The sequence below is a fragment of the Gorilla gorilla genome, chromosome 16 (genome assembly GCF_029281585.2).
Source record: "Gorilla gorilla gorilla isolate KB3781 chromosome 16, NHGRI_mGorGor1-v2.1_pri, whole genome shotgun sequence".
Taxonomy (NCBI): domain Eukaryota; kingdom Metazoa; phylum Chordata; class Mammalia; order Primates; family Hominidae; genus Gorilla; species Gorilla gorilla.
Genome location: NC_073240.2, coordinates 22,799,929 through 22,872,017, shown reverse-complemented (window position 1 = coordinate 22,872,017; position 72,089 = coordinate 22,799,929). Strand labels below are relative to the sequence as shown.

The window sequence follows — 72,089 nt, the reverse complement described above, 5'->3', positions numbered from 1 at the left end:
TTCATATGGACAAATTTAGGCACAGAGGAGATAATGAACTTGGCAGAGAATCAGGAGCAAAACACTGATGGAAAATGATGTTGATTTAAATGTTTCCTGCTTGCATTTCTCATAATGAAAGCACAGCCATATTGTGACACTTGTTATTTTATGGTTCACTGAAGAGCCACAATAACAAATTTTAAATACCTATCAAATGTCATAAAATGTCATTTAATATTGTTCTTGGTTTGTAAAGGGAAAATGAAAACTGATAAAGTTCATCTATATTTTGTGCTAGTTCAATAAACTAAATACCATACTATAAGACTTTCAGCAAACATACAGTCAATTGTAATATGGTAATATTAAATAAGAGGGTATACACTTTTTCAAGAGAAAGCGGTCTTATTAAAAAGGTTATTTTAATGATGCTCTCAACAATTTCTTTGGCTGCATCACAGCATAGGTTCAGTTGATAATAAAAGTTGCCTTTGAACGAAGTATTGTAAATTTTTACAAGACTCCAATTCTCCTGTGCAATTATGGAATTTGAAATGTAATTCTCCTGGAACCATAAAAGAACTAAGACCAGAGAACTGCTGTTAAGAATAAAGCAAGATAAAAAGGAATTGCTTCAAAGACCCTTTTTATTCTTCTATTTTTTAGTGCGACGTTATATTCCAAGTCACTATGTTGTTATGTAAAAGGACAATGAGAAAATCCACTCTAGACAATTGAACATTTCTAGAATGTTGACTCAGGGATATTTTTCTCTTGATAATTATGTATTAATTCAATATGGACATCTGTATGTGAAATCCTCAAAGAATTTCCAGAAGAATGGATGATATATCAATGCACAACTGTTTGGCATTGGTTTATTGTGGACTCAGCACTGTGTTAGGCACAATGGCTCAGGCAAATGGTTTGGGAACATGGCCCCTGCTCTAGATCTGCATGGCATTTGTTTATCATTTGAACTGAGATGTGGTTATTACAACTTAACTTCTATCTCTATTTCACATTCCATTAATCATCAAGTACTATAGATTCTATCACCTTCATAATCTTTCAAATCTGCCCATTTTACTACATGTGCAATACCACTGTTGATGATCTCAATAAGCTCCTAACCATCCTCTTTGTCTTCAATCCTATCCACTTTAATTCATCCTAAACAACAGTTTGCAAATAAAATTGTGAGTGTATCACCCCTCCATTTTAAACTGTTTCAGAGTATTTTCATTTAACTCCTGCCACAGTTTAAGCCCATCAGCATAACCAGGCAAGGTCCTCCGTAAGCTGACCCTTCTTAACTTCTAGCTTAGAATTTTTACTCCTTCTGCAAATATTTCATCCAAATTAAATATCATGTAGTTTCCTGAGAAAGAAAGATTCTTCTCTTCTTCTCCCAAGTCCTTTTTTATTTCCTCCTTTTAGAGCGTACTTCCTCTCACCTTTCACCTGACTCATGTTACCAGTCTGTTGAGACTTAGTTCAGAAATCACATCTTTCATTTTGTCTTTCCCCACCCTCTCCTCTCCTATAAATTAAGCCTTGCTTCTATGTAAACAATTAGCTTAGATATTTATAACTGATGCTGTACTTATATGGTTCTGTTGTCTTCCATGAAGATGTGTTAGATCTTTGAAGACAAATATATGTTATTCATCTTATGAAATTTGTCCTACACAGAATTTGGCACATGGTTATCCATTCAAATGTTTGTGGAATAAATATGAATAAACTCAAAATAAAGAGAACATATATTAATTTTGTCCTAATTTGCAAAATTCTCCATTTTATTTCCCTCACTGCAAACTATCCCCACTGACAGAATTGATATCTGATTTCATAGTGTTGATTTCTAACATTTTTAAACAAAAAACTATGTTTCAATTATAAATCATGTATTTAGGTAAGAATCCTTGCTTCATAAACTATAAGAACATAAATTCTAAGACATTTTCTCTACTGAGATGTTAAAATGTAGGGAGAAATGTGTGTTTTATAATTAACGAAATAAAATTCCTTAAGGTCTTACCATATGCTTGGCCCCATGCTGTGTTTTATATTAATTAATTCTCTTAATCTTCACCACAGTCCTATGAGGAGGGTATTTTTATTATTCTCATTCTCAAAGTTAATAAAATAAGTTCAAAAGAAAGGTAATTTCCCCAAAGTTACCCAGATTATAAGTAGCAATTGTAGGATTTATCTCTATCTTACTCTACTGTCTGAAACATTCTCGATATTCCTTTTTTGGGTTCCGTACTAAGAAAAAACTATAGAAAATAACATTACTGGTCCTCCTTTTAGAATATTCTTTCCTTGGGTTCATCATACACACACGTGCACACATAAACACAAATATACACAGTAATTGTAAACGGTGTGGTAATTTCTTTAAATTTTGTTAAAATACCTCCCGAGAAAAATGGAGACAAGTAGGGGAGAGAATCTCAGAGATTGAAGACTATCTTTCTGAAATAAAACAGGCAGGAAAGAATAGAGATAAAAGAATAAAAAAGACTAAACAAAATCTCCAAGAAATATGGGATTATGTAAAGAGACAGAACCTACTACTGATTGGGGTACCTCAAAGAGATGGGGAGAATGGAATCAAGTTGGCAAACATACTTTAGGATATCATCCAGGAGAACTTCCCCAACCTAGCAAGACAGGCCAACATTTAAATTCAAGAAATTCAGAGAACTCCAGTAGGACACTCCATGAGAAAATCAATCCCAGGACACATAATGATCAGATTCTCCAAGGTTGAAATGAAAGAAAGAATGTTAAGGGCAGCCAGAGAGAAAGTCCAGGTCACCTACAAAGGGAAAGCCATAAGAGTAGCAGTGGACCTCTCAGTGGAAACCCTCCAAGCCAGAAGAGATTGGAGGCCAATATTCAACATTCTTCAAGAAAATAATTTCCAGCCTAGAGCTTCATATCTGGTCAAACTAAGCTTCATAAGCAAAAGAGAAATAAGATCCTTTACAAACAAGCAAATCCTGAGGGAATTTGTCACCCTCAGGCCTGCCTTGTAAGAGCTCCTGAAAGAAGCACTGAAAATTGAAAGAAAAAATTGTTACCAGCCACTACAAAAACACACTGAAATACACAGACCAGGGACACTATGAAGCAACCACATGAACAATTCTGCAAAATGACCAGCTAGCATCATGATGACAGGATCAAATTCACACATAACAATACTAACTTTAAATGTAAGTGGGCTTAATGCCTCAATTAAAAGACACAGAAAGGCAAGCTGGATAAAGGGCCAAGACCCATCACTATGCTGTCTTGAAAAGAGCCATCTGACGTGCAAATACACACATAGGCTCAAAATAAAGGGAAGGAGGAAAATTTACCAAGCAAATAGAAATCAAAGAAGGGGTTGCAATCCTAGTTTCTGACAAAACAGACTTTAAACCAAAAAGATCAGAAAAGACAAGGGCATTACATAATGGTGAAGGGTTCAATTAAAGCAAAAAGAGCTAACTCTATTAATATACACATATGCACCCAATATAGGAGCACCCAGATTCATAAAGCAAAGAGTCACAAAGAGACTTAGACTCCCACACAATAATAGTGGAAGACTTTAATACCTCACTGACAATATTAGACAGACCATTGAGACAGAATACTAACAAAGATATTCAGGACCTGAACTCAGCTCTGGATCAAGCAGACCTGATAGATACCTACAGAGCTCTCCAGCTCAAAACAACAGAGTATACATTCTTTTCATCACCACGTGGCACCTTAAAATTGATCATGTAATCAGAAGTAAAACACTCCTCAGCAAATGCAAAAGAACTAAAATCATAACAAACAGTCTCTTAGACGGCAGCACAACCAAATTAGAACTCAAGTTTGAGAAATTCACTCAAAGCCACACCATCAAATGGAAATTGAACAACCTGCTCCTGAATGACTCCTGGAAAAATAACGAAATTAAGGCAGAAGTCAAGAAATTCTTTGAAACCAATGAGAACAAAGAGACAATGTACCAGAATCTCTGGGACATAACTACAGCAGTGTTAAGAGCGAAATTTATAGCACTAAATGCCCACATCAGAAAGTGGGAAAGATCTAAAATTGACATTCTAACATCACAATTAAAAGAGCTGGAAAGGCAAGAGCAAACAAATTCAAAAGCTAGCAGAAAAAAAGAACTAAGATCAGAGCAGAACTGAAGGAGACGCAGAAATAAAAACTCTCCAAAAAATCAATGAATCCAGGAGCTCGTGTTTTGAAAAAAATACACAATCAATAGACCACTAGCTAGACTAATAAAGAAGAAATGAGGGAAGAATCAAATAGACACACAAAAAAATGATTAACTCCACCGAAATACAAACTACCATCAGAGAATACTATAAACACCTCTATGCACATAAACTAGAAAATCTAGAAGAAATGAACAAATTCCTGGACACACACACCTTCCCAAGACTAATTCAGGAAGAAGTTGAATTCCAGAATAGACCAATACCAAGTTCTGAAATTGAGGCAGTAATTAATAGCCTACTGATCAAAAAAAGCCCAAGATCAGGTGGATTCACAGCTGAATTCTACCAGATGTACAAAGAGGAGCTGGTAACATTCCTTCTTAAACTATTCCAAACAAATGAAAAGGAGAAATTCCTCCCTAAGTCATTTTATGAAGCCAGCATCATCCTGATACCAAAAACTGGGAAGAGACACAACAAAAAAAGGAAACTCCAGACCAACATCCCTGAGGAACATCAGTGCAAAAATCCTCAATAAAATACTGGCAAACTGATTCCAGCAGTACATCAAAAAGCTTACCCACCACCATCAAGTCAGCTTCATCCCTAGGACGCAAGGCTGGTTCAACATGTGCAAATCAATAAACACAATACATCACATCACCAAAACCAAAGACAAAAACCACATGATTATCTCAATAGATGCAGAAAAGGCCTTTGATAAAATTCAACGTCCCTTTATGTTAAAAACGCTCAAACTAGGTATTGGTGAAACACCTCAAAATAATAAGAGCTATTTATGACAAACCCATAGCCAATATATTCAATACACAGAAATGGTAAGATGGACATAATACTATTGCACCCTTACTAGACTACAGTGTAGTATAAACATAAACTTTAGATGCACTGGGAAACCAAACACTTCATCTGACTTGCTTTATTGCAGTGGCCTGAAACTGAATCCACAATATCTGAGGTATACCACTATTTGAACTGAATAAAATTGGTAGCTTTCACTTTGTTTTTACTTCTTCAGCAATCATAACAAATTTTGGTGTATTTAAAGTACAGCAAGGTAATTATTATCTTCAAAGAGCCCCTAAATTAGTAGAGAAGAGAATACCTATAAAAATGTAAAAGCAATGCTGGTAAATAATGACAAATGGCATAATAAGGGAATAGGTCCAATGGTTAAGATGGCATAATAAGGGAATAGGTCCAATGGTTAAGAATTGCACAAAAATAAAAATCACTCTATATTTAGAATTGGAAAAAGCACCAGGAATGGTATCTTACTTTAACAAAATTTGTAAAATTCAAAAGGCTGACATAAGTGATGGGCTCTGGGTATATGAACAGGCTGAGCAAGAGTGGAGTGTAGAAATTTCCCAGAGAATTGAGAAATACTTTTATTACTTGTATGTCAGCGAGTACACAGCAAACACAGCGCAATGTTAAGGCTATAGATCTGGAGTTGTTTCTAGCCTCCACTCCTGGTTATTTCCTACTGATTAGCTGTGGGGCATTAATGAAGTCACTTAACATCCCTGAACTGGAGTTTTCTCATAGATGGAATGGGACTAGTGATACAACTGATTTACAACGATTGAGGTAGATTTTTTTGTTAGTGGAAGAAAGAGATGGATAGATAAAAAGATGAGATAAGTCTGGGGAAAGAAATCAGGTCTTTTAGAGACGTACACTAGGGATTTAGAACTTCTTGCCATAGGCATGTAAAATTTAACTTGGATTACATGAACTGGTTAATGCACATGATACAACTATTTAAATTAATTAAATTCAGAAAAATTATTAACTTTTGCTTACTAGATTACCTATGACAATGAACTTTCTGACATTGAAAACGCAAAGATAAGTAATAGCTACAATGTATTTTCAGGTCCCTATATAGTTGATATTTTATTAGATTCTACATGCTAATAGAACATTCAAATAAATAGTTAAGATAGAGCAATGAGAATAAAACATTTTGAAATCTAATTTCCCTTAACATATTAATTTAATGTGATATTAATATATTTTATATAATCAATATCATGTAACAAATTTTATAATAAAATATTCTTCGTTATGACAAAACTATTTTTCCTTGACTGGATTTACAAATAGTTGACAGCAGTTATTTGCCTTTGACTCTTGTGGAGACCACAATCTGCTGGTTTACATTATTTATTTGTTTAGAGACTCATTTCCCTAATTAACTGAACAGAGGCTAACTTCACAGGTTCCAGAAATTAATGATATTTTATTGGCCTAGTAGTCCAGATAAAAAGGGAATTTCTGACAGGATGATTTAGATAATTGTCTCAATTTGCTTCATAGCTTTCTACTTATTGATACATCATTAGAGTTTACCTCGTATATTCTCACAGGCACAGGTAATCAGTTGAATAGATCTATAGGTGATTCAGCCTGTGTTAAGTGCCTCCTCAGTAAAGTCTGTGCACGATTGCATTGTTCAAGGTCCATTACCAATAAAGATACCATGAAATTGCAGATCAATTCATAGATTTGTTAAAAACACTCAAACTTTTTCTTAAGAAAAATAGCTTTTTCTGTGTTTTAATTTTTTTCTCAATGATAATGTCAGCGTTAAAAAGACACACTGAGGTGCCTCGATGCTTCCTCTCTGTAAGTTGTATCTTGGTAAGTATTCAGAACAAAAAATAAGCATACAAATGTCTTAAACTTCGTTTTGGTAAAAGCTAACACACAAATACAAACACACTAGCCTAGGCCTACACTGGGTCAGGATCATCAACATCAGTCTTCCATCTCCACATCTCGTCCCACTGGAAGGTCTTCTGAAGCAATACCACACATGGAGCTGTCATCTCCCATGGTAACAATGCCTTCTTCTGAAATAGCTCCTGAAGGACCTGCCTCAGGCTATTTTACAGTTAACCTTTTTTGTTTGTAAGTAGAAGGAATGTATTCTAAAATAATGTCAAAAATCACAGCATACTAAACACACAAACCAGTAACATAGTTGTTCATTATCAACTTTTATGTACTATATATACTTATATGTGCTATACTTTTTTTTTTTTTTTTTTTGAGACGGAGTCTCGCTCTGTCGCCAAGTCTAGAGTGCAGTGGCGCCATCTCGGCTCACTGCAAGCTCCACCTTCCGGGTTCACCCCATTCTCCTGCCTCAGCCTCCCGAGTAGCTGGGACTACAGGGGCCTGCCACCACCCCTAGCTAATTTTTAGTAGAGACGGGGTTTCACCGTGTTAGCCGGGATGGTGTCGATCTCCTGACCTCGTGATCTGCCCGCCTTGGCCCTCCAAAGTGCTGGGATTACAGGTGTGAATCACCACGCCTGGCCTATATGCGCTATACTTTCATAGAACCAGGAGCTCAGTAGGTTTGTTTACGCCATCATCACTACAAACACGTGAGTATTGCGTTGTATTACAAGGTTAAGACGGCTACACTGTCAGTAGGCAATGAGGATTTTTCAGTTTCATTATAATTTTGTAGAACTACCCTGATACATGCAGGCCATCACTGGCGAAACGTTGTTATGCAGTGTATGACTGTATTATATTGGAAGAAAGAGTGAGATAATATGCTGACACTCCCACCGGGCTCATGCGCCAGTAGGAGGAGGTCGCCCTCCAGAGACTGCAGGAGAAGAGGGAGAACTCCTCCTTGCCGTGGCTGTTCCTCCACCACTTCCACCGAGGCCTGTGGTACAGCACCTGAAGCTTCCTACCCACCCTAGGCCTGGCCGGGCAGGCCCCACAGCGCTCCTACTCCCTCTTCCCGGCCCCCGGACTTGCGGCTGCTGCCACAACTAGCGCAGATGTCACTATAACCCATCGCTGCTGTTGCCCTCAATGCACTGGCCCACCCTACAAAGCTCCTACTACCTGGCCACTGCCACAGCCCTGCCCCTGCCATGGCCGCAGGTGGCCATCCTCCTACCGCTCTGGCGCGAGGCAGTCTCGGTAGCTGCCACCAACCGCAGCAAGGCAAGCAGCAGCCCCAGGCCATCTGCAAGCTTCCAGCATGTAACTCCTCCTCCTCCTGGCATGGAACAGCTGGGCAGACAAAGCCAAAAAAGCCTAGAGGAGAATGCAGAGAGTGATAGCGTTAGAGCCTCACCTTGTCATCCTGGCCACTGAGTGGCAGGGGCCAGTCTCAGTAAAGGCACTCGTACCCACCCTCCAAAGTCCAGCCTCTCCTTTTGGCTCAAGCGGGCCAGGAACTGGGACCTGGAGTGGTGACTGGTAACATCACACTGCCCGGCTCCAATCCACAGGAACCGCTGGGCCCACCAGGACTGCGCTCCTTGGGGAACAAAATCAGCAGAAACTCAGACCCAGCCAGCCCTCCCACCCAAATGACGGTTCCCCATCCTGATGCCTCCACCCACAGAGCCCTGTCTCCCCGTGGTGTCCCCGCCACTCGGTGTCCAGCGTGCCTAAGGGTGCCAGGTGGTCTCCGCAACACAGAGCGAAAAGGGCGTGGCCCCGGGAACCACGGCGGGTAAGGGGTCCTTGCCGTGCTCAGGATTCCTGCGGAAACGCCGTGCGCTCGCTGCGCTCTAGCAGGAGCAGGAGGAGATCGCCTTCTAGAGTCTGAAATCCAGGAAGAGGAAGAAGGCTCCTTCCTTGGACACCCTGTTGCTGCAAGCTCTGCCGCCACCAGCAAGGCAGCCCCCGATGGCGCCCCTAATCCGCTGCCTGATGTTGGCTCTGGGATAGCGCCCCCAACACCGCCCCTCGCCGCTGCAGTGTAAAACCCAATAGCGGCCCCAACCCGTCCCTGCCTCGAACGTCGCAGCCCCAGATAACTCCCCCATCCTACTGCCTGCCGTGGGCCATGCAGCCACAGACAGGACCTCCAACCAACTCCCGACTGCAGGCAGTGATGCCCCGGAGAGCACGGCCACCTGCTCCCTGCCGTCAATAGTGCAGCCATGGATCCTTAAGGTCCCCAACCCCCTCCCCACGACGAGCAGTGCAGCCCTACATAGCAGATAGCACCCCCAACTATCCCCCACCCAAGGGGAATGATGTCCTGGATAGTGCACCCCACCCGCACCCCCCCATGGGCAGTGCAGCCTCCAACAGCACCCCTAACCTGTATGCCGCTGCCAGAAATATGGTCCCCGATAGCGCACCAAACCCAGCCCCCACCACAAACAGTGCAGCAGCTGATAGAGCACCTAACTCGCCCCCCCGCCACTGACCGCAGTGCAGCCCCCGAATGGTGCCCACAACCCACCCCACCACCCCGCCTGCCACCGGCCGGGTATCACCCCCAAACTGCCCCTTGCTGTGAGGAACGTATCCCCCAATAGCGCACCCAAACCTGCCCTCTATCATGGGCAGTCTGGCCCGATAGCGCCCGAAACCACACCCTCCAAGCACCTACCGGCACCCCCCGCTGCCCCGCCCCACCACCAGCAGCGTAGCACCTGATACTGCCTCTAACCTATCCCCTGCCATGGACATTGCGGCCCCACATAGCACCCCCAACAAGCCCCCACCATGGGCAGTGCAGCCCCAGATAGCATCCCCACCCCGCTGTCGGCAATGAAGCCCGATCAGTAAGCGCCCCCACCAGTCCGCGCCCTAACCAGTCCTCCCACCACCACGCCGCCGGCAGTGCAACCACAATAGCAGCCCCAACCCGGCCCCTGTCGCGGGCAGTGCAGCACCCAATAGCGCTCCCAACCAGCCCTACTGCTGCCAGCAATACAGCCCAGGATAGTGCCCCCAACCCGCGCCCCACCACCCCCCTGCTGCTGAGGGCAGTGCAGCCCCGCATAGCACACCTAAAAGCAGTGACGCCCAAAATAACACTCTAGTACACCCAAAGTAGTGACACCCGGAATAATACCCCAACCAGCCCCCGCCGCGGGCAGCCCTGGATAGCGTACTTACCACCCCATTGCCTTTCTACGCTCTGGCCAGCTGCAGTGTCCGTCGCTGCCACCAACCGCAGCGAGACCAGCCAGGCAGGCGAGCCAGCGAGGCCAGCCAGGGAGGCGAGCCAGCGAGGCCAGCCACAGTCCTGCAGGCTCCAGCCTCCAGCCTATGGTAGGTGCTTTCTCCTTTCCTTCTTGTAGCCAGGCACGGAGCAGCGGTCACTGCCAGCTGCCTCTCTCCATTGCCGCCACACACCACTCAAGGCGAGCCCCGGCACCACAGGCTCCAGCCTGCGGCAGCAGAGTCTGCTGCCGCCTTCTCCAAACTCTGCAGGAGAACTACACGATAACACACCACAGCCTGCAATAGCGCGAGGCGCCCTTAGCATACCTTATATACTGGGGGTTGTGCAGGCCTGATTCTCGGACTTCACGTTCTGATTGGATGAGAAAAACATCTACGCCTACTCTGATTGGACGTTATTTTCATGTTCTGATTGGATGAGCACAAGTCTTAGGCTAACCAATCAGAACGTGACAATAAAGTCCAATCAGAGTAGGCCTAGTGTTTTCCTCTCATCCAATCAGAACATGTAGTTTATAATCTCGGTATATAAAGCATGTTAAGAGGGAGAGTTGCACTATTCCAGCCTCGTCGGCGTCTGACTTCATAGCTGCTGCGTTCCCAGCTTGGAGTAGGAGGTGCTACCGACTGCACGCTGGAGGCTGCAGCCTACCGGGCTGTGGCTGGCCTCCCTGGCTCACCACCTCGCCGGCTTGCCTCACCTTGCCTGGCTGGCTTACCTCGCCGGCTTGCCTCGCCTGCTGCGGTTGGTGGCAGCGATGGACACTGCAACCGGCCAGAGTGTAGAAAGGCGTCAGGGTAAGTGCGCTATCCAGGACTGCACTGCCCGTGGCCTGGGACGGGTTGGGGGCCCTATCTCAGGCGTCACTACCCGCCTAGGGTGGCTGGTTAGGTGTGCTATCTGGGCTGTGCTGCCTGCACCGGGGGGTGGTTTTGGGGCCCTAACCAGGGCTGCACTGCCCTCGGCGGGGAGCCGGTTGGGGAAACTATCCCAGACTGTATTGCTGGCAACAGTGAGGTGGGCTAAGTGTCCTATCCAGGGCTGCACTGCACGGCTGTTGGGAGGGGTGGCGGTTTCGGGTTGAGGGTGCTATGGGGTGCTGCAATGCCCGTGGTTCGGGGAGGCGGGGCGGTTTGGGTGTGTTGGGTGCGCTATTGCGGGGGGGGCTACACTGCTGGTGGCAGGGGGCAGGGTGGGTTGGAGGCCATATCAGGGGCTGCACTGATTGCTTTAGCTAGGGTTTCCAGTACTGTGTTAAATAACGGTGGTGACAGTGGGCATCCTTATCACGCTCCAGATCTTAGAGGAAAAGCTTTCCATTTTCCCCCATTCCATATGATTCTAGCTGTGGGTGTCTCTCACGTGGTTTTTATTGTGTTGCAGTATGTTTCTTCTGTACCCGTTTTTTGAGGGTTTGTAGCATGTTCCCCAAATTGAATATACCATTTTTTAAAAAGAGACTGAGTCTTGCTGTTATGTTGCCCAGGCTGGTCTCAAACTTCTGGACTTACGCGATCCTCTTTTGCCTCAGCCTTCAGATAGCTGCAGCTATAAGTATGCACCACTGCACCCAGCTTGAAGATACTGTATTTTTAATTCCATATTGTCAAGCATTTAAGTTACTTTTCTTTAAAAAATTAATATTAATTCAAAGGAAGAAATTGGCAGAGTGAAAACACAACCTACAGAATGGGAGAAAATATTTGCAAAGTATGTATCCATATGAGGATTAATATCCAGAATATACAAGGAACTCTTGACATCTCAATAGCAAAAAAAAAAAAAAAAAAGAATCCAACTGAAAAATGGGCAAATGACCTGAATAGATATTTCTTAAAAGACGACAGACACATGACCAACAAATATGTTTTCCAAAAAAGCTCAACATCACTAGTCATCAGGGAAATGCAAATCAAAACCACAATGAGGTGTCATCTCACCCCACTTAGAATGGCTACTATCAAAAAGACAAAAAATAGCAAATGCTGGCAAAGATGTGGAGAAAAGTGAACACTTAAATGTGGCTAGTGGAAATGTAAACTAGTACAGCCACTATGGAGAAGAGTGTGGAGGTTCCTCAAAAAACTGCAAATAGAACTATTATATGGCCCAACAATATATTATTGGACATTTATCCAAAGAAAAGGAAATCAGTATATTGACGAGACATCTGTACCCCCGTGTTTATTGCAGCACTATTCACAATAGCCAAGATATGGAATCATCCTAAGTATCTAACAACAGATGAATGCATAAAGAAAATATGGTATACATACACAATGGAATACTATTCAGCCATAAGCAAGAATGAAATCCTGTAGTTTGAGGCACATGGATTGAACTGGAGAAGATTATATTAAGTGAAGTAAGCCAGGGACAGAACATTAAGTACTGTGTGTTCTCATTCATTTGTGGAAGCTAAAAAAACGTTGATCTCATAGAGGTAAAAAGTAGAACAGAATACTACAGGCTGGGAAGCATAGGGTGCAGGGACGGTAGAAAGCAATTTGTTAAAGTTTTCAAAATTACAGCTAGATAGGAAGAGCAAGTTCTAGTGTTGTATAGCACTGTAAGATGACTGTAATTAACAACAATATGTCACACAGTTTCAAAGAGTTAGGAGGAGGATGTTGAATATTCCCAGCACAAAGAAATGATAAATGAGATTATGGATATGCTAATTACCTCGATTTGATCTCTGCATATCTATGGGAATGTTACTATGTTCTTCATAAATACTAATAAATACATCAAAAATTTTAAAATTAATAATGAACAAAAGATAAGGGGCCCTGAACTCTAGCTTTAGGGCTGAATTGTATCCAGTCAGATGGTTTACATGTTATTTAAACTTTCACTTTAAATTTGGAGCGGAAATATGTTTGGAAATCCTTACTTTTAGTATGTTGATTTGTGTGTGTGTGTGAGGTAAACTTGGTTGGCTATTGGCAAATGTACTGGGTAGCTACTTAGTAAAACATTTCCTTCCAGTGTTTCAGCTTTCTGATTCTTAGAACATGTGTATATTTAACATAATATGCATTATCACTTTTGAAAGTAGTTATTCTAACACTTATTTGTGCTAAATTAGAATATGAATTTGGGAACTATTACTCTTTTCTATGGTCTGGAATAATTTAAGTAATAGAAATTATCTGATTAGATAGAAATTCCTTGTAAAATCATCAAGTTTAGAAGCTCTTAAGATTTCCTTTGACTTTTACTTATTAGTTTTAAAGAAAAAATAAATTGACATAATGGAAATGTTCACTATACATCAGGAAGGGAATTCAGTGGAAAAGTAAGCTTCCTGCTCCCTCTTGACCTTCAGTTTATACTTTTCTTCCTAAGTCAAGTACTGCTACTGGTTTCTTATGCTGTTTCTAGAACTAGCCTATCTGTCTATTTAAAATAACTCTTTAATCACCTTCTATTTGAGCTGCCTTATGGATCTATGTAGTTTTTCTGTCTCTCTTTAAAATTTTGTATGCGGTAGAATACACATAACATAAAATTTACCATCTTAGCCATTTTTAAGTACACAGTTTAGTGGTGCCATCTTTCACAGTGTTGTGCAACCAATCTCCAAAACCTTTTCATCGTGCAAAACAAATTCTGTGTCTATTCAACTGCTCTCCATTCTTCCCTACCTGCAACTCCTGCAACCATCCTTCCACTTTCTGTCTGAATTTCACTATGTCACATAAGTGGAATCATACAGCATTTGTCTTCTTGACATGGGCTTATTTTACTTAGCATAATGTCCTCCAGTTCCATTCATGCTGCCTTGAAAGGCAGGATTTCATTCTTTATGGCTGAAGTAGTATTCATCTTGTTGTAGCATGTCAGGATTTCCTTCCTCTTGAAAGCTGAATGATATTCCATTGTATGTATATACCAACATTTTATTGATCTAAATGTATCTGCCAATGGATTTTTCCGTTGTTTCCACCTTTTGACTATTATAAATAATGCTACTGTGAACATGGGTGTGCACATAACTTCAAGGCCCTGCTTTCGTTCTTCCGAATATATATCCAGAAGCGGAATTGCTGGATCACATGGTTATTCTATTTTTATTTTTTTGAAGAATTTCTGTTATTTGTAGTCACTTTTGATGGTTTGTTGTTTCCTAGAAAACATGTTTTTCAATTTTATCAGTGCAGAGTTGTAAATAATATTTCTATATTTTACTTGTACAATTAAAGGCTGTATTTTATTTCTATATTATCATATAATTACCTTCAGTATCTATGTTTGTAACTGTTTCCTCATTTCTTTTTTTCCTCGTTCATGTTTACTATTTTATTGGTCTTTAAAACCTAGGCTTGCTTTCTTTTTTTTTTTTTTTTTCTGAGACAGCGTCTTACTCTGTCGCCCAGGCTGGAGTGCAGTGGCGTGATCTCCGCTCACTGCCAAGTTCCGCCTCCCAGGTTCACACCATTCTCCTGACTCAGCCTCTCCTGAGTAACTGGGACTACAGGTGCCCACCACCACGGCCGGCTAATTGTTTTTTTATGTTTTTAGTAGAGACGGGGTTTCACCATGTTAGCCCAGGATGGTCTCGATCTCCCAACCTCGTGATCCGCCCACCTCGGCCTCCCAAAGTGCTGGGATTACAGGCATGAGCCACCATGCCCGGCCTACTTCTTTTTTTTGTCATTTCTAATTGACTGGTAAGTACATTATATCATTACTGCAGCAGATTTATGTTACAGTGTTTTACCTGTTTATGGTAGAATCAGTTTATGTTTCTGGAATCTGGAATAGGATAATACCTATTTGATTTGAAATTGGAAAGATAGTAGCTTTATGTTGGTCCAGATAATCTGATTTCTCATTTGGACAAGATATTTGAGGGTTTGAAAGATTCCTGTGATGATTAAAGGAGAAAACTCTTGTGAGTTATTGTATGCTGAGACACACACACACACACACACACACACACACACGCAGTTTATTGCATTGTTGGATTTTATACATAAAATTAGTCAAGTTGCAAATATATGTCTTACAACTTTGACTCTCAGGATAGTGCAGCAGGATGAAGCGCAACCGCCCCCGCCCCCCCTTCCCCGATTTGCCAACAAGGGCAGACCAAACTAGAAGTGTGGCGCTGTACATGTTTCTGTGGAACCCTGACAGTGAAGCTGTTCTGGGTGCCATGTCCTGTTTCCGCCACCTCTGTGAGGAAGCAGATACCTGGTGTGGGATGGATGAAGTGTCAGTGCATAACCTCTTGCCCAACTGTAGCACATTCATGGAGTTTGCCTCTGTCAGCAATGTGATGTCAACAGGTAAATGTGAATAGTGGTTTTTTTACTCAACCTGCCTGAAGCACGTGACATCTGATTGTGAGAATGTATTTAAGGTTACTACTTTGTAAGTTTACAGGGGAAATTCAAGTAGCTTACTTGAAATCCTTTTCTGAACAAAGAAATGAAACAAAGATGAAAAGAAAAAGCATTTGAAATAGTCTCCCACTGAGTTTTTAATATGCTATACGTTTTAAAAATAACTGGCAGTATATGTTACTATCAGTTGTGATCATATAATTTACTCCACCTAAGTTGTAGATAGTGAAGTTTTACACACATTGGCATATGTTTTGAGTAAATTATAGGTGGGAGTAGCTATTTTGTGCTGTGGACATTGTAGAGTCTAAGATAAGTACCTTTCCTGTGAGGTTAGTGAAAGGAAGTTTTTGGCTTTATCATTTGAGGCATTTGCTCTGCTCCTCCTACTCTGCCTTTTGGGTAGGGCTTACGAGGTTCTCCATTGGCAGGCAGGGCTCTAAGTGCAGTGACTTGATTGGCTGTTGTATTTGCTTAGGAACAGCAGCACTTCAGAAAGAGTGATGGCACTGCTGAGGCGCACTTAGCATCCCACTGCAGGAAACACTGAGGTGTGCTCTTAGCAAGAGAAACACCCCTCCTAGGCGCCCACCCCCAATTTTGGAAACCTATTGTTACATATGTGTAATCAGGAATAGCTTTTGAAGTAAATCCAAGATATGTGAGTGTTAGAAGTGTAATATCTGAGTACTTATTATACATCAAGTTTGAAACTTGGCCATTGCTGATTGACGTTTACCTCTAGACTTAAAGTTGCTTTCAAGTGATAATTGCCTTCATTTTAGGCTTGGGAAGATACACATGCAAAATGGGAACAAGCAACAAAACTAATCTTTAACTATCCAAAAGCCAAAATGGATGATAGCCAGGTAAGTCTGTAAAGTTGACTTTTGTCTATTAACTGATCTGCTAAATATATGTCCTTCTCTTTGGTAATCTTTCACGAGTCACTCAGTAAAGTAAGCATATAGTTGTCTGAAGACTGATATTTAGTTGTGGTTTATCTAGACCTGTACTTTGTAATATGGTAGCCACTAGCTACGTGTGACTATTTAAATTTTACCATAATGAAAATTAAATACAATTTAGTTCCTCAATCATATAGTAGCCACATTGCAAGTACCCAGTAGCCACATATGACAGTCTGGACAGCAGAGAGAGAAAATGTTTCCATCATCACAGAAATACTGGGCAGCACTGCTAGAGACTGTTGCAGAGACCATTTCTTTATCTTTTCTTGCTCTTTATCCCTTCATCAGGGTGTTTCACAGAATTTTCAGAAAAGGAGCAACAGAGGTAGAGAAAAAAACATGGAAACAATTCATTTTGCTATTTTCTTAAGTATTCTAATTAAGGAAAGTCTTGGGCAAAAGATTGAACCCATAGATTAAATGAAATTTTAAAATGTGGACAGTTCATTCAACTATTACTATTGACTATATTATCTGTTACTCTGGAAATGGATGAGTTGGTGTTTGTGTGTAATTGATTTGTAATGTTCATATTCCTCTCATTATTAGGCAATTTATAAAAACTGGTTATTCCCCCATGTTTTTTTTCTGTCATACTTAATTACAATAAGAAAAATGTTATGTTTTTATGAAGCAAAATTGTGTACCTAATAGCTTTATTTGGAGGGGACATGTAGCTTTAGAATGAAAGCTTTTGGGGGGATAACTGTTTAATATATAATTACATACCATACAATTCACCCATTTAAAGTGTCCAATTCAGTGGCTGTTTTTAGTATATTCCCAGAGTTGTGCAACCATTACCACAGTCCGTTTTAGAACAGTTTCATCAATTAAGGAAAAAAAAACCTGTATCCTTTAGCTATTTCTGCCTCTAACACCCTACCCCACCTCCCCGGGACTTTCTTGTCTCTCTTCCCCTGGCTTCTCCAGCCCTAGGCAACCATGAATCTACTTTCTGTCTCTGCAGATTTGTCTCTGCTGGATCTTTTCTGTAAATGGAATTTTAGAATATGTGGGCTTTTGTGATTAGCTTCTTTCACTTAGCATAACGTTTCCAAGGTTCATCCATGTGAAATCAAAGCTTTTTAAAAGAAATTTGATACTTGGGCGATTATATTAGTGTATGACAAAAATAAATCAGTGGCTCTTTAAAAATGTATATGGTAATTTTGGGGGTTGATTTTAATGTGTTTTTTACATTTTTTGTACTTTTGTCATGGAAGAAATGTTGGATAAAGAGTAATTTGTCAAGTCTCAATTAATTTAGGTTTAATTCATGCTTTGCCCAAAAATTTCGTGTTTAGGCTGCTGAAAGTTTCACATGACCATTGTTAGGAGTCGAATGTCCCATCTGAGTGGAGGAGGACGCACAGATTTGTCTGACACAGACTCCCTACAGGAATGGATCAACATGACTGGCTTCCTTTGTGCCCTTGGGGGAGTGTGCCTCCAGCAGAGAAGTAATTCTGGCCTGGCAACCTATAGCCCACCCATGGGTCCAGTCAGTGAATGTCAGGGTTCCGTGATTTCAGTGATGTCGTCAGAGGGAAACGCAGGTACACCTGTCAGCAAATGTATGGATCAGCTGTTGTCCTTAATGCTGTGTAACCATGAGAAAGTGGGACTTCAAATACGGGCCAATGTTAAGGACCTGGTGGGTCTAGAATTGAGTCCTGCTCTTTATCTGATGCTATTTAACAAACTGAAGAATGCCATCAGCAAGTTTTTTGACTCCCAAGGACAGGTAAAGTGTGCTCTTTTTTATTTTTCACCTTGTTTGAAATAAGGAAGGCTTTTTCTTTCCAATTATTTAAATGAGGTGCTCACAGTTTTTAAAAATTGTCAAAAATTGCAGAAAGAAGAGTCATCTCAATGTACGGGTCAGCTTGCTTCTTAGGAACTCTGGTGTGTATGTGTGCCTGAGGGTATACCTGCCTCGTGTATGGGTATGAGTGTCTGCATGTATCTGTATGCTTGTTTGGCTGTGTGCCTGTGGGTGCACTTCTGTGTTTGTGTCTTTAGATCAGTCGGTTGCATCTCTCTAGAGGTCTGTCTTCTGGGCATTGATGGCAAATGATTAATATATTTGTTCTTTCTATAGGTTTTATTGATGGATACCAACACTCAATTTGTAGAGCAAACCATAGCTATAATGAAGAACTTGCTAGATAATCATACTGAAGGCAGCTCTGAACATCTAGGGCAAGCTAGCATTGAACCAATGATGTTACATCTGGTCAGGTAAGCGTTCTACTGAAATGTAGCAGAAGCATACTTTAAGAGATCAGAAAAACCTCTTACACATTGATATTGGTAGTAATTGATAAAATAATTTGCCATTCTTTACTGCACACAAACTAGGGTGTGACAATAAGGTAACCAGAAGGTGTGTACGTTCTCATAAAAATAAATACTGTTTTCAGACTTACATTTAGTTCATTTTATTTGATGACTAAAGTATTTTGAATGCTTTCTCTTTTGTCTATATCTGATAATTTTTTTATTGTCTCTGTGTCTGTATAGGTATGTTCGTGTGCTTGGGGATATGGTCCATGCAATTCAAATAAAAACGAAACTGTATCAGTTGGTTGAAGTAACGATGGCAAGGAGAGATGACCTCTTATTTTGCCAAGAGATGAAATTTAGGTGAGTTCTCAAAAGAGCAATGTAGGGTCTTGTAAATCTTAATTTGTTGAATGAAGTACAGAAATAGAGTAGATATCTCGTTATTGGTAGGAAGGAAGACATAAAAAGAGAGCAATTTACATGTTTGTGTTCCTCTACGTCTCTCCTCAAATTTCCGTAAGCTTTGTGCCTGTGGCAAGCCTCCCTTTTTCTAAAACTGTGCTGTACTTGAGCTAAGAATTTGATTCTGTTTCCAATTTGATACCATAAATAAGGGCCATGTTGGAGGTTAAATATCCACGTTGCTTGTTCCCTTCTGGCTTTTACGTCTGTGACATCAGTATCTCTTTTATAAAATCGTCATGTCACCTGGGTTATCTGCCAAATTATTTGCACTGTAAGAAATCTTACACAGTTAAAGGTGTGTGTGTGTGTGGCTTCAAAAAAATTGTTTGCTGTTTCTCTTTTCTCTGCCATTCTATAGGAATAAGATTGTAGAATACCTGACAGTCTGGGTTATGGGAACATCAAACCAAGCAGCAGATGATGATGTAAAATGTCTTACAAGGTAAAAAAGAGAATGACCTTCAAGTATTAGTGGGTTTTCCTGTAAGAATTATAATTACTTCATTACAGCTTTATACTTGTATTTTATGTGTATTTAAATTTTTTAGATGTCAAACTTTTGTGGTTGAAATATGTAAAGATACTAATCTTTATTACTACTTTTTTTTGACTGATAAGACTTTCTGTAAAAATAAATGTGCGAGAGCGGTATGTTTGGGAAGTTAGTGTTGTCAGTTTATGAAGAATAGTCTACCGTTATTGGGAAATAAGGTACATAAAGCCTCAGATTGCATTTATGTTATGATTAGATAGAAAAAGGTATTATTTGAGGAACTCATTGTGTTGGTCTTTCTAAAAAATAATTGATTTCCTGATTCAGGCACCAGAGACAGAAACAAAAGGAAGTAATTAAGTGTAATTAAGTCTGCTTTAATGATAAATACTTATTGACACATATCAGAAAGTGATTAAACACTATGGACTGTATAATAAGCCTTTACATATGTTTCTTTGACCAAGCCTACCTTTATAATATGGTCGACTCTCAGTATCTGTCAGGAATTGGTTCCAGGAACCACCCCCCAAACTCCTGCCCACATCTCACTTCCATGAACACTAAAATCCACAGACTGAAGTCCCTGATACAAAATGTCATAGTATTTGCATATAAACTACGCACATCCTCCCATATATTTTAAATTATCATTAGATTACTTATAATATCTAATAAATATAAATGTTATATAAATACAAGTTGTTATACCATATTGTTTAGGGAATAGCGACAAAGAAAAATCTGTACATGTTGAGTACAGATGAAACCCTACTTTTTTTTCCCACAAATAGTTTCAATCCATGGTTGGTTGAATCCGTGGATACAGAACTCGCTGAGACAGAGGGCCAATTGTACATGCTTCTGATTGAAGATAGTCATTTTGCCAAGATTACTTTGCAGAAAGTTAGTATTGCCTTCTCCTCATTTGAGATGATTTTGTATTCTGGGATCTGCATATTAATTCAAATTATTTGGGTTGTGCTAATAATTTGTTTAATAAAACAGGTAGTTCCTAAAGTTTATATCTGTTAATAAGAGCTTTATTTGAGAGGAAGTGAAATAACCTGAAAGATTTATGGTCTCTAATTTTTTTTTTTTTTCAGAGATTTGGACCAGGCAAGCATGGAAGCAGTAGTTTCACTTCTAGCTGGTCTCCCTGTGCAGCCTGAGGAAGGAGATGGTGTGGAATTGATGGAAGCCAAAGGGGACACAGTTATTTCTTAAGTAAATTTCAGTCACCAAAAAACACAAAGCAAAAGCAAATAAAGCCCCCCGCCGCCACACACACACACACACACACACACACACACACACACACACAAAGACAAAACAAAACAAAAACAAAAAAAACAAAGAAAACAAAGAAATGTTCCCCATGCAGGACTAGGATTAGGAAAATAACTGTGTTTTATGATTTTTAAAGAAAATAATATGATCCCTGAAATTTTGCTTATAATAAAACCCAGATTGCCTCACTAAGTCATTTACAAAAGTGACATTGTGTAAGCTGTTTGGACCACTAATTTTATATACTAAACATTAAAAATGACACATTTACCAGGAAACATTGCATCTATTTGATGCTTATGTTATGAAAGGTATGCTAGGCTATATCAGGTATAATCATGCCCAACACAGCATGCTTTATAATGAGTCACCCCGGCTGATTATCCTGAGAGAGGAGAGAAGCAGTTAATCCAGGGCCAGTCACACCGTGCACATGTGATTGTTTTGGAATGTCTGGTGAGCTTTCTAGTTGATACGGCCTTTGCTATGTAAAGGTCAGTTTTTTTATTTCTCAGATACTTCACACTATTTATGAACCTTTTGAGTGACTGCAGTGAAGCTGAAGATGAAAGTGCAGAAACAGGTGGCAGGAAACGTGGCATGTCTCGGAGGTTGGCATCACGGAGGCACTGTGCAGTCCTTGCAATGTCAAACTTACTCAGTGCCAGCATAGACGGTGCTCTCATGCACTCCATAGGTGAGATCAAATGAAAGTTTCATATAGAAATACACAGCCTAGAGAACTGGCTTGTAAGATAAGCAAAAATTACTTCAGCAAGGCCATGTTAGTAAATTTGCATCCATTTGTCCACATCAGGTTTAGGGTACTACAAGGATCTCCAGACAGCTACATTTATGGAAGTTCTGATGAAAATCCCTCAACAAGGCACAGAATTTGACACACTTCAGAAACGGTATTGGCTGATGGGTTTGAGCAATTGGTGGAACTGGTCACAGTGATGGGTGATCAAGGAGAGCTCCCTATAGCGATGGCTCTGGCCAGTGTGGTTCCTTGTTCTCAGTGGGTAAGTGCATAGAGTAAGTGGGGAAGAAAAGTGCCTGGCACATAGCAAATCCTTCAGAACATATTTGTTCAATAAATGTTTGTTGAATGAATTGATAAAATTTTAGAGCCAGAAGAAATCTTAGATGTTTAGTTAGGTGACTTTTCAGCTGTAGGGAAGTGGTTGGCACTGCTAGACCTGACTAGTGTCCTGTATCATTTCATCCCACTGAAAAATTCCATTTAAACACTGATTAAAAATCACTGATCTACTCCGCTGTCTTCATATATTTGAGAAGGTAATTAAGTTAAACCTAATTTCAGTCAGTTGTTGCAACGCTGGAATTGGAATCCACGATTTGTGCCTGTTTACTACCTCCAGTTTGCTGTTCTTTTCCCCATAATATCTTACACAATTTTAAAAAATGTAAGCACTGTATTTGCATTTGATATTATGATATTGTTTGTTTTAAACACTGAAAACATCATATGGCTATTAGGTCTCTCTCTTAATTTAATGAAAAATTTTCTTCAAATCACATCGTTCCTAATACATGTGAAAACGTTGAGAAGGGTGGTGGTTCCTTTCCAGTGTTAAAAGGCTATTTCCTTTTTAGTGTACCAAAAATGGTTTCACTTACAGTAAAGTATAACTAATAAGGTAATCTGTCATTGTAGATTTGTTTCTGCTTAAAGCTGTAGGATATTTGTTATACCTGTACTTAAAGTAAAATTCAAACTCCTTAACCTGTCCTACAAGGCTCCACCTGATTTGGGCCCTGCCTCATCTCTAACATCATCTTATGCCATTTTCCTTCTTGTTCACCAAAGCCACACCAGCTACCTTTCTGTCCCTCCTTGTTAGACTTGTTTCTGCCTTAAGCACCCTTGCTGCTGCCACCACCTGAAATGCTTCTCCTCTGGCATTTCATTTTGGTGAGAACGCCTAGCATGAGATCTACCCTCTAACATATTTTTAAGTGTAGAATACAGTATTGCTATCTGTAGGCACAATGCTGCACCACAGATCTCTAGAACTTACCTTGTATAACTGAAATTTTATACTGATTGATTAGCAACAGCCCCAAATCATTGAAATCTTCCTAAAGCCTAAAATTACTTCACAAACGTTCAAATGTTTTGAAAATGACTATTGTGAATTATCTTATTAGGATCTACCTATGATTAGCACTGAAAATACTCAGTAATTTTTTAAATAAAGAATCAGTTAAGTTCAAGTAGCTTTAATTGTTGTTGAGTTTTATATTAAATTACTTTGAGAAGGAATTTTCTATTAGGCCAGATCTCACCTATCACATTATTGTAATCCTGGGACCAGGCAAGAATTAGAGAGCTATGGGCCATGATCCTGGCCCTTGTTGTTACTGCTTGAGGATTGAGGCATCTTTTTATGGCTACCCCTATTCTCTATAAATTTCTTCTTGTGATTAAACAGTGATTTACCAGTAGATCATTTTTCTTGAGTGTACCCCAAACTGCTTTACTAGAGGGAGTTATAAGGATGTCATTTAGGTAATTGGAATTTCAGCCCTCATCCCTGTCCCCCTTGCTTTGTATGTAAATCTGGCTGATCTCCGGGTTCTGAACGCCCAGTTCCTTTTCTTCCTGATTTCTCCAAAATCCTATAGTCTTTCTCGTTTTGTCATGTCTCTACCTAGTCTATGTTCAGCATTCACTGAGTTCCCCTGACTGTATGAGAAGAGTAGAACTCTTCTGATCATCAGTCTTATTTCTGCTCTGTGCAAATGCTTGTACAAATCAAACTAAAGTATTCGCTGTCATCTTCTGTTTCTGTTCTCTTTCGTTTTGTGATGTAATTTGAACTGAATCTTGGAGATTTTGTCTCCTGGTAAAGCCTAGGCCTCTCTTAATAGCTTTCACCAGTTAATCCTTGGAATTAACAGCTATCATAGACACCGTATATAGTCATCTATCATAAACAATATACGCAGATAAATCTCAGGAGAAATATTTATCAGTCACCTTTGCCTTAATTTAGCAAGTAGTTGTCAACTTTGGGTTTACGTTTTTGCCACTCTTCAGCTATCTACCTGAGAACAAAAATGCACTAACCTGATTTTGTTTTGTTCTCAGGATGAACTGGCTTGAGTTCTGGTTACTCTATTTGGTCCTCGGCATTTACTCTACCAACTGCTCTGGAACATGTTTTGTAAAGAAGTAGAATTGGCAGACTGACTCCATTCAGACTCTCCTCTGAGGCAACAGTTTGGCCAGTAAAATAATGACACTCTGTTTCAAGGTTTGTATCATTCATTTTGTGTGTGTGTGTGCTGAGGTATGTCAAGTAATGATTGTGTACAGAATGTGCAGAGCTGATTGTCTTCTTTTAAGGTAAAATGTATGGAGCAGGCATAATAAAGTCCTACTCATGCATTTCTATAGGTATATGGTGCTACTTATCTATAAAAACTCCTGGATCCTTTATTACGAATTGTGATCACATCCTCTGATGGGCAACATGTTAGCTTTGAAGTGGATCCTACCAGTTTTATCATCTTTTCACATAAAAGTGCTCTTTTTTTTTTTTTTGCTAACACTGCATGAAGCAAGGCCCTCATAACTTCTCCTCTTGATCATTAAAATTTGTTTTTAATTATAAAAGTTATATACAAATATGCTTTTCTTTAATGATATCTGTAATTTTTTTTAAGTTATCCTTCTTTTTATCTGCCTTAGATCCAGGGACAGACAGGAGAAGGATGTCTTTGGCTTCTGCCTCCACAGACCGTTACTAGTTAAGGCTCTTTCCTTTTTCCATGACTTTACATATCACTTTACACAGTCACTTGCATGCTCTGTCACCCAGGCTGGAGTGCAGTGGTACGATGGCTCACCGCAACCTCCACCTCCTGGGTTCAAGCGATTCTCGTGCCTCAGCCTCCCAAGTAGCTGAGATTACAGGCGTGCACCACCACGTCCAGCTAATTTTTCTATTTTTAGTAGAGATGGAGTTTCACCATGTTTGCCAGGCTGGTCTGGAACTCCTAACCTCAATTGATCCACCAGCCTCAGTCTCCCAGAATGCTGGGATTACAGGCGTGAGCCACCATGCCCAACCAGAGAATTGTCTGTTTTGAGATTAAAATTTGGGAGTTTTAAGAGAACCACTCAGTAGCAGTGATGGTCTATGAATATTCTAAAATTATGTGAAGAAATTTGTGTGAAAGCATACATCCATTTTTCTAACCTTGATCAGATTTCAAAGAGGTTCCTCATCCCCAGAAGGTTGAACACTATACTGGAATAGTCGAAGCGCTCAAATTTTTTCTTAATTCTTTATCTTTTTATAGTTTTAGCTAAAACTTCGATATCTAATTCTAAATTTATATATTTCAGCTAAAAATAAATGGTATTTAGGTTTTAAAGCCATTCTAATAAAGCAGCTATATTTAGCCACCTTCACCAGTTTCCCCTTATTGAAGGGTTAAGGTTGTTCTTCATGCAATAAACACTGTAACATAAAGAAAGCTTCCTGAACTGTGTGTAGTGTAACTGAAGGTGGGACTATATTGTTACACCTCACTGCTTACAAATACTTTATTCTCAAAAATCTAATTTTTACTAACTTCCTATTAGAGATTACGGAAAGCTATTTTGAGATTATAAGCAGTGATAAGAATGCATTTAAAATGTGGACTTCATGAAGCACTGCGTTGAACAGGATGAAGTGAAATAATCCCGATTCCAGAGTTAATCTGGAGTCAGCCATGTGAATTTAGGACAGGAAATATTAATTTATGGAGGCATTGTGCAAAAAATAGTTACGTGATATTCTGCATGTAAATCTGGGTCCCCCACACCGATATCCTTTGAAAGGAAGGTTTATCCTTGGAATCACAAAATATTGAGTGGAATGCTACAGTTTTGTAATCACTGCTACTTTAAACAGCAGTTAGCCACACTAAGCAAGAATAGCTGTAGAGATTAAAATGTTACATTAAGTGTTCTTTAAAAATGAATATATATGGTATATATAAAAATGTAAATTCCAAAATAATATAATTTTCATCTATAACATGATTTAAAGCAGGGGACACTGGGAAGGGATGGGGGCTGAACCCATTTTATGGCACTCTTCCCAGTCTAAGGTACCTTTTACTTTATCTTAATGTAGAATGTTTTATAAAGAGAAAATCAATCCACTTTAAATATTGGGTTCACATTACTTTTCAGGCTGGACAACCATTTCTTGAATTCTTAAATGATTTTTATTTGACAGAATTATACATTGAGGTAGACATAGGGGTTCGCTGTTCTGCTGAGATCCTTTTTTCTTTTAGGTCCCCAAGAATTCCCATCCCTCCATGGTTTAAATAATAGGTAGGTTGTTATAAAGGAAGCTGGCAACAGGCAATAACATTACTTGTAAGTAAGTTTTTTTTTCCTCAATAGGAATCTAAGATTTTGTTTTTTTATAGCAAGCATTTTTTTCTTCAATTCAGTTGTAACTGGTACACAACAAAACATAAATATGTACTATCAGGTATAGGATGTTTTGGGGGTGTGCTGTTGAAAATTTAGTTTCACCTTATAATGTTGACCACACTTTCATGTCTGTTAATCTTAATAAATTATGATCATCTTTGTGTGAAAATTTGGTCTGTTTTCATGACTCCTCAAACTTGCAGTATAGGTGATGATACTGTGAAGATCTGTTTTCAGGTTTCTTCTACCCATCTCATCCATGAGGTTTTTCTTTCCTCTGAGATACCTAAATTGTACTTTAATATGATACAAGACTAGAATTGAGAGGAAACTTTATTTTCTCATGTTTTGGGAGAAGAAAAAATAGAAATGTGTCATTCATGAGGACTGATTGACTCAGAGTTTTTGTGCAAATTTTGACCTTTGAACTCTTTGTTCCCATGCCCCTGTTTTAATTCAAACCTTATACTCAATTCTCAACTTGTTTTTAGGTGGTTAGCCAACGTTTCCCTCAGAACAGTATCAGTGCAGTAGGAAGTGCCATGTTCCTCAGATTTATGAATCCTGACATTGTCTCACTGTATGAAGCAGGGATTTTAGATAAAAAGCCACCACCTAGAATCGGAAGGGGCTTGAAGTTAATGTCAAAGGTGAATTATTTTGATAATCTAGCTATCTTAAATTCCCCTTCCAACTAAATTTTCAGCTTTTCTTACAGTACTTCCTCTTACATTTATATTGGAAATACCCTACGGTTTTCAGTTATGTGTTTTTATTTTGTTTATATTACAAAGGAATTCATTAGTTAGGTACCTGATGGATCTTATTTTCATGAGAATACATTTTATTATAGCAGATGTCTTGTGTCATGAGGATCATTTTTTGCGTAATCATTCTAGACATTCTGAAACAGACTAGAATGAAGGCTGTAAGATTTTTTATTTTAAAAGACATTAAACATTTTTAATATGTATTCGTACGTGTAAATATAATTATAATTAGGAAGAATAGAAACACTACCTAAAATAATTTATAGAATGAGAAATGATTGATTTTAACTACTAGCAGAAATTATATCGAGAAAATTCATATTTTTAAAGAATATATTAATGTATAAACTTCATACAATAAATAATCTGATTATTTATAACCCTGTTTTATTGTGTAAATACTTCAGAGTATTGCCAATCATGTTCTCTTCACAAAAGAAGAGCATATGCGGCCTTTCAATGATTTTGTGAAAAGCAGCTTTGATGCAGCTTGAAGGTAAGCTACTTGCCACTTATTCACTTGCTCTGTTTGAATCAAATATTTTCAGTTTCACATAAATCCATGTACCTGTTTTACATGAAGTTCCGTGTAGGTTTTTTTCTCTTCCTGCTCTAGGTCAAGACATAGCTTGCCTTATTTTATTTTACCATAAAAGACAGTCTTGAAATAAATTAATATTTTTTATAATTTGGTAGTGATTTTCATATTTGAAAACCAAGAGGCATTTTGGACATGTCTAGTTAAATAAAGGATTTGAGGATGGTACAATATGGGGATAAGGAAGAAATAGGATTCCTTTTATTTAAAACTAAAACCAAATTGGTATTGATAATGCATAAGAATGTTTACTAAGGTTTTTATTGGTATCAGAATATTTGTGATACTTAAATTTGGAAGTGTATCTAAACTAAAATGTTATGCTTTAAACCAAGTAATGCAAACACGTAAGATTTTGTTCATGAGTAAATGAACTTTATGATTTTAGAAAACTTTTCTGCTGGATTTCCATAACCAGTTATTTCACTTTATTTCTCTGAGTTATTGGTTTATCTGTAAAGTGGGGATAAACTCTTTGCCTGAGTTGTTTTTAGAGAGAAAAAATGAGATAATTCATAAGAAAGTGCTTTGTAAATTTATGTCTGGAATTCTGCTTTTCATGCAGTGTGAATCTAATTGATCCTTATCATCTAAGCTAGCCTTGTACAACTCTCTCTTCCAGTTTATCATCATTGTAATTGTTACTGACTTTTATTCTGTTAGGAAAATTGGAGTTTAAAAGGTATATTGCTGAATGACAAGCCATGTTGGAAAGAGAGTGAATGTCAGCACAGGATTCATATTCTGGCAGACTGAGGGCCCAAAGAAAGTTAAAAGGAACAAAGTTTTAATACTGGCTTTGACCTAACAGGCTGTATATTTTTGGGGAGGTCTTTTGTCTGGACCTTCATTTCCTTATCTGTAAAATACCAGCCTCTTTCCAAAGTTTCATCCATCTCAATTTTGTTGTTCTTTAACTACAGAAGCTGAAGCCAGGTATCAGAAATGGAAAGCCAACTTTCTCCTTGTCCTTTTTACTTTGTCTAATGACAAATCACGTTGTGGGAACAAGCCCTCCATATTTGTAATTGTCATCTCAGTTGCTTCACAAAGTTACTTCGTATAAATTTAATTCAAACATAAGTGTGGTGTGTCTCTGGTGTTGAAAATTCTAGTGACTTTGCATTTTCTAATGTTTTTTCTTGATATGGCATCTGATTGTCCTACAAGTGATGCAGTAAATCATAGCCTTTCCTTCAGCAGTGACGGCAGTGTGCTCGCTTTACATCATCTACTCTGGAACAATCAGGAGAAAATTGGCCAGTGTCTTTCTAGCAACAGGTAAGATTTCCCAGTCATGAGGATAGTGAACATTCTCCATTCTAATTTAGATCAATAAAATTATTGGTCATGAATAGTGCTTTTTACTTTGCATCTTCTTGGACTAAGAATTATGGTTTAGAAAGAGAAAGTCTTTTTTTTTTTCAAAAAAATACAAACAAAAGGTTAAGTCATATTAAATAATCAACAAACCTATGTAGGTTCCAGTGGTGGTTATTATTATTATTTTCTCAAGTTAAGAAATCACAGATTAGCTCTTTGGGTTTGTATGGCTCGCAAACTGTCATAGACCCAAAGAAGTTCAAATTAGTGTTGGCATTTGAATCTGAAGAACAGCTAATTCATAGGAATTCAGTAATTAAAATATTGTCAGTGTTTCAATTTTATGATAAACTCATTTGTGATACTCTAAGTATATGCAAATAAAGCTTTATATAGAAAATACTGGCCTGGCACTGTGGCTGATGCCTGTAATCTCAGCACTTTGGGTGGCCGAGGTGGGTGGATCACCTGAGGTCAGGAGTTCGAGATCAGCCTAGCCAACATGGTGAAACCCCACCTCTACTAAAAATTCAAAAATTAGCTGTGCATGGTGTCAGGCGCCTGTAATCCCGGCTACTTGGGAGGCTGAGGCAGGAGAATTACTTGAACCTGGGAGGCGGAGGTTGCAGTGAGCCGAGGTTGTGCCATTGCACTCCAGCCTGGGCCATAAGAGCAAAACTCCATCTCAGGGGGAAAAAAAAAAGAAAAAATACTTAAAGATTGAAATTATTAATTTGGGCATTGTTTCATTAGCTCTTATTAGTCTCTTGTGTTAACCTAAATTACTTGCTGTCCCATCTAGTTATATAAACTTGTAAAGGGACAAAATTCCTAAGTATGAGGAGTTCCTTACAAAGGAAAAATGAGTCCAAATTATTTTTAAATGCCAATAAAAGTGGTTAGCACATTCACGGGAAAAGTAGTGGACTATGAAGCTAAGGGTAAGCAACTGGGAGATGGGAGTTTAAGCCACAGAGCATTTTAATCTTTTATGCATTATTAATGGATTGAAGTAGACATGGGCCTGAGGTCTTTTGGGTGCTGTTTACAAATCAACAGGGACCACCAGCTGACAGTTAAAGGAAAAGCAACAGTTACAAGTTAAAGAAATGTGTACTGCTAAATGTGAACTGCTACTTTTTTCTAAGTAGTTTGCTATATCTAGGGATCATAAAGCTGTTGGAAGATGACCTTTTGATAAATGGCAACACTTCTTGTATACCTCGGTCCTCCAGAGCACAAACCTGTGGCAGATACATACCGGTCCAGCCTTAACCTTACCAGTTAAAAGTTTGAGGAATTTATGATGAGGTAAAGTACAACCTTGAAATGTAGATTGCTTTCTTTTTGGTTGAGAAGCAGAGTTTACCACTAGGCCACTTGTTAGATATGATAGAAGACTATGAGGAAAGATGCATCTAATAATCACATTGCCATGTTTGGGGATCCAACTTTTCTCCTATTCTATATATTATTCATTTATATATATATATATATATATATATATAGAAAGAGTATGTTTTATATGTTGATTGCCATAATAGTAGTAACAAATCATATTTTATCATCTCGCTTTCAAAAGTTTTCACATTTAATACCTACCAGGGAGTGAAGAAAACATTATTTTCACATGATAGTTAAGGAAAATGCAACTCAGTGTGAATAACTGGCTTGTGTAAGATCCCACACCTGATTCATAGGTCTTTTGGTTTTAAGTGCAAACTTTTCTACTGCACCATAACACTTTTCAGAACCCTCATAAAGATGAATGGTTTTAACTTCTTTTAGATTAAGGCTCAGAAAATATAGTCTACTTCAGTATTGCTATAAAATTTCTGTGGACATTTGTTTTGAATCCCATTTCGTGGGATTTAGTTTGTGAACAAAAAGATCTTCATGGTTAGACACTGACTCTATGATGATACAGTGAGAGTAGTTTGCTGAATCTTTTAAAGTACATTTCACAGTACTTTATGCTTAGTAAGGTCTCCATAGTGTCTGTGAGTTGAATGTTATGTTCATAGTATCTGCCAAAACAGAAAGAAAAAAACAAAATCTGATGATGAGGAGTTAAAGCTTTGTATATCATATGCCTTGAATTGTAAGTGCCTGTTGTTAGTTGTATTACATATAGGTCATGGTTTTGTACACATAACTCCAAACCATTGATACTGTTAAAAGAATATATGAATAGATGAAAGAATGTATAAACATAAGAATGTATGGGTATATAATGTCCTTTCCAAATTAATTTTTATTTTTAGCTCTGTTAGATTTTTCTCAGTGTAGCAAACGTTTATTCCTATGTAATTAAGGGCATATTTTCTGTACAGAATATTCATATTACCTGATTGAAAATTATATAATACAAAAATATAATACTACTTTTAGGCCAGGCATGGTGGTCATACCTGTAATCCCAACATTTTGAGAGGCCAGAGTTGGAGAATCACTTGAGACCAGGAGTTCAAGACCAGCCTGGGCAACATGGTGAGACCTTGTCTTAAATAAATAAATAAATAAATAAATAAATAAATAAATAAATAGGTTGGGCACTGTGGCTCATGTCTGTAATCCCAGCATTTTGGGATGCCAAGGCAGGAGGACTGCTTGAGCCAGGAGTTTGAGACCAGCCTGGGCAACATAGCAAGACTCCATCTCTACAAATAATAAAATATTAACCAGGTGTGGTGTGCGCACCTGTGGTCCCAGCTACCTGGGAGGCTGAGGTGGGAGGTTTGCTCAAGGCTGCAGTGAACTGTGAATGCACCACTGCATTCCAGCCTAGGCCACAGAATGAGACTTGTCTATAAATAAAGAAATAAGTAAAAATATAAATTAAAAGAAGTAAAAAAAATAAATAGAAATAGAAATACATATAAAAATGAGTACATGGAAACAAACAATTTTTAAATTTAACATCACTGAGGGCATCCTGGCCATTTTTCTATTTTTCTAGGAAAATGTTTTTATTACTCCTTTTTTTCTAAGATCCTACCTTTCCTTACAAAGCAGTCTTTTCTGCTTTTGAAGATTATGTGGTCTAATATATATAGTATACTTGGGACAGTATCTGGTACTTGTAAAGTATTTAATAAATGTTAGATCTTATTTTTGTTCTAAATTCCCACTGATGCTTTTGGAGACCCATTTTCTGTTTTAAAAAAATGAAGGTAGCTTTATAATAGTCTCAGTTTTTTGTTTGTTTGTTTGTTTCTTTGAGATGGAATCTCACTCTGTTGCCCAGGCTGGAGTGCAGTGGCATGATCTCGGCTCACTGCAAGCTCTGCCTCCTGGGTTCACACCATTCTCCTGCCTCAGCCTCCCGAGTAGCTGGTACTACAGGCACCCGCCACCACGCCTGGCTAATTTTTTGTAGAGACAGAGTTTCACTGTTTTAGCCAGTATGGACTCGATCTCCTGACCTCAGGTGATCCACCCGCCTCAGCCTCTCAAAGTGCTGGGATTACAGGCATGAGCCACCATGCCCAGCCAATATTCTGTTATTAAAAAAAAATTATTGAATTACTCAATATAGAAATGTAAAGAAAGCAAAAAAATTAAAAATTGTTTATCCTCCTCAGAAATAATTCAGTTAACGTATGGTGTATAGTCTCCCAGTCATTTATCTATGCACATGTGTATGTTTTTCTCCTATCAAATGATATCTAGGTTGTTTCCATTAATATTTTTAAAATGCTGACCTGGTACCAGCAGCATGATGGGGTGAGTTAATACAGTCTCCTTCCGAAATCACAATACTCATAGATACACTAGGTGTAAAAGAAAATATGTATACTTAAAAAAAATTAGGAAGAGTGTGGTGGCTCACGCCTGTAATCCCAGCACTTTGGGAGGCTGAGGCAGGTGGATCACATGAGGTTTGGAGTTCAAGACAAGCCTGGCCAACATGGCGAAACCCCATCTCTACTAAAAAAAAAATAAAAATAAAAATTAGCCAGGCATGGTGATGGGTGCTTGTAATCCCAGCTACTTTGGAGGCTGAGGCAGGAGAATCATTTGAACCTGGGAGGCAGAGGTTGCAGTGAGCTGAGATCGTGCCACTGCACTCCAGCCTGGGCAACAAGAGGAAAATTCCATCTATAAATTAATTAATTAATTAAGTTTATAGCTGAAGGTAGTTTCTAAGCAAATCACCTAGCATACAGTCATTACAGACAAATGTAAAATATGAAAGAGATTAAGAGATGCAGAAGATAGAATGAGAAGTTCCAAAATATGTCTAGTAGGTGTTCCCTAGAAATTGAGCTCAGTGAGAATGGGAAGAAGTAATATTTGAAAGGGTAAAGGATGAATGTTTTCTAGAGTTGATGAATGACATGAATCTTGAAGTTAAAGAAGCACACTGAGTCTTGAGCAGACTGTATAAAAATTAAACCAGGCTTTAATACATATGGGATACATATGATAAAATTTAATACATATGATAATACATATGATAAAATTTAATACATATGATAAAAGTGGTATTCGAAATCAAGATTAGGATGGCCTTTCAATAAATGGTGTTGATAAAACTGAGTAATGATGTAAAAAATATTTTCATACCATTTATGAGGATAAACTCCCATAAATCAAAAAGAAAAAAAAAACATGGGCAAAGCAAGGCCTTTTTCATCCATTCAAAATCCATAAACTAGAAAGGAAAAGATTAATAAAATGAATTCATTTAAAAATCATAAACTTCTGTCTGGCACAAAGAAGTCATGAGTAAAAACAATCCTATGGTTAATATCCTCATCCAGTAGTTCTCTTAGAATAGTCCTAAAAGTGCTTTTGTGGTTCAAAGAGTAATATCTTGAGATTTTTTGTTCATGTTGTCAAATTACCCTTTAGAATGCCTATTGCTTTTAAAATAATTTTTCATTTTAGTATTTTATTGTTTATCCAATTATGGACTGTTTCACCTACTCAGTAGACAACATAAAGCCTCAGAGTTACCCTGTTCTTTTTCTTTTAGGCATCAGGTATGTGAAAAAGAAGAGATCAAGGCTTTGAAAACATTAAGTATTTTTTTACCAAGCTGGGAATTCCAGAGCTGGGAAGCCAATTTTTTATGTTGCAAGGAGGTAAGAAATGCTATGTTTTGGTGTCTCTTAACAGAATTTTTTAAATGATAGTAAATATAGAGAGATGGCAAGTTTGGTTTTTCCCGTTTGACTTAACAGGAATTGAAGACAAGTTTACCTGGGAGCATATAGTGGGGTAAATAGCCTGCCTTTCCTAAAATGATGGTCAATATCTAGTAACTGCTTTTCAGACTACCCATTTCATATTGGTTTCCCTGTCCTACATCATTTTTTTAAGACTGCCTACAATGGATTAATTACCAAGAGTTAAAAAACGACAAAGAATCTTTTGTTTTCAAGTATATTCTGATTAAGTAGTACTCAACAACATGATAACCGGGAACTTTTTTAAATTTTATTTTATTTTATGATTTTATTTTTGAGATGAAGTCTCGCTCTTGTCCCCCAGGCTGGAGTGCAATGGCACGATCTTGGCTCACTGCAACCTCCACCTCCCGGGTTCCAGCAATTCTCCTGCCTCAGCCTCCTGAGCCCTCCCCTGCCAAATCCTTCCCAGCTTCTGGTAATCATCAGTTTATTCTCTGTCTTCATAAGATCCACTTTTTCAGCTCTCACATATGACTAACAACATGTAATATTTTTCTTTCTGTGCCTGGATTATTTCACTTAACACAATGATCCCCAGTTATGCCTTGTAGCTGCAAATGACAGGATCCCATTCTTTTTTATGGCTGAATAGTATTCCATTGTGTATACATACCACATTCCTTTATGCATTCATCTGTTATGGGCACTTAGGTTGACTCCATATATTGGCTGTTGTGAATAGGGCTGAGATAAACATGGGAGTGCAGATATCTTTTTGATATATTGTTTTTTGTTTCTTTTGGATGTATACCCATCAGTGGGATTGTGGGCATATAGTAACTCTAGTTTTAGTTTTCTGAGGATCCTCCATGCTGATCCCCATCACGGCTCCTTTATGGAGAGTGTGTGAGGGTTCTCCTTTCTCAGTATGTTCACTGGCCTGCTGCCTTAGACATTAAATCAGGTGCTACTGCAGTATTCCGAGTTGTAATTAGTTTTTTATTTTGACATCTATAAATCTTCAGGCAGCCAGACAGCTTGATAAAGTTCAGCCAAATACAGTTTTTCTAGGAGTGGTGAATTGATGGGAGAAGTGGCCAGATCATCCTTGTGTGTAGGTGTGAGCATGTCTGAGTGTGGCGAGGGAAGGTGGTTGGGTAGAGAGTGCTGTGAGGGAGTGAGGTGGGAATCCCCCTAGCTGAGATTGAGTCATTTTTTTCTTCTTCCATGCAAAATGCATATTCGCCATTGTGGATTTCTGAGTGTGTGAGTGATGAAGAAATAGGGCATGTGCCTTGACCCAGTTGCAGCTATTGCCTCCATGTGCCTGAGGTGCCTTCCTCGTACTCTAGCATGTTACTGGGCAGACAGTCCGTATTAGTACATGCTGCTGGTCCTTGTGAGCACAGCACGAAGACGAGAAATGGCTGGCAGAATTTTGGCTTAAGGGCCAATAGATGTAATAAATGGAATACAGTTAGTTTTAGAACATCATTCCATAATTTGATTCAGGTCAAATAAATCATTTTAACCAAAATTTCTATTGTGGAAGAAAATCTTTCAAGAATTATGAAATTTGTGTCTCAGAATTGGCTCATTTAAGAAAAATACTGTTCAAATGTGTGAAGGCAGTCAAAGGGTTTGTTGTATAGCTTTGCATTGGCCGAGTTTTCAATGTTTAGACATTTGAGTATAAGAAAACTGCTACACTAAAAGTAATAGACATAAAAATAAAAAATAAACAGCTGTGTAATGTTATCAGGCTAGCTAGATGTTATGCATCTGTGATTCTGAGGCTTCTTTGCAGCGTTTGGTTCATGGAGGTTCTGGTAAGACCAGCTTGTGAGCGTTGATGTTTCAGAGCAGGTTATTATCTATGGTGTGAAAGATGCAGTCATTGCCAAGAGTCACAAAAAGTGAGGCTGGGAAGAGGATACACTGAATAAAGTTTTAAGGAAGTTTAAGAAAGCACACACCACATTGCCATTTGCTTTATTAAAGTTTCAAGGAAAATTTCTAAAAAATACGTTCATATGGTTTGTAAGGTTCACATGAGATAAGGAAGTAAATAGAGCACTTAGCATAGGAATTGAAAAAAAAATACTTTCAGACATAGAAGACATACAGTTAACAGATTTCAGAGTCAAGCACTGGTTAGATAAAGTCAAATGCTCTCTTTAGATGTGTACTGCAAGGCATTAGCCAGGTGCAGTGGCTCATGTCTGTAATCTCAGCACTTTGGGAGTCCAAGGTGGGTGGGTCACCTGAGGTCAGGAGTTTGAGACCAGCCTGGCCAACATAGTGAAACCCCGTCTGAACTAAAAATACAGAAAATTAGCTGGGCGTGGTGGCACACACCTGTACTCCCAGCTACTTGAAAGGTTGAGGCAGGAGAATTGCTTGAACCCAGGAAATGGGGATTGAAGTGACCTGAGATCACGCCAGTGGACTCCAGCCTGGGTGACAGAGAAAGACTCCGTCTCAAAAAAAAAAAAAAAAAAAGACAATATTGGTGTTTTAGATTATAAGAATACAATTTTGATCATAATCATTTACTGATTTACTGTTCTTTGTCACGAAGAACTACTGATCTGTCTTTGTAAACCTACAGACCTGATCATTGAGAGGTCTGCATCACTATTGATGACAACTTATGGTTCTTCATTAAGTGACCCAGCTCATTTGCTGGAAGATTGGCTGCCTGTTAGCCCAGAAAAAGATTCTTTTTCTAGTGAATATCATTGCAAAGTGAAACAGGAAGAGTGGAAAGGTACAGTCTGTAGGCTAGCATGCGATGCACCATGAAACTCATCATGAAAAGGACATGTGTGTCATTAATCACGGCCACATTGATCACGGCCCCACTCTCTAGGGAAGAAGCCAGTTTTTTCCCTTCCCTGAGAGATGCCATAACTGAGCCTCCATCAGTATCTTCAGCCTTCCCTTGGAGGAGGATGAACTCGACCTTGATGGTAAGTGATTGATGGTTGACTTAAGGGAATTTGGCTGGCCAGGAATTTGGCTGGCCGGAGAGATGTCCTTCCTCCTTCACTGCTTCCTCATGGAAATGTTAATGAAGATTAAACAAATTAATATATGAAAATAACACCTGGAACTTAGTAAATCTCAGTGAATTTTAGTCACTATTACTGCTCCTGTGGACCTCAAGTATCAAGCAATGTGACTACGATCAGTAGTGAACTAGCCTTTCTGTAGGCATATTCCTTTGTTTCTCTTGGGTAAATACCTGGCAGTAGAATGCCTAGTGCGTACGGTAAGTGCGTGCTCAACTTTTTAATACACTGCCAAGTTGTTTCCCAAAGCGGTTGAACCATTTTCCATTTTCAGCAGCAGTGTATGAGAGTTTCAGTGGCTCTATATCTTGATCAGCTTTGGTATGGTCCATCTTTAATTTTAGCCATTCTGATACATATGCAGTGCTATATCATTATATATATCCTTTTATGAGACTGAGTCTTGCTCTGTCGCCCAGGCTGGAGTGCTGTGGCGTGATCTCCGTTCACTGCAAGCTCCGCCTCCCAGGTTCAAGCGATTCTCCTGCCTCAGCCTCCCAAGTAGCTGGGAGTACAGGCACCTGCCATCATGCTCAGCTAATTTTTTGTATTTTTAGTAGAGACAGGGTTTCACCACATTGGCCAGGCTGGTCTCGAACTCCTGAATTCAGGTGATCCACCCGCCTTGGCCTCCCAAAGTGCTGGGATTACAGGCGTGAGCCACGGTGCCGAATCTAGAGCATCTTTTCTTGTGCTTGCTTCTGTCTGTATGTCTTCTTTGGTGAAGCATCTGTTTAAACCATTGCCCATTTTTTATTAGGGTGATTTATCATCTTACTATTGAACAGTAAGAGCTCTTGTATATTTTGGTTACAGATCTTTTGTTGGATGTATGTTTTGCAAGTGTTTTCTTCCAGGTGAGCACTGCCACTTCATTTCATTAACAATGATGTTGAAATAGGAAAATGTGTATTTTGGGGGAGTCAACTACTCTTCTCAAATCTGCCTGAATAGATTTATCCTTTAGGCCTCTTTTGTGGCAAGACAGATTCATACCTGAGAAATTTATATGGGAGGAACAAAAAAGTAACTGTACCACTATCTAATATTGAGCACCAGTATTAGTGCAATTATTTAGTAATATAACTTCTTGTTAGTATAACATTAGTGAAAAATAATTATGAAATCTTTAGTATGTTTATCTTCTTCCATAAAATAAATTCATGGCCAGTGGGGTGTCTCACGCCTGTGGTCCCAGCACTTTCGGAGGCTGAGGTGGACAGATCATGAGGTCAGGAGTTCGAGACCAGCCTGGCCAACGTGGTGAAACCCCATCTCTACTAAAAATACAAAAGTTATCTGGGCTTGGTGGTGGGTTCCTGTAATCCCAGCTGCTCGGGAGGCTGAGGCAGAAGAATCGCTTGAGCTTGGGAGGCAGAGGTTGCAGTGAGCTGAGATCACGCCACTGCACTCCATCTTGGGCAACAGAGCAAGACTCTGTCTCAAAAAAATACATTAATTAATTTAAAAAATAAATTCATCAAATAACGACAATCACGAGAGTGACTACAAAAGATGGGCTTGTCCTCAGAGTCTGGCCTCAGTGAGTTTGGAGTGGTGCATACCAGGAGCAGCAGAGGTTCCAGGGAAAATTGTAGACAGAGGAAACAAACCACCATGAAGGAGAGTCAGTGGCAATAATCATTACCAATAAAGAACTGTAGAGTCGTATTTCAAGAATGAAGGTGAGAGCCAGGTGTGGTGGCTCATGCCTGTAATCCTAGCACTTTGAGAGGCCAAGGCAGGCAGATCACCTGAGGTCAGGAGTTTAAGACCAGCCTGGCCAACATGGCGAAACCCTGTGTCTACTAAAAATACAAAAATTAGCCGGGCGTGGTGGCAGGTGCCTCTAATCCCAGCTACTTGAGAGGCAGAGGCAGGAGAATCACTTGAGCCTGGGAGGCAGAGGTTGCAGTGAGCCGAGGTCACGCCACTGCAGTCCAGCCTGGTGACAGAGTGAGACTCTGTCTCAAAAATAAATAAATAAATAAATAAAATTGAGGTAGTCATTTACAGAAAAATATAATCTTTAAGACTTAAGAGCATTTAAGACCAACAAAGTTTCAATAAAGAAATGTTAATAGAGAAGGTTAGCAAGAAAGGAAAAGATTAAGGAGTGCAGTTATGAATAGTTAGAATCTAGTAGCTAGTAAGCAGATGACACATCTGAAACTCTAATCACGTATTTGCAACAATAAGAAAGCTGTATGTAAAACAACTTCTGTTTGTGGTTGGTGGAATTAAAGGAAATAAGACAGAATAAGCGAACAACCGAAAATAAATACGAAAATGAGGTGATCAGAGTGAAGGCATTCTACAGTGTTTGCATTATTTTGTGGAGGGAGTTAAAATTAGCTTAATTTTAGCCTTTGTTAAATTGTAATGCAAAATGCAGTGTAAAATTTCAAGGAAAACAACTAAAAGAATAGTAAAGATTCCAAACCAATAGAGGTTTAATTTCCAAACCAATCAAAGGAAAAAAGATGGAATTGGTGGGTGAGGGTAGAAGGATTTAAATTATTCAAAAGAGACTGGGCAGAGTGGTTCACACCTGTATTCCCAGCAATTTGGGAGGCCAAGGCAGGTGGATCACCTGGGGTCAGGAGTTCAAGACCAGCCTGGCCAACATGGTGAAACTCCTTCTATTCTAAAAATACAAAGAAAAAAATTAGCTGGGCGTGGTGGCTTACACCTGTTGTCCCAGCTACTCAGGAGGCTGAGGCACGAGAATCACTTGAATCCGGGAGGCAGAGGTTGCAGTAAGCCGAAATCATGCCGCTGCACTCCAGCCTGGGGAACAGAGTGAGACTCAGTCTCAATAAATAAATAAATAAATTCAAAAGAAAAGAAGGAAGAGAGAGGGAAAAAAACTAGATAAAATGGACAAGTAGAACACATAAAATAAAGTGAAAGGATAAGGATATAGAAGATTCGAATAGATTATTTCCCACTTTGATTTTAATGGACATATATAGTGATTAGAGAATATTATGCAGCCATTTAAATTGCATATGTAATAGTTACCACTTTACTTGGCATAAAGCCAGTTTTAATAAATTTCAAAGAATTAGTAACAAAAATAATTGAGAAAAACTTCCAGAAACTGGAAAAGGATAATGTGCTTTTGTTATAAAAGTTCATGTTATGTTGAAATGGATAAATGGAAAACAAAAACAAAAAGCATACCCAGAAACATGAAGGTCACATTTTATATCACCAGAATGATATAAACTGATTTGCTTCAAAGGAATGAGAGAGACTTTGATTTGATCAGGGTGGTGACATCAGAAGCAAAAAGAAGTGCAGAAATCAATAGTGAGTTCTCACAGAAAAGAACATTGGAAATAGAAATTTACAGTCAGCCAAACTATCACTGAAACCAACATAAGACAGAATTTATTCAGAAGTATATACTACTGACTACCTGTAAACTCTGTGAGGGGGAAAAAAACCAAAAAAACAAAACGGGAGGATGCACTCCATAAAGAAGAGAAAATGAATTCAAAGAAATGCATTAAAAATACTAATCAGGCTGGGTGTGGTGGCTCACACCTGTAATCCCAGCACTTTGGGAGGCCGAGGTGGGTGTATCATCTGAGGTCAGGAGTTTGAGACCAGCCTGGCCAACATGGTGAAACTCCGTCTATACTAAAAATACAACAATTAGCCAGGTGTGGTGGTGTGCACCTGCAATCCCAGCTACTTGGGAGACTGAGGCAGGAGAATCACTTGAACCGAGGAGGCAGAGGTTATAGTGAGCTGAGATTGTGCCACTGCACTCAAGCCTGGGCCACAGAGTGAGACTGTCTTAAAAAAATAATAATAATCATCAATATTCGGCAAAAACAAAGAAGTAAAAATAATAGTAAAATTTGATTAAATCTGAATTAGTGCAAATATTTAAATAAATCAGCTACATGAGACATCTCAAATGTTATCAACATAGGGAGTAATATAGGGTGGAGCAGGTGAAGTTTGCTATTGTATTTTATTTTCTAAGTATGGATAGAATTTAGGAATATTAATAGTGTTTTGTACAGTTAAGCTAACAGCTAGTCAGTTACATTAGGATTTTCTACTTATACAGTCACCTCTTACGGAGATAATGACAGTTGCTTTTTTGTTTTCATTGAATTATTTTGCTTTTATTCATTTTTAAATTTTCTCCTGTGTACTGGTAGGACTTTCAGTGAGCAGAGGGATGACTGAATAGGATGAGAGGCAGATTTGCCCTAAGCAGTTCCCAACTTGACTTTTCCCTTTAGCTTAGTGATTTTGGGGTCCAAAGATTTGTTTTCCTTTCACACAGCATTGTTTACATTAGCCAAGATTTAGAAGCAACATGTCAACAGATGAATGGATAAAGCAAATGTACATACACACCCCCAGGAGTACTTTTCACTTATAAAGAATAAGATCCTGTTATTTGCAACAACATGGATGGAACTGGAGATCATATGGTAAGACAAATAAGCCAGGCACATAAAGGCAAAATTTTTTCTTACAAGAACTTTGGCTATTCTGAGTCTTTCGTGGTTCTGTCTGCATTATAGGATTGTTTTTCCTGTTTCTGTGAAGAGTATCGTTGATGTTTTGATAGGGTTGCATTAAGTCTGTAGATTGCATTGGTTAATATAGACACTAAAAATACTGATTCTTATTCATGAACATAAAATACATATTTTTGTCTTTTTAAATTTCTTGCATCAATGTTTTATAGTATTCATTGTAGAGATCTTTAACGTCTTTGGTTAATTCCTAGGTATTTAATTTTAATTTGAGGCTATCGTAAATGGGACCACTCTCTTGATTTCTTTTTCACATTGTTCACTGTTGGCATATAGAAATGCTGCTAACTTTTTAATCCTATATCTTGACTAAAATTGTGAGTTCTAATAGTGTTTTAGTGAATTAGGATTTTCCAAATATAAGACCACATCATCTGCAAACAAACATAATTTGACTTCTTCCTCTCCAATTTGCTTGCCCTTTATTTTTTCTCTTGCTAATTGCTCTAGCTGCCATGTGTTGAATAACAGTAGTGAAAGTGTGCATCCCTGTCATGTTGTCAATCTTAGAGGAAAAGCTTTTCATTTTTCCCCATTTAGTATCATACTATATGTGATATATATATCTATATATAACTTTTATATGCTGAGGTATGTTTCTTTTTTTCTTATACTTTAAGTTTTAGGGTACATGTGCACAATGTGCAGGTTAGTTACATATGTATACATGTGGCATGCTGATGTGCTGCACCCATTAACTCGTCATCTAGCATTAGGTATATCTCCTAAAGCTATCCCTCCCCCCTCCCCCCACCCCACAACAGTCGCCAGAGTGTGATGTTCCCCTTCCTGGGTCCATGTGTTCTCATTGTTCAACTCCCACCTATGAGTGAGAATATGTGGTGTTTGGTTTTTTGTTCTTGCGATAGTTTACTGAGAATGATGATTTCCAGTTTCATCCATGTCCCTACAAAGGACATGAACTCATCATTTTTTATGGCTGCATAGTATTCCGTGGTGTATATGTGCCACATTTTCTTAATCCAGTCTATCATTGTTGGACATTTGGGTTGGTTCCAAGTCTTTGCTATGGTGAATAGTGCTGCAATAAACATGCATGTGCATGTGTCTTTATAGCAGCATGATTTATAGTCCTTTGGGTATATACCCAGTAATGGGATGGCTGGGTCAAATGGTATTTCTAGTTCTAGATCCCTGAGGAATTGCCACACTGACTTCCACAATGGTTGAACTAGTTTACAGTCCCACCAACAGTATAAAAGTGTTCCTATTTCTCCACATCCTCTCCAGCACCTGTTGTTTCCTGACTTTTTAATGATTGCCATTCTAACTGGTGTGAGATAGTATCTCATTGTGGTTTTGATTTGCATTTCTCTGATGGCCAGTGATGGTGAGCATTTTTTCATGTGTTTTTTGGCTGCATGTATGTTTCTTCTATAGTTTTGAGGGTTTCTTTCATGAGGAGATATTAAATTTTGTCAAATGATTTTCAGGATCAATTAAAATGATCATGTGGTTTTTGTTCTTTCTTTTGTTGATATGGTATATTACATTAATTGATTTGCATATGTTGAAGTATCTTTGCATCCATGAGATAAATCCTACTTGATGATGAGGAATAATAAACTTTTAATCTGTTGCTGAATTTTACTTGCCAGTATTTTTATGACAAATTTTGCATCTATTGCTGATATTGGCCTATAGATTTTTTTGATATGCATTTGTCTGATTTTAGTATGAGAGTAATGCTTGTCTTACAGAACGAGGTTGAAAGTATTTCCTCCTCCTCTGTTTTGAAATAGTTTAAGTGGGATTGCTATTAGTTTTATACATGTTGGGTCAAATTCAGTGAAACCATCAGATTTCAGGCTTTTCTTTGATGGGAGGCTTTGTATTATGGATCTCATCACGTCTTGTTTGTGTATTCAGGTTGTGGATTTCTTAATAATTCAATCTTCTTAGGTTCTATGTGTCTAGAAATTTATCCATTTGTTCTAGATTTTCCAATTTATGGCATCTATCTGCTCATAGTACTCACTAATGATCTTTTGAATTCCTGCAGTATAAGTTGTAGAGTTGAAATGTCTCTTTTTTCATCTTTGATATTATTTGAGTCTTTTCCTTTTATTCTTTTATTTATTTATTTATTTTTGAGATGGAGACTTGCTCTGTTGCCCAAGCTGGAGTGCAGTGGCTCGATCTCAGCTTACTGCAACCTCCGCCTCCCGAGTTCAAGCAATTCTACCTGCCTCAGCCTCCTGAGTAGGTGAGATTACAGGCGCCCACCACCACGCCTGGCTAATTTTTGTGTTTTTTAGTAGAGACGGGGTTTTGCCATGTTGGCCAGGCTGATCTAGAACTCCTGACCTCAGGTGATCCAGCCGCCCGCCTCAGCCTCCTAAAGTCCTGGGATTACAGGCATGAGCCACTGCCTGCTGAGTTTTTTTTTTTTTTTCTTAGTCCGAGTAAAGGTCTGTCAGGTTTCTTTTTTTTTTTCCAGAAAACAACTTTGCATTTTATTGACCTTTTGTATTTTATTTCAAATTCATTTATTTCTGCTTTGATCTTTATTATTTCTTTTCTTCTAATTTTGGTTTGGTTTGGTCTTGTTTTTCTAGCTCTCTAAGATACGTCATTAGGTTTTTCTTTTTTTTAAGTGCCAATTGTTTTGGAAATACAGGTGGTTTTTCATGACATGGATAAGTTCTTTAGTGTGTTTTCTGAGATTTCAGTGCACTTGTCACCTGAGCAGTGCACACTGTACTTAATATGTAGTTTTTTATCCGTCACCCGCCTCCCAGCCTTCCCCCTCAAGTCCCCAAAGACTTTTACATTATTCTTATGCCTCTGCATCCTCATAGATTAGCTCCCACTTATATGTAAGAACATATGATATCTAGTTTTCCATTTCTGAGTTATTTCACTTAGAATAATCACCTTCGGCTCCATCCAAGTTGCTGCAAATGACATTATTTTGTTAAGTGTTCCCATTTCACCACATCCAATGCCAACATCTGTTGTTTTCTTGACTTTTTTGGCCTACAAAAAATGGCCATTTTTGTAGGAGTTATTTGATATCTAACTGTGGTTTTCATTTGTATTTCCTTGATTATTGATGTTGAGCATTTTTAGGTTGTTATTAGCTGTTTGTATATCTTCTTTTGAAAAAATCTATATTCATTTTCTTTGCCTACTTTTTGATGGAATTATTATTATTTTGCTAATTTCTTTGAGTTCCTTATAGATTCTGGATACTAGCTTTTTGTCAGATGTGTAGTTTGCAAATATATTCTGCTACTCTGTGGGTTGTCTGTGTACTCTGCTGCTTATTTCCTGTGCTGTGCAGAAGCTTTTTAGCTAAATTAGGTCCCATTTATTTATGTTTGTTTTTGTTGCATTTGCTTTTGGGGTCTTAGTCATGAATTCTTTGCCTAAATCAATGTCGAGAAGAGTTTTTTTTCTTATGTTATCATTTAGAATTCGTATGCTTTCAGGCCTTAGATTGAAATATTTGATCCATCTTGAATTGATTTTTGTATAAGGTCAGAGATGGGGATCCAGTTTTATTCTCCTGCGTGTGGCTTGCCAGTATTTCCTAGCACCATTTATTGAATAGGGTGTTCTTTCCCCAGTTTGTGTCTTTATATGCCTTGTTGATGATTAGTTTAGTTGCCTGTGTTTGGCTTAATTTCTGGATTCTGTATTTTGCTTCATTGGTCTGTGTGTAAATTTTAATACCAATACCATGTTGTTTTGGTAACTATAGCCTTGTAGTATAATTTGAAGTAGGGTAATGTGATGACCCCATATTTTTTATTTATTTGTTTGGTTAGTATTACTTTGGCTATGTAGGCACTTTTTTGATCCATTAATTTTAGGGTTTTTTTTCTAGTTCTGTGAAGAATACTGGTGGTATTTTCATGGAAATTGCATTAAATCTGTCATGAAGTTGTTTATTTGAATTTTTTATGTAGACACTTTTAGTTATAAACTTTTAGTACTGCTTTTACTGTAAATCCTAAGTATTTCCATTATGACATATTACAGAAATATTTCAATTTATTTATTAATATCCCCATTGACCCACTGGCCTTTCAGGAGCATATTGTTTAAATTCTATGTGTTTGTATAGCTTCAAAAATTTGTCTTGTTATTGATTTCTAGGTTTTGTTATTGTAGTCACAAAAGATGCTTGATATTATTTTAATTTTTAAAATGTGTTAAGACTTGTTTTGTGACCTAACATATGGTCTATCCATGAGAATGATTCATGCACTGCAGAGCAAAATGTGTATTCTGAAGCCATTGGATAAAATGTTCTGTAAATATCCATTGTGTCCATTTGGTTTATAGTGCAGATTAGGCCTGAGATTTCTTTGTCGGTTTTCTGTCTGGAAGATTTATCCAATGCTGAAAGTGTGATGTTGCATTCTCCAGGTATCATTATATTGGAGCCTGTCTCTCTCTTTAGCTCTAATAATACTGGCTTAATATATCTGAGTACTTCAGTGTTGGATGCATATGTATGTATCATTCTTACATCCTCATGCTGAATTAACCTCATTATTATTATAGAGTGACCATCTTTGTCTCTTCTTATAGTTTTGTCTTGAAATCTATTTTGTCTGACATAAGTGTAGCAACTACTGCTATTTTTGTTTTCTTTGACATGGAATTTTTAAAAATCTTTTTAATCTATGTGTTTATAGGTGAAGTGTGTTTCTTGTAGGCAACAAATTGCTGGGTCTTAATTTTTGTATCCATTTAGCCACTCTGTGTCTTTTGATTGGAGAATTTAGTCCATTTACATTCAGTGTTGTTATTGATTATATAAAGACTTACTCTTGCCATTTTGTTATTTGTTTTCTGGTCTTGCTATCAGCAGCAAGAGGGGACCTGAAAGTAGGTAGCCATCTGTGAGGCTGAGTCTGGGATTTTTATGGGTTTAGAACAGGAGAACGCATGCTGATTGGTTCATGGGTGGGCTTGCAAAAGACACCATTCAATTGGTTAAAAGGCATCATTCTCAAAGAACCAATAGAGAGCAGGTTAGACAGGGATGGAAGTTCTCACTCTAGTCCATGAATTCTTTCTGGAACTGGTAGCTCAGTTTTCAGGCTTTTTAGACTGTTGTTTCCTTGAAGGTCAAGTTTCACCAGTGCACCCATCCCTGTCTGCCTAGGAGTTTGTCTTCTGCTGCTATCAGTAGGACTGCAGTGGGTCAGACCTGAAACCAGCACAGCACTTGATCACACCCATGGTGAGCTGTAACCCTACCTGGTACCACCAGTAATTGCTCAAGGTCTTGGGGCTTTATAATCTGTAGGTGGTAAGCCAGCCAGGTTTGTATCCTTTCCTTCAGAGTAGTGAGTTCCCTCAGGTTCTGGGCAAGCCCAGTGGTGCCATCCAGGAGCCAGGGGCTGGAGTCAATAATAACCTTAGGAGTCTACTTTGTGTTCTATTGTACTGTGGTAGAGCTAGCAATTAAACCATGAAATTCGGTTCTTCCCATTTTTCCCTCCTTACTCAACAGGCAGAGGGGCCTCATCCTATTGCTGCCATCACAACAGGCCCATCGGGAATACTGCCAGGCTTCCACCAATGTTCTCTTAAGGTTCAAGGCTCTTTAGTTCACTTATAGTGAATGATGCTTGGCCTGGTACTCATCCTTTTGGTCAGTGGTGTCCCTTCTGTCCCAGTACAGGTCCAGAAGTGCCATCCAAGTGCCAAGACCTGGAATAAGGGACCCCAAGAGCCCACTTGGTGCTCTTCCTCTCTTTGGCCATGCTGAGACCTAAGTTGCAAGATGAAGTTCTCTAGTTTTTCCTCTACCTTTTTCAGTGTCTCCCTGTAGCCACCACAGTTGTGAATATGCCGTGTCTCACCTGACTCTAGCAAGCCTCAGAGTCTCAATGAAAGCTCATGGCAAACTACCTGGTTATCACTGCAGGTTATTCCAGGCCAAGGGCTCTTTACTTAGCAGTTGATGGGTCTTGTTAGTACCGGATTTCTTCATTCAAGGCAGCAGATTTCCTTATAGTCCAGTATGTACCTAGAAATTTTAATTAGGAGCTAGTGGCTGAGAAGGGTGTTTTATAACTCTGACTGGTGGCCTTGCTGGTATCCAAAATACAAGACAAAGTCCTGTTTACTCTTTCTGTCTTCTTAAGTAGATGGAAGTGGTCTCTTGAATCTGTGAGCTGTGCAGCCTCAGTTTGGAGGAGGGGTGGTATAAGAACTCTCTTAGCTGCCCCAGCTTGTATCTTAGTAGGTAATGTGGCCCCCAAGTCCACTGGCTCTAAGCCCAGTTCAGCATGACATCTTACCTGGGAGTTGCTGTCCTTGTGACCTAGACTGTTTTAAGTTTCTTTAGGGCCCCAGAGCATTTTAGACTATGGTGGTGAAGCTTGCCAGAACTCAAGTTCCAATCACTGGGAGGGTGATTCCCCTCTGTCCAGGGCCAGTTGAAACACACCCTCTGTGGGCAGGCATCAGCTGAGTTCATTCCAGTTTTGCTTTCTGCTGTGATAGGGCAGCACTGAGTTCAATGCTCACAATCCCAGTGCTCTCCCTCTCCCAAGTGTACAGATTCTGTCTACATAGCATGTGACTACTGCCAGGGCATGAGTGAGGAGTGGCATTAGTGATTCAAGACTGTCTTTCCTACCCTGTTTTAGTGCCTCTTTGTGTACTGCAGGGTTAAAACCAGGTACTGTGAGTGCTCGCCTTTATTCTTATGAAGGTTTTTGTTTGTTTTTGTTTGTTTTTTTTTTTTTTGAGACGGAGTCTCGCTCTGTCGCCCAGGCTGGAGTGCAGTGGCGCGATCTCGGCTCACTGCAAGCTCCACCTCCTGGGTTCACGCCATTCTCCTGCCGCAGCCTCCCGAGTAGCTGGGACTACAGGCGCCCGCCACCACGCCCGGCTAATTTTTTTTAGTATTTTTAGTAGAGACGGGGTTTCACCGTGTTAGCCAGGATGGTCTCGATCTCCTGACCTCATGATCCACCCGCCTCGGCCTCCCAAAGTGCTGGGATTACAGGCGTTTGTTTTTTAATAGATAGTTGTTATATTGGTGTCCTTCCAGGGGAAATGATCACTGGAGCCTTCTATTTAGCCATCTTGCTCTGTCCTCTGTTGGTTTCCTACTATGGCATTGTGCTCATGTTCTCAGCTTGGTAAAGTTTCATATTAGATTTGTAAAGTATATTCAGCTAAATTCAGTATGTAGAATAATTAGTTATTTTTACTACTTTGAGCTATATATTCTTATTACAACCAAGGCATTTTACCAGAGCAAGGCATAGAAGAGTCATTCAAAAAAGCAACACTAGGAAAAGCAACACTGGGAAGATATGGGAGCTGTGGCCTTGAAAATTTATGCTTATGGAAAAACTGGGAAAGTATAGGTGAAGGACAAAAAGAATGTTATAATTTATGTAGCCAATATTTGACAACTTCTCATAACAAAAATTTAACTGTGAAAGGAGATGAAGAACAAAGAATATTTCTGAAGAAGCCTCAGTTTCTGCCAGCTACTCCTACAGAACCATGTATTCCTGTGAGTAAATATCAACATCAATTTTTGGAATCTGTCTTTTGTAATAAAAATCAGATAAATTTTAGCCATGACTCAAATATTAGTAAACATCAGAATACTCATTTTCTAGAAAACTATTACAAATGTAATGAATGTGAGAAAGTGTTTTATCAATCCTCAAAGTATCCATATTCAAGAAAAGCCTTACAACCCTAATGAATGTGGTGAAACTTCTGACCCATCCTCAAAACTTACTCAACATCGAAGAACTTATATTGGAGAGAGCTCACAAAGATGTAATAAAAATGTATAATAGTCTTTAGTCAGTCACATCTGAAGAGACATAAGATAATTAACACTGGAGAGAAATCAGTAAAATGTAAAGAACGTGGCAAAGCTTTTACCAGGGGCTTACATCTTGGACATCAGAAAATTCATACTGGAGAGAAACCTTACAAATGTGAAAAATGTGACAAAGCCTTTAAGAAGAGCTCACACCTTGCTCAACATCAGAGAATCCATACTGGAAAGAAACCTATCAAGTGTAAGGAATGTGGCAAAGCTTTTAACAGAGGCTCATACCTTACTTAACATCAGAGAATCCATACTGGAGAGAAAGCCTTCAAATGTAAAGAATGTGGCAAAGCCTTTAATAGAAGCTCATACATTACTCAGCATTAGGGAATTCATACTGGAGGGAAACCTTTCAAGTGTCAAAAAATGTGGCAAAGCTTTTAACAGAGCTTCACACCTTACTCAACATCAGAGAATACATACTGGAGGGAAACACTTCACACATAAAGAATGTGGCAAAGCCTTTAACAGGGGCTCACACCTTACTCGACATCAGAGAATCCACACTGGAGAGAAGTCTTTCAAATGTAAAGAATGCAGCAAAGCTTTTATCTAGGGCTCACACCTTACTCAACATCAGAGAATCCACACTGGAGAGAAATTCTTCAAATGTAAAGAATGTGGCAAAGCTTTTACCAGGAGCTCACACCTTTCTCAATATCAGAGAATTCATACTGGAGAGAAACCTTTCAAATGTGAAGAATGTGGCAAAGCTTTTAACAGACACTGAACCCATACTCAACATCAAATAATTCATACCAGATAGAAACTCTTCAAGTGTAAAGAATGTGCCAAAACCCTAAACTGGTGCTCACACCTTACTCAACAATTCTTTTATACAATAAATTACTGTTAACTATAGTTGTCCTATTGTGTTATGAAACACTAGATCCCTTATTTCTTCTATTTTTCTTAATGTTTAATTAAAATATTATTTCAGGCTGGACATGGTGGCTGATGCCTGTAATCCCAGCACTTTGGGTCAGTGAGGGAGGATCACTTGAGCTCAGTACATTGAGGCTGCCTTCAGCTATGATTACGCCACAGCACTTGAGCTGAGGACAGAGTGAGACCCTGTCTTTAGAAAAAAATAGGCTGGGTGTGGTGGCTCACACGTGTAATCCCAGCACTTTGGGAGGCCTAGGCAGGAGAATCTCATGAGCGCAGGAGTTTGAGACAAGCCCATGCAACATAATGAGACCCCATCTATACACAAAATTTAAAAATTAGTTGGGCATGGTGGTATGCAGCTGTGGTCCCAGATACTTGGTAGCCTGAGGTGGGAAGACTACTTGAGCCTAGGAGGTAGAATCTGCAGTTAGCCATGATCATGTTATTTCACTCCAGCCATGGTGATAGAATAAGATCTGTCTCAAAGAAACCAAAAAAATAAAATATTTGCTTATTTTTTGAAAAAAATGCACAACATTGAGAAATATGGAAGTTATTTTAAAAGTTTTTTATTCTCTTCTAAATGCATTTTCTAAAATATACAAAAAATTAGTAAAAAAAAAAAATGACATAACTGACCTCACATGCATTAAGTGAAATAAACCAGACACAAAACATAATACATTGTATCATTCCATTTATACAAAATAGTAATCATACCACAATAATAAAGAGGTAATAAAAATGGACCAGGCATGGTGGCTAACACGTTTAATTCTAGCACTTTGGGAGGCTGAGGCAGGTGGATTGCCTGAGGTTAGGAGTTCGAGAGCAGCCTGGCCAACATGGTGAAACCATGTCTCTACTAAAAACAAAATTAGCCAGGTGCAGTGGCGGGCGCCTGTAATCCCAGGTACTCAGGAAGCTGAGTCAGGAGAATCTATTGAACCCGCGAGGCAGGCAAAGGTTGCAGTGAGCTGAGATCGCACCACTGCACTCAAGCCTGCATGACAGATACTCCATCTCAAAAACGAAACCAAACCAAACAATAAAGGTGATAAAACGGAATGTCCATAAAAGGGAAATCAGTAATGATTGTCTAGTCCTGATAGTGGAAATATTTTAAAGTTATACCATGGCTATAGTTGCATAATTATAAATATACCAGAAACTTTGTATTGAGTATGATGTTATGCATATTTCATCATAACTTTTTTTAAAAAATAAGCATGCCATAAAATAGCAAGGTGGTTAAATTGCTTGCTTGAAAACAATCTGAAAATGCAATCAATTTTTGCTCATTTCAAGGTTTTTGATTAGGTGTTTCTGAATTTGTCCGTTAGGTCTAGTTGGTATATTAAAGTCAGCAGTTCACATTGAGAATTTTCTACTGCTACCATTCTGCCATTTTGTGCTTCATATATTGGGGTTTTTGTTAGGTACATGCATATTTAAAACTATTTTATCTTCTTGATAGATTTATAATTTTTTAACATTTATAAAATTTCCTACGTCAATTAATTATAGCAATGTTGTCTTAATGCCTATCTTGTCTAAGGGTAACCACCCCAGCTTATTTTGCTTACTATTTGTGTGAAATCTTTTTACCCATCCTTTCACTTTCAACCTATTTGTGAGTTTAGGACTAAAGAGATCTCCTGTAGATAACATAAAGTTAGTTCTTGTTTTTGTTTGTTTTTAAACCATCTGCCAATCTTTGCATTGTAATTGTAGATATTAATTTCTATTTAAACTATTTATAAGGAAGGGCACACTTCTGCCATTTTTCTAGTTGTTTTCTAAAGTCTTGTATATTTTTGTTAATTAACTCCTATATTACTGACATCTTTAATGTTCTAGTATTTTTCCAAAACAGTTTTGATTCTCTTCTCATTTCCTCTTTCACTTCTTTCTTTAGTTGTATTTTTAGTGGCTACCTTAAGGATGACAATTAATCTCATCACTGTGTAACTGTACTTTAAATTAATACCACTCGTAATTCAGTTTTATTTTAAAAGCTGTTTCAATAGAGATCTGCTCCTCCAATGTTATGTTGTTTTGTCACATATTACATCTTTATGCATTGTATAACATTAACAAAAATTTATAATTATTTTATGCATTAGTATTTTAAATTATATGTAAAAAAGAACAATAGATAAAAGTTACAAAATATTCTTTAATAGTGGCATTTATATTTTGCCATGTACTCATTTTTACTGGCATTCTTTATTTTTTCATATGGCCTTGCATTATTACCTAGTTTGTCATTTCATTTCAACCCAAAAGATAACCTTTATCATTTAATGCAGACCAGGTCTACTAGTGACAAGCTGTTAAATTTGTTTTAATCTATATAGCTCTTAGTGTCTTTAAAGGTCTTCAAGGATGTCCTTCATCTTTGAAGAGCAGTTTTGCTGAAAATAGAGTTCTCTGTTGGCTTTTTTTTTTCTTTCTACACTTTAAATATATTGTCCTATCATATTCTGGACTCCGTAGATTTTAGTGAGAAATTATATTCTGGACTCTAGTTTTTAGTGAGTTGTTAATGTCAGTGTAGATGCATTGCAAATAGTAGTCTTTTCTCCATAACTTTCTTCAAAGTTGTCTCTTTAGCTTTTGAAAGTTTTATTGTAATTTGTCTTGGTGTAGAGTTCTTTGAGTTTATACTATGAATTCAATGAGATTTTGGAATGTCTACGTAGATTCACGTATTTCATCATGCTTGGGAACTTTTTAGCCATTATTTCTTCAGATGTTCTTTCTGCCCCATTCTATCTTTCTCCCTTCTTTCGGGAGTTTTCATAATGCTTGTAATGGCACATTTTATAGTATCCCATTGTTATCTTAGGCTCTGTTCATCTTTATTCATTATTTTTTATTTCTGCTAGTTGGGATAATACGAATTGAAGTGACCTCAAGCTTGCTGGTTGTGTCTTTTGTCTACTTAAATCTTTTGTTGAACCTTTGTGGTGAATTTTTTATTTTAGTTATCTTAATTTTCAACTTTAGAGTTTGGCTTCAGTTTATAATCTCTATCTCTATTAATATTTTCTATTTGATGAGACACTATTCTTCTGAAATGTTTTTCCTTTTGATGTTGTTTATCTTTGCAGCACATTTAACACAGGTAATTTAAAGACTTTTTCTAGATTTTTCAATGCCTACGATTCCTCTAGGACTGTTTCTGTTAATATCTGTTATCTTATTAGTGGGCCATTATTTTTTCATTAATTTATTTGCACACTTTGTATTTCATTGCTGTTGCTGAAAACTAGACTTTTTCTATTACAACAACCCTGAAATAATATTCTCTCTCATCCCGTTGGGTTTTTTGTTGCTTATTGTAAATTTTACTTGTTTGTTTGGTGAGTTTTCAAAATTATTTTAAAAATATCGTCCTTTTGTCGTGTTTAGCAATAAAAATCTCTGCTTTATTAGCTTCATGTGAGCTAGTTATTTGACAGAGATTTTCTCAAATGCCTGCTCACATCAAATATAAATCTACTAGTTCTTGCAGTTGGGTTTACTTAGCCAGAAAGATTACAACTTTGCTGTTTTCTTTTCTTCCTGCTTGTGCAGTGCTTGGAGGTAAAGCAGACATGAGAGATAACAGCTTCCTAGGTCTTTGTGAGCATTTGCCTGTCCCTTGATTGACCCTGAACATGCTTATGGGCTTCTGGATTCTCAGGAATATGTGGATAATTTTCAAAGCCCGAATCCCCCAGGCACCTCACTCCTCAGTCTTTTCTCTTAGATATTCTACATGACTTTTGCTTGCCGCACTGATATTCTTTCTCCAAGGTGTGATGAGTAGTTAATTAGCCCTTAACTATTTTTGCCAAACATTATGTTATTAATTTAGAATTGTTTATTTTTAATGTAGGTGTTTACTGCTGTGAATTTCTCTCAATAGTTTGCTGCATCTCATGTTTTGATGTTTTTTTGAGACAAGTTCACACTCTGTCACCCAGGAATGAGTGCAGTGGTTTGATCAGGGGTCTCAGAAGCCTTGACCGTGTAGGCTCAAGTGAACTTGCTGCCTCAGCCTCACAAGTAGCCAGAGCTACAGGCAGGTGGTACAATGCCTGGCTAATTTTTGAAATTTTTTTGTGAAGATGGGTTCTCATTATGTTGCCCAGGCAGTTCTCAAACTCTTGGGCTCAGTCCTCCCACTGCTGCCTCCTAAAATGCTTCAATTACAGGCATAAGTCACAGCACTCAGCCTTTATAAAACCTTTGATATTTTTTCTTTATTCTGTTTTCCCATGTTTGTAACATGTTGTCCCAAATTATACAATAGTTCTATGGTAGTTGTGGCAGATTTGTGACATAAAATAGAGAAAACATAAGTTACATTTAAATTTGGGGTAAACAACAAATAACTTTTTAGTATAGCTATGCAATGTTTTTATATCTGTGTATAATATGTGTAAGCAATTACTGGAGTATATACAAATAACAATTCATCATTTACCTGAAAATCAAATATAACCAAGTGTGTTACATTTGTCAACCCTTGTTCATGGGAGCCACTGTTCTTTTCTCCAGACTCAGCATTAATGACCTGAAAACCTTCATTAGAGAAAAATAAAGTTTGATAATTAGCAGATACATTCTTTTGCGGTATGTAGTAGTCATTAGAGAGGGTGTGGCATGAATTAAAGTGTGTGATCTGGATACCTTATGGGGAGAAAAAAATAGAATTCTTATGTATGTTGTTTTATCTAATTGTATTACCTCTTTCTGTGATATAACTTCTAATACATACAGTATATTTAGTAAAAGTGATTTCTACATAAGTAGTAAGTAGTTATTTGTATATTAATTGTCCATGTTTATTTTCTGGAACTAGACTGCAGTATTTAATATATGGAGATTATTATGGCTTTAATCTGATACTATCCTGGAGCTTCTTTTAGGTTTAACATGACAAAAGAACCATATCATGTTGATGGCATCAGTATATTTTGGTGGCAACTATCCATTGTTTGGTTCTGGACATTGAGATAAATGTGTACTTATACTAGATTATGTGTTAGGAGAAAAAATAAAAACTGATATATAAACTATGCAATTTCCTTTTTGTAAACTCATCCATATCAGGTGGTTTAAAATTGGTTAGCAGTTTTCTAACTCAGATGTTAATTTCTGAGTATGAGGTAAAAAATACTGTCAAATCATCTTCATTGCCTTGCACATTTATATTTGTGGTTTGTGCATTAGTACCATCACAACTCACTGGCTCACTATAGCCTCAAGATCCTATGCTCAAGTGATCCTTCCGTGTCAGCTTCCCATGTAACTGGGACCACAGGTACGTGCCACCATGCCTAGCTAATTTCTTTCTTGTTTTTGATAGACACAGGGTGTCACTGTGTTGCTCAAGCTAATTTCAAACTGTTTATCTGAAGCAATGTCCCTGCCTTAGCCTCTCAAAGCGGTGGAATTATAGGCATGAGCCAGAGCTCTATTATTCTAAGCTGCGGGCTGAATTAGTTGGATACAATAGTGATGACTGTATTCAGGGCAAAGAAGAAAGTAATTGCAGAATTATTCAATAAAATTTTATGAAGGGTTCTCATACAGAGATATCATGATTAAGAGATGGAGAATTATCTTTACTATTAGTGACCTTGGTGTTTTTCCAAGGCTTGGAAAGGCATCTTTCCATGGAAGGGTATCTCTGTATAAAGTGAAGCATCAAGAAAAGTATCACTTAATGCAAATTCATGGATCCCATAAAGTAGAAAAAGGTAGTCCATGTACTTGTAGCATTGAAAACTGGATTTTAGCAATTTCCTCCTGAGATGAAATAAAGCTTTCATGAGATTTCTCTGGGATAAAAACAAAACTTGAACAGAGCCAGAATTATTTTAAGGGATTCGTTTAATAGGACTTGTGGTAAGTGGAATAATGCCATGCAAAGGTCCCCATGTCTAACCACCAGGTTCTAGGCATGTATTATGGTATATGACAAATGGAAATTCAGGCTGCAGATGAAATCAAGGTTGATAACCAGCTGACTCTAAAACAAAAACATTAACTTGAATTACAGATTTGGGCCTAATGTAATTATAAGCATTCTTAAAAGTGAAAGAATTAATAAGAGAAACTGAGTGCTGTGATGTGAGTCAGTTAAACTTTTTTTTCAACTTTTTCTTTAGGTGATTATTTTCCCTTAACATAAAATTTACTTTAGCTCAACTATACAAACATGTGAGTTATTGTTATGTAACCATCACTCTTCATTAAGAAATGCTTTGTAAAAAGTGAGCCAGTTTTTCATATACATTCTTCAAAATACATTCTCAACATTATACATCAAATTATATATACATACATGCACACATACACTATATATATCAAGGATTTATATGATAGGATTAATTAAGAAAAAAATTAGTGGAATAAAAATAATGTTTATGATAATTTTGGCCATAGAATATATAATACAGATGATGTGAAGTACAAAATGTTTTTTATACTTCATATTTTGATGTACAAAGTATGTTTGTCTTTGTAATTCAGATGATTACTTTGCACTTGTGTTCCCATGAAAAATGCCTTTCATTTCTAAGCTGGTATTGGCATCTCAGCCAACACTTTTCTCCTTCTTTTCTGCATCTTCTCCTTTTCTGCTTTTTCTGGATCTCAGGCCAGAGCGCACTTACCTACCAGTCTGTCATGTGGCCCTCATCCACATGGTGGTCCTTCTCACCACGGTGTTCTTGTCTCCACAGCTCTTTGAATCACTGAATTTTCAGAATGACTTCAAATATGAGGCATCTTTCTACCTGAGGAGGGTGATCAGGGTCCTCTCCATTTGTACCACCTGCCTCCTGGGCGTGCTGCAGGTCGTCAGCATCAGCCCCAGCATTTCCTGGTTGGTGAGGTTTAAATGGAAATCCACAATTTTTACCTTCCATTTGTTCTCATGGTCTCTCAGTTTTCCTGTTAGTAGTAGCCTGATCTTTTACACTGTGGCTTCTTCCAATGTGACCCAGATCAATTTGCATGTCAGTAAATACTGTTCACTTTTCCCAATAAACTCCATAATCAGAGGACTGTTTTTCACTCTGTCATTATTCAGAGATGTTTTTCTTAAACAAATAATGCTGTTCTCAAGTGTCTACATGATGACTCTCATTCAGGAACTACAGGAGATCCTGGTACCTTCACAGCCCCAGCCTCTACCTAAGGATCTTTGCAGAGGCAAGAGCCATCAGCGCATCCTGCTGCCGGTGAGTTTCTCGGTGGGCATGTACAAGATGGACTTCATCATCTCAACCTCCTCAACGTTGCCATGGGCATATGACCGTGGTGTCTAGAGGCTAGTGGGCAGTGTCTATACCATTGTCAGGTTTTTGGTGCTACTGAGATCTGATAAAAGGATAATCAATGTGATGTAAACTATAAGACAAATGTTTAAAAGTTTAATTGTATGAATCCTGTCATGAGTTAAATTATTCAGAGTTCATTATAGAGAATAATCCAAAGTTAAAATAATTGGATAATTTATTTGTATGTAGGATAAAAGTAGTAGGAGATTGCTTCTTGAAGATTTAAAATTATATTCAGAGTGTAATTATTTGCATTAAAATAATTTTAAATGTTTTGAATAGCAAGTATTGATATAATTAAACTTTCGAATAACTTAGTGCTTTGCCTTTATTCCTAATGTTTATATGGAAGCATGTGGTCAATGTTTGATGCATTACAGCTCTGAGCGGTCCTTCTGTATTAGGTGGTCATCATTTATATACTTCTCCATAAAAGATTAAGGACCTGGAAATGTAAGATACATGAAGAAAATCTAAGTGGAGAGGCTGTTTGTGGTTAAGTGATAACAGTGTTGTAAGCGATGCATGAGGTAGGTGTTCAGTGCATATCCTCTGCATTTTATTAATAAAGAAACACTGTAAAATTTAGAAGAAAATTGTTTCACCAAATGCACATAAAACTAATAAAATAGAGTGGATTTTGATATGTCTCAGACTATTTGTAAACTTTATTTGTTTTAACAAATAAAAAATATTTTTAATATGTTAAGGGTCTTGTGCATTGATTGAAGTGTCATCCTGCTGCCAACATTAACTTATTCTACCTTACTCAGGCTTGTAGGTAAAACATGGTAAGACTATACCATTAAGTAATATGGTGGAATAACATCTGTAGTGATTCTTTTTCCCAGTGGCCTCATACTTCAAATAATTTAGAGAATATTGTTCCCACGTGTTACATTTTTATTTATTTTGTAACTGTGAAGTTATTGTGATGGTTATACTGAAGATTATATAGGAGTATAATCAAAAGCCCTACATTTCTGAATTCTGAATAACTATTTAGAAAATTCAGCCTACATTTTTTTGAACATGTTATCTCTGGTTCTACAAACACAAAATTTTAGTTTTAATTTACATGGTGTAAAATTTCTAAATATATTACTCTAAAGATAAACTTTAGATATAAAAGAATTGGAGAAGTAATTGTTTTTATGTGAGTGTGGACCTATTCTGAGTAGGAAAATATATCAGAACAAAGCAGATGATTTCATGAGTGTTTATGATATACTAGCAAACTAAAACCTCACAGATTCTGAAAGCAAATTTATTTCCTCTGCTTTCCATTCATCTCTAAAATCTTGTGGTTCAGAATCTCCCCATCCAAACCCTTTGTTCTAGCTTGCCTTCTATTCATGCTAGACCTAATATATAATTTTCTTCTTTCAAAGTTCATGAAGTATTCTTTACGTGACCTGCCTAATGATTATAGCTCTTTCGGTAAAATGTAATGGTGCTAACTAAATAATTTGAAGATCTGAGTAATTTTGCAGTGAGTATATTGTTAAATTTTATTATTTAATTAGTATATTTAATCTTTTCAATTAGAGAATTCTATTTGAGCAAAATGTTTTTATTACTGTTTCTTTCATGTTTTATAGTAGACATATTTGATATAATTATTGAATTTATTGAGCCATGCTTTTAAGGTAAAAACTCGGGAGGCTTCATAAGCCATGGGATTTTCTTGCCATTTGTATGAAGTAAACAAACACAAGACAGTGCTAGGTGTGTAACAAATGCTTTACAATTATCAGGAAATATTTCTGCTCGAGTGAGTTTGTATCTTCATGTAAGAGATTAAAAACACCCAGAGTGAAGAAGTGGCATTGGTTTTGCATGGTGAGAGAGGAAATCTGTTGTCAGGCTGCACAACTAACTCTAAATTTAGACAGATAAATTCTGCTTCTTTTATTTTCTAATTATCTTCAGTTTTTCTTTCACTGTCTTTTTATCTTCACCCCCAAATACATGTGCATTACAGCCCTTCTCTTTCTTTGCCTGTGTTATGGCAACAGCTTGCTCACTGTTCTCCCCACCCCATGTTATTTCACACAGTACTCTGCAGGTTCTGAGGACAAGTTAGAATTATTTTTAATGTGCCTAAAAATTCTTTGTAGCTGGAGAATTTGAGGTCATTTATAGATTACAAATGCAACATTCTTGTCACTTAATTTAGATAAGATAATGCAGTATCCATGGATTAGATCGTTGGACAGATAGCATTGTTTATTAAAGAAAAAAGGTTATTATAACACAAAGAATGGTAAATATCAAATTAGACTAAGTGAAGTATTAATACCAGTGGGCCATGTATTATTAGTGCTACATAAGAAAACAAATCAAAATTTGGATATCTCATTAGAGACATGTCTTAGAAATAAAATTGTATTAAGGAGAGTTAGTGGTAAGTAAAATATTTTAAATTCAAATTTCTATGAAATATTTATCCCACCACTTATGTTTCCATGCAGAATCTTCTGTTGTTGAGTGGGTATAATAAGTTTTGGACAAAAATAAAATAACCTTTGTGGGTTTAAAATTTGGAATAATCTTTTTTGTGGATTCGTATTGCAATCTTGGGAAATTTCTCACTCATATTATTATAACTTCTTTTATTTGAATGGGCACAGTTACAGTCCACAGTTCTTATTCTCAGACACCTAATTACAGCCAAATTCTAGGTCATTCTCTTTAGAGAAATCTCAAAGACAATGGCAGGCTTTTGGATTAAAACATTTTCTCAGTGATTTTGGATGCAAACTTGTTTTCAGTGTTTACAGAGGGGCCAGAGGCGAAACCATTAGCAGCACCTGCCTTTTCAGTGTCTTCTATACCAGGAATTCCAGGTACCTGGAGCTCAAAGTAAAAGCTCTAAAGTACATAGGATTCTCCCATGCACTGTGCTGGTTCTTGCACATGCTGGTAAATATCAGAGTTTCTATGCTTATGACTGACAAATGAAATGACAAAAACATCACAAAAACTATATATTTTGATACTACTCAGCTAAGTTTATGAATAAGACACAGACTGATTATTTGAAACACTACCTTTTCATGTTTCTAAATTTTTTAAATTGACAAAATTATATGTATTGTCATGTAAAATGTGGTTTAAAGCATGCATACATTGTGTAATATTAAATTCTGGCTAATTAACAAGTGCTTTACCTCATATAGTTATCATTTTTGTGATGAAGAACACTTAACATTGACTATATCAGTATTTTTAAAACATAACAGTATGTCATCATTAACTATAGTCACCAGGCTTTACAACAGATTTTTTTTAACTTATTCGTTTAATCTAATTATGTATTCTTTGAAAGACATCTACCCAATCCCCTTCCAAAATATCTTAGCCTCTGGTTCCACTATTTTAGTCTCTACTTCAATGCGATCAATTTTTTAAAATTCCACATATGAGCAAAACCATGAGGTATTTGTCTTTCTGTGTCTGGATTATTTCAGTTAACATAATGTCCTTCATGTTCATCCATGTAACTGAAAATGACAATATTTTCTATTTTAAGGCTGAATAATAATCCATTCGTACAGAATGGATGTATGCCACGTTATCATTTTATTTGATAATAAACCCTGAGTTTGATTTTATATCTTAGCTATTGTGAATAGTGCTGCAATAAACATAACAGCACAGATGTCTCTTTCACATACTTGATTTTTTTGATATGTGCCCAATAATGATATTGCTGTATCATATGATAGTTCAACTTTTAATGTTTGAGAAATCTCCATACTGTTTTGTATAATGGCTACGCTGATTTACATTCAGTGCGCAAGCATTCCCTTTTCTCCACATCTTTGCCAATAATTATTTTTTTGGCTTTTTATTAATAGTCATTCTAACAGTAGTGAGTTGTTATCTAATAGAGGTTTAGATTAGTCCTTAACCTTAGATTAGCCTTATGATAATTTACCTAGCATTTTTTTCATATATTTTTTACCATTTGTATGTCTTCCTTTAAGAAATGTTTATTTACATCTTTCACCCATTTTAATAGTTACTTGTTTATTGTTCTATAGTTGTTTGAGTTTCCTGTCTATTTTGGATAGTAACCCTTTGTCAGATATATAACTCGTAAATATTTTCTCTTATTTATACGTTATTTTTCTTCTGTTGGTTGTACCTAGTGCTGTGTAGAAGCTTTTCAGTTTTCAAGTAATCTCATTTGTCTACTTCCACTTTTGTTTGCTGGGATTTTGAGGTGAAATAAATAAGAAAAAATTATTGTCCCCACCAACGTCATGGAGCTTTCACTCTGTTTTTTGTAGCAGTTCCAGAGTTTTGAGTCTTTGATTTATGTTGGTGGAGGGTCTCATTTCATTGTTCTGCGTGGAGATACTCAGTTTTCATAACACCACTTTTGAAGTAACTGTCCTTTCCCCACTGTGTGTTCTTGTCACCTTTGTGTAAGATCCTGAAAATTTATGAATTTGTTTCTGGGCTCTGCATTCTGCTTTATTCACCTATGTTTCTCTTTTTAAACCAGTTATCATACTGTATCAATTCCTAAAGCTTTGTAGTGTATTTCAAAGGTAGTGTAATGCTTCCAGCTGTATTATTTGTGCTTAATTTCTGTTGCTGTTTAGTGTTTTTGTGATGCCATATGAACTTTAGAATTTTTGAAATATTCTAAATAATTTCATTTGTATACTGATAGAGACTGCTTTGAATCTGTAGATTGTTTTGCTCAGTGTAGACATTTTAACAATATTAATTCTGCCAATCAATGAACCAGAAATATCTTTCCATTTATTTGTGATTTAGAAAGTTTTTCTACTCAGTGTTTTTTAGTTTTTAATATAGAAATCTTTCACCATTTTGGTTACATTTATGAGTAAACTTTTTGTAGTTATTATAAATAAAATTGTTTACTTGACTTTTTCAGGTAGTTTATAGTTAATGTATAGAAATTCTGGCATTTTGAATTGGTTTAAATTTTTTATTTTTGTGGGTACTTAGTTGGAGATATATTGATGTGATATATGAGATACTTTAATACAGGCATAGAAAGCAGTAATCACATCATGGAAAATGGGGTATCCATCATCCCCTCAGGCATTTATTCTTTGTGTTACAACCAATCTAATTTTACTTTTTTCGTTATTATAAAATGTACAATTAAAATTATTATTGACTATAGTCACCCAGATGTACTATCAAACACTAGGTCTTACTAATTCTTTCTTTTTTTTGTACTCATTAACCATCCCTACCGTCCCCTACATTCCCCACTGCCCTTCCCAGCCTCTGGCAACTACCTCTACCTACATGAGTTATATTGTTTTGATTTTTAGCTCTGACAAATAAGTGAGAACATGGAAAGTTTGTTTTTCTGTGCCTGGCTTATTTCACTTAATCTATGGTTCCATCAATGTTGTTGCAAATAATAGGATCTTATTTTTTATGGCTAAATAGTATTCCATTGTGTATATGTGCCATGTTTTCTTTATCCAATCATTTCTTGATGGACATCAGGTTACTTCCAAATATTGGCTGGAGCACACTGCTGTAACAAACATGAGAGGGTAGATATCTCTTCAATGTATGGATTTCATTTCTAGTAAGTGAATCCTCAGGAGTGGCATTCCTGAATTATATGGTAGCTTTACTTTTAGTTGTTTTGAAGAATTTTCAAAATGTTACATTCCTGTCAACAGCATACAAGGGCTCCCTTTCTCCACTTCTCTCCAGCATTTGTTACTGCCTACCTTTTGGATATAAGCCATTTAACTGAGTCACATAATATCTCATTGTAGTTTTGATTTGCATTTGTCTGATGATCAAAAATGTTGAGCACCTTTTCGTATGCCTGTCTGCCCTTTGTACATCTTATGAAAAATGCCTATTCAAATATTTTGCTTATTGTTTATCAGATTATTAAATTTTTTACATTGAAAGATTTTACTGTGAATAGTTGATGAAAATTGGTTAAGTCCATTATGACATGCTTCCTGCCCCTCACAACTCACCCACGCTCTTCTAGTCTCTCCGTAAGTGTCAATTCTGAAGGCCACAACTTCCATAACTTCCATATCTTCTCAGTATTACATTTCAAGATGAATATATTGTGCTTTACTCTGGCAACATGTCTTCCATAAAATGAGAATACACATCTGGGAAAAGGGAAAATAAATTACCTCAGTTATTAGATTCAGGTGAGTACGTGTAGAAACCTAATGTATAAAGTTATGTCAAGCACATTAGCAAAATGGCACAATAAAAATCATAGGCCCTAATTTCTTCATATACATATACACTTAACAAAAATATCCTGAACAAAATTCCATTGTGATAAGTTTAAAAATCAAGAGTTTGCAGCACCCCAGGCAAGCACAATGCCAAAAGCCAAATAGTAGAGGAAGGAAAATTTGTTGCATTTACCCACCACAGCCCTTCTTCCTCTCCAATGCAGCATGATGCTTATAGAAGTAAACTTCTGACTTCTTTCTGAGAAAGAAAAGAAACACACAATCCCAGAGTAGACACAGCCTGAGAACAGGCTTTAGAAACCTCCAGAATCTCTAGCCTGGTCAATTGGTGTCAGACTCCAAACCACTTTATAAAGACTGTGACAGCTTTCTGTTAATGCTCAAATCTCAATGAAAGATGACAACAGAGTACCAGAGTAACATGGCCAAAAAAACACAATAAATTTCCAGATATGAACCCTAAAAAATTGAGATATACAAATTACTTGAAAATATTCAAAATAACCATCTAAATGATGCTCAGTGTATGAAATGGGAACACAGACAACTAAATGAAAGCAGCAAAATGAGAATATCACAAAAAATTATAAAAACCTTCAAAAATTATGGAGCTGAAGACTACAGTAAGTCATAAAGACAGAAATTCTCAAACAAAATACTTGTAAAATATCAAGAAGCTTAAATTACTTTGGCTAAGATAAACACAAAGTTACTCATAACAAGACAGATTATAAGCAAAATTTTAAAAGTCGTAGGCAAAAGGAATCTTGGAAGCAAGCAGTAAGATAAACCTGTTGTGTCATCTATAGTATGCTTCATCGAGATTTGCAGTGGATTTATCAACACAGTCCTTGCAGGCCAGAATAAAAGTTAAGTGATATAGTCAAAGTGCTGAAACAAAATCTTTCAAAGCAAGAATACTATAACTAGGAAAATTCTTCAAAAAAAATTCCAAAGTAACAAAATGCAGTAAAAGTACATCACTAGTATATCTGCCTTACTAAAAATGCTTAGGGGTGTCTCTTCCACTGAAAATAAAATTCTAGAAAAAAACCTACATTATATAAAAAACATAACTCTCTAATGAAGACATGCACATAACAGGAAATTGTATTAAAATTATAATACAGAAAACAATTCTATTTTCAAAATTTGATAGACAAAAACATAAAAGTAGTTATAAACACAATATAACAATATAATTTGTGACTTACTAACAAAGTTGAGAGCAGACATACTGAAAAAAACTATGCATCTGAATATCTTACCAATTCAAAATATATTGTAATTTTAAGAGGATTTTTGTAATCTTCATGATAACCACAAACACTAGAGAAATACAACATAGAAATTGAGAAAGAAATCAGACCATATCACCACAGAAAACAGTGAGACAGCAAGAAAGATGAAAAAGGAACAAAATGGCTACAATAATAAAACTGATTAATATAATAATAGTAAGTTCCATTTCAGAATACTTTAAAAATATTAATGGACTAACTTTCCCAATCAAAAGACATATTTCATGAAGAGATTCTAAAAATTGTATTAACAGCATCAACTATATTCTGTGTACAAGAGAATCACTGGATCCAATGACAAAGATAGACTAAAAGCAGGATGGAAAAAGATATTCCATGCAAATGTTAGCCAAATGACAGCAGAAGTAGTCACTGTGACAAAAGATTTTAAGTCAATAATTATCATATTTTATAAAATTTAATTCGAAACTACAGGATAAAAAAGACATTAAATAATACAAAGGTTCATTCATTGGAAACCTATAAAAATTGTATATGTTGTTTGTGTGTGGATTCCTGTGTGTGTGCTTATACCTGTATCTACATCTACATCACACATCAGGGTTTCCAATTATACATCTATATCATACATCAGGGTTTCCAATTTATAAAGGAAACACTGATGACATTGAAGCAAGAAATACACAGTGAATAGAAGACTTGAATACACTATAAAAATCAAATTCAACATGCGTAGAGAACACCTCACCCAACAAAATACACGTTTTCAATATTTCAGAAAATATTCTTGATAGAAGACGTTAGGCCATGAAACAAGTCTTAACACCTTTTTTTAAATTGAAATATTATTGCTTATTCTTTATAACCAAAATTGAATAAAATAAAAAATGAAACATTCACAAATATATGGGAGTTAAACAATACACCCTCGAACATGCTTTTCTTCAAGGGTGGGAATACTTAATATTATGAAGAATGTCCAGACTACATAAAGTGGTCTACAGATTCAATACAGTCCTTTCCAAATTCTCAGTTTATTTTTGCAGAAATAAAAAAGCAAACCCAAAATTATGAAGACTATAAAGAGACCAAGAAGACTCAACAATCTTGAAATATCAAGAACAATATTAGGGGTATCACACCTCCTGATTTTGAAATACATTATGAAGCTACAGTAGCTAAAGGAATTTGGTGCTGGCATAAATGCACACAACAAGAACATAAAACAATAGAAAACTTAGAAATACAGCTACACATATGTGGTCAAATGAGTTATTTGCACACCCATATTTATTGCAGCATTATTGACAAAAGCTGATAGGCTAAAGCAGCTTAAACTTTCTTAAATGAATAAATAAAATTTGGAATATAAAAATAGAATATTGCTCAGCTTTTCAAAATCAGCATATGTAACATAAAATCAAAATCTTAACATGCTAAATAAAGGCAGTCACAACAAGACAGATTGTCTGAATACACTTATATGGGATATCTAGAAACAAAAAATAATACAATATTTGACAGGGGCTGGGCGCGGTGGCTCGTGCCTGTAATCCCAGCACTTTGGGAGGCTAAGGCAGGCCGATCACCTGAGGTCAGGAGTTCAAGATCAGCCTGGCCAACATGGTGAAACCCTGTCTACTAAAAATTCAAAAATTAGCTGGGCATGGTGGTGCACGCCTGAAATCCCAGCTACTTGGGAGGCTGAGGCAGGAGAATCGCTTGAACCTGGGAGGCAGAGGTTGCAGTGAGCCGAGATCATACCACTGCACTCCAGCCTGACAACAGAGCGAGACTCCGTCGAAAAAAAAAAAAAAATCAGCCAAGAGGAGAAATACACAAGATGAACCATAAACAAAGTTGGTGTTATATTTATAGAGACAACCATGCACATACATATGTATAATTTAACAGTGATAGACAGCTGGTTAATTCATCTTTGAATTAAACCCCACCTTGATTTAAAGTATATATACAGAGTTGCAAATTGTCATTCAAAATTATAATACATAGGTAAAACAGAAACACAATAAACTGCCTATAAATGTATCCTTACTAAAAACACAGTAATTAGGAATTGCAAGACAAGATAAACATTTACCTATAAAATTCTGTATGCAACATTGATATATCATTATAACACCTTTTTCTAGGTAACTACCGAGTTCACCTGTGATTGTGCACCTATGGAGCGCACATACTTGGAATCATTGATGTCTACTGTATGGCAGTAAAATTTTACAGAAAATGCACTACAGACATTAAGAAAATGCTCTAGTAAAATTTTTTTAATGATTATGTAAAGACAGTAAAGATAATGTGTTACTATTAATATATTGATGCTATTTTTACAGAAAATAAAAAGGCTGCAATTCACTCTTTAGAAGCAAAGAAAAGCATTAGACTTTGAAATAAAGTAAAACCATGTATGTTGTAAAATATGAGTTATATACAATGCAAATATTTTGAAATAATTTTTTGTAATTTATCATTTAGATATAGGTTGAGAAAACAAAAATGTTAATGATTCCTATATGATTTCAGTTAACTGTAACATACAAATGAACATTTTAATAAATAGGGAGTGCCTGTCTGATTTACTTCTTACATGGTGTGGAAATTATAGCATATTGTTCTGAATGAATCTAAAATGACAGACAAATTTGTAATACAGCAAAATACAAAGTGAAACCATATAAGGAGAGTGACATCAGCAAGGATGTTGGAATAACGGGATCACTCTTGTTTATCTTCCCACAGCTACAATACTTTTGCAGCCATCCATGGACAAAAGTGCCTTTATGGGAGCTTTGGGATTAGAGAGGGCATTATGATACCCTGTGAAAAACAAAGACTGAGGAGGGCTGTTTTGGGAAGGCAGGCCCTCATTCAGGGGGCAAACCTGAGAACCCCTGATCTTGTCTACAGACTAGGAATTGACCCATCCTACTCAGTCACACTGAGAATCCTGAAGTGACTCTGTAACCATCTCCAATGCCTCCCAGTTATGGTCTGGAATTAGTCCTTCCCATACAGAGAACTGGGGAGAGACATTCATGATAATGGAGGCAGACCTACAGAATTTAACCTTTCACCTTTACTGTGGCCTCTGAAGCAGATCTGTGACTCAGTTTCAGCCCTCTTCACCATAGTTTATAGACAGTTCTGCCCACCTAGAGACCCACAAAGGGAGAGAAAACCCTCTCAGGTACTCAGCAGAAGTCACACTTCATCCACACACCTACTATCAGGGCCGCCATATGCAAACCCAGCTTCAGAACCCTGGCCCTGGCATCTGCCCTACAGATCAAAGTTCTGAAAGCAGTTGAGTCTGCTCAAAATAAGAGGAGTCACAATGAAGCCACCTAGTGCCCAATTTTAATGCTTCTATTTTAACATACTAGTAGTCCTAAGTAGAATAATTTGGGAAAAAATATTTTAAAGCCATCTAAATTGAAAAAATGTCACTTTTTGTAGATGACATGATCTTATATACAAAAACCATAAATAGTACACCAAAAACCTATTTAAACTAATAAATGCACTCAATGAATTTTCAGAATATAAAAACAGCATACAAATCTCAATTGCGTTTTTATACCCTAACAACAAACTATCCAATTAAAAGGAAGAAAATGATTTCATTTAAAATAAAATAAAAAACAATAAATTTCTTAGGAACAAATTTAACAACTAAGGTGAAAGATCTTTATGCTGAAAAATAAAATATTGATAAAGGAAATTGGAGAAGACAAAAAATGTAAAGCTATCATAGATTGGAGGAGTAAATATTGTTAAAATTCTAATTATCCAAAATGATCTATAGATTTAATAAACTCCCTATAAAAATTCCAATAACTTGTTTCACAGTAATAGAAAATACAAGCTTAAAATTTATGTGAAATTACAACAGACTTTGAATAGCTAAAGCAATCTTGAGGAAGAAGAAAGCTAAGGATATTATAGTTTCTGATCTTTTTTTTTTTTTTTGAGATGGAGTCTCACTCTGTCACCCAGATTGGAGTGCAATGGTACGATCTCAGCTCACTGCAACCTCTGCCTCCCAGGTTCAAGTGATTCTCCTACATCAGTCTTCTGAGTAGCTGGGATTACAGGTGCTCACCACCATGCCCGGCTAATTTTTATATTTTTAGTAGAGACAAGATTTCACCATGTTGGTCAGACTGGTCTCGAACTCCTGACCTCATGATCCACCCACCTCGGCCTCCCAAAGTACTGGGATTACAGGTGTGTGAGCCACCGCACCCGCCCCTATAGTTTCTGATTTTAAATTATATTCAATACTATAGTAATAAAAACAAGACAGCATGTGCATAAAAATGGACATGAAAACCTACAGAACAAAGTAGAGAGCCTAGAAAAAAAAACCTATGCCTATAAAATCAATTAATCTTGAACAAGGATATTGAAAATGCACAATGCAGTAAGTGAAATCCCTTTATTATTTGGAGCTAAGAAAATTGGGTATCCACAAGCAAAAGAATAAAATTAGATGATTTTTCTTACATCATATCCCAAAATTAACTCAAAATAAGGACAAATAAAACACATGAATTCTTAAAAATCCTAAAAGAAAACAAAATGTGGTCAACCTCCTTTATATTGGTCTTGACAGTATTTTTTTGGATCTGACACAAAAAGTGCGCCACAAAGGCAAATATAAAAAAGTTGGACTACATCAAACTAAAAAACTTATAAACAGAAAACAATAAGAAAACTTACAGGTTGGGAGAAAATATTTGCAAACCACTGTTAAGTGGTTAATATCCAAAATATGTAAGGAACTCATACAAATAAAAAACCAAAATAATAATAATGACAGTAATGATAACATGATTAAAAGACAGGTAAAGAAATATTTTTTTAGTGAAGACGTAAACTAAGAGTATTTGAAAAGCTGCTCAACATCTTCAATCATGAGACAAATACAAATAGAAACAATGATGACATATCATTTCACACTTGTTAGGATGGCTAATATCAAAATTCAGAGACATGTATGTTATTCTGATGATGGATACCCTAAAAGCCCTGACTTCACCACTATGCAGCCTATCCATGTCACAGCCCTTGAACTGGGACACATTTACCTGAAAACCAGCCATTTCATCTTCTTTCTCTTTCTTCTCTGAGTTTTTGCCAGGTGGGATTCTCTGGACAAGTCATGGCTGTATGTTGATAATATGCCTTAAAAAGCATCAGTACAACCCCTTTACTCGCTACGACTACAGCTACAGGGAGAAGGAACTAGAAGTGCAAAAAAGTCCACTCTTCCCTGTTCCTTTATCCCAGGAGAGAGTCAGGAACAATGAGCTCCTACATAAAGATCAAAATGTGTTTCTCATTTCCTGCCTTCAAGTGCCCTCTCCTATCAAAGACTCAAGCAACTTTTGCTGCAGCAACTGGACTATGGGCTGCACTAACCACCGTATCAAAATCCAAGCAGAGCAGATCCTGTGACCTGGAGAAAGGAGCCGGCTGTCCTTCCCTGCTGTAACCTAGAGAAAGGAAGCTGGCTGTCCTTCCCTGGCACAGCTGCACGCAAGGAATTTTCCACCACGCTCACCGGGCAGTAAGTTGAAACATAAAAAGATTAACAAGTTGGCTTATTTTTACTTCTACTCAGAGTGCAGAGTCATCGTAATTTATTGTTTTCTATGTCTCAAATACTCTGCTTTATTTTATTTTATTTTATTTTATTTTATTTTATTTTATTTTATTTTTGAGATGGAGTCTCGTTCTGTTGCCAGGCTGGAGTGCAATGGTGCAATCTCAGCTCACTGCAGCCTCCGCCTCCCGGGTTCAAGCAATTCTGCCTCAGCCTCCCGAGTAGCTGGGACTACAGGCGCACGCCAGCACGTCCAGCTAATTTTGGCATTTTTAGTAGAGATGGGGTTTCAACATGTTGGCCAGGATGGTCTTGATCTCTTGATCTCGTAATCCGCCGCCTTGGCCTCCCAAAGTGCTGGGATTACAAGCGTGAGCACTGCGCCCAACCTCTGTTTTATTTTTTAGTATGTTATCAAATGAAACATTAGTCCAATTATTAAAATAAATGCTTTAGTTGTCTGAGCAACTGTATTTTGTATCTGTGAAATCCACAAGCCTAACAATTTTACCTTTCTGAAATATCTACCACGTGTTCAAAGTCAGCACGCTACTCCTAGTTCTGCAAGGCACTGAAAGTACATAGAAAGAAAGAGGGGGGAAGCACATTTAAGGAACAGGTTTTCTGCAGGATCACAAGGGTATAACAATTGCCTATAACAGTGTGGCTACTTTCTCCGCATTCAGTCCCCGTGACTAAATAACTACTGCATTTGTGGAAGTCTCTAGGCTGGGTGCTGGACCTTAATTAATGCATTTGAAATCCAGGCCTACACTGTCCCTGGGCTCAGCGACTAACCTTAGTAGAAGCACACATTTCTCAATATGCACATAAGGCAAATAGGTGCTCACG

At 37.4% G+C, this 72,089-nt stretch overlaps 1 protein-coding gene and 1 pseudogene across 1 annotated transcript; both read left to right on the top strand.

The window, feature by feature from the left end:
- The first annotated feature begins 18,653 nt into the window (after positions 1 to 18,653).
- On the top strand, positions 18,654 to 27,814 carry LOC129527217 (neurofibromin-like; annotated as a pseudogene).
- Positions 27,815 to 30,124: 2,310 nt separating this feature from the next.
- LOC129523579 (vomeronasal type-1 receptor 90-like) lies at positions 30,125 to 58,745 on the top strand. Its single transcript, XM_063698726.1, has 5 exons — positions 30,125 to 30,182; positions 31,689 to 31,731; positions 34,223 to 34,331; positions 34,741 to 34,854; positions 57,508 to 58,745. The coding sequence occupies exons 1-5, from the start codon at positions 30,125 to 30,127 to the stop codon at positions 58,093 to 58,095; spliced, it is 912 nt and encodes a 303-aa protein (XP_063554796.1). The 3' UTR covers positions 58,096 to 58,745.
- Positions 58,746 to 72,089: the final 13,344 nt, after the last annotated feature.

What these genes read in the sequence shown, in the direction of transcription:
- LOC129523579 (XM_063698726.1), top strand. Translation starts at nt 30,125, where the DNA reads ATGCCAATAAAAGTGGTTAGCACATTCACGGGAAAAGTAGTGGACTAT. An exon ending in AGTGGACTATGAAGCTAAGG is followed by an intron (nt 30,183 to 31,688) that starts GTAAGCAACTGG and finishes CCAGAGTTGGAG; the next exon opens with AATCACTTGAGACCAGGAGT. An exon ending in ATTTTTTATGTTGCAAGGAG is followed by an intron (nt 34,332 to 34,740) that starts GTAAGAAATGCT and finishes CTTGTCCCCCAG; the next exon opens with GCTGGAGTGCAATGGCACGA.